At 41.7% G+C, this 65,772-nt stretch overlaps 1 protein-coding gene across 1 annotated transcript; it reads left to right on the top strand.

The window, feature by feature from the left end:
• Positions 1-30,009: 30,009 nt before the first annotated feature.
• On the top strand, positions 30,010-63,119 carry MINPP1 (multiple inositol-polyphosphate phosphatase 1). The gene is given in 7 exon segments (XM_070752249.1): positions 30,010-30,162; positions 30,165-30,213; positions 30,216-30,842; positions 41,526-41,723; positions 43,349-43,446; positions 46,944-47,077; positions 60,762-63,119. Coding segments are annotated over 7 exon segments (1,656 nt in total). The 3' UTR covers positions 61,159-63,119.
• Positions 63,120-65,772: the final 2,653 nt, after the last annotated feature.

The raw sequence follows: 65,772 nt of genomic DNA, 5'->3' as shown, positions 1-65,772 counted from the left end.
CATACTGGTCACTGGAAGGTCAACATGATACCTCATGGCAATGAACTGAGGATCTGAAAAAACAAATTGTTGCTCTACATAAAGATGGCCTAAGCCCAGGTTAGGCATAGTTGGCTCTTCTATGACTTGTGGACTTCAACTCTCAGAATTCCTGAGATAATCGCGCTAGTTCGGGAATTCTGGGAGTTGAAGTCCACATGTCATAGAAGAGCCAAGTTTGCCTATTCTGGGCCTAGGCTATAAGATTGCCAGGATCCTGACACTGAGCTGCAGCCCTGTGGCCAAGACCATACAGCAGTTTTGTTAATTCCACTCAGAACAGGCCTCACCATGGTTAACCAAAGAAGCTCAGTGTCATATCCAGAAGTTGGCTTTGGGAAATAGACGTATGAGCACTGCCAGCATTGTTGCAGAAGTGGAAGAGGTAGGGGTGGCGGTCAGTCTGTCAGTATTCAGACCATACGCCACACACTGCATCAAGTTGGTCTGCAGGGCTGTCAATCCAGAAGGAAGCCTCTTCTAAAGTTGATACACAAGAAAGCCCACAAATGGTTTGCTGCAGACAAGCAGACTAAGGACATGGATTTCTGAAACCATGTCCTGTGGTCTGATGAGACCAAGATAAACTTATTTAGTTCAGATGGTGTCAAGTGTGTGTGGCAGCAATCAGGTGAGGAATACAAAGACAAGTGTGTCTTGCCTACAGTCAAGCATGGTGGTGGGAATGTCATGGTCTGGGGCTGCATGAGTGCTGCCAGCACTGGGGAGCTACAGTTCATTGAGGGAACCATGAATGCCAACATGTACTGTGACATACTGATACAGAGCATGATCCCCTCCTTCAGAGACTATGCTGCAGGTCAGTATTCTAACATGACAACGACCCCAAACACATCTCCAAATGACCATGCCTTGCTAAAGAAGCTGAGGGTAAAAGTGATGGTCTAGCCAAACCTGACTCCAGACCTAAACCCTGTTGAGCATCTGTGGGGCATTCTAAAATAGAAGATGAAGGTGTGCAAAGTTTCTTAACATCCACCAGCTTTGTGAAGTTGTCATGGAGGAGTGGAAGAGGACTCCAATGGCAACCTTTGACAACCAATGGCAACCTATGCCCAAAATGTTAAGGCAGTACTGGAAAATAATGGTGGCCACACAAAATATTGACACTTTGGGCCCCATCTGGACATTATCACTTACAATGAGTCTGCTTATAGAAATGAAGTACAAGGGCTGACATTATGGTGTAAAGAAAACAATCTTACACTTAACACCAAAAAAACTAAAGAACTGATAATTGATTTTAGGAGGAAGAAAGATGTATACTCACCATTGCACATAAATGGCGAGGAGGTGGAGAGGGTTGGTAGTTTCAAATTTCTGGGCACTTATATCTCAGAGGACCTCTCATGGACTATGAATGCTAATATGCTTGTGAAGAAGGCACAAAAGAGGCTGTACTTCCTGAGAATGCTCAGGAAGATAAATTTATCTCAGCATCTACTGTTGTCCTACTATCGCAGCACCATTGAGAGTGTCCTGACATACGGCATTCTAGCTTGGTATGGGAGCAGCTCTGTAGTGAACAAAAAAGCTCTACAGAGAATTATTAAAACTGCCCAGAACATCATTGGGCTCCAGCTACCCGCCCTGGATGACATCTTCACATCTCGCTGTTCTAGGAAGATGCAAACCATTCTCAAAGACTCTTCTCATCCTGCTTACAATCTCTTTGAACTGTTGCCTTCTGGCAGAAGATACAGAACAACTAGAACTCGGACCATAGTTTTTATCTCAGAGCTATACTCGCACTTAACAACAAACTAAAGGGTAACCATCAGTGAACTGTTAGACAATATTACTCGGTTTGTCATGTAAATGGTTGAGTGGTTCAGGGTGGGGAATTTGTAGTGGGTGGGACATTTTATTCTATTTTTTATTCTATTTTTTATTCTATTTTTAAATTTACCTATTCTGATTTTATGTATGGTGGGACTGGTCTCTGGGTGTCACACGACAATTTGTTGTTTTGACAATGACAATAATTTTTTTTAATTATTGTTATTATTATTATTATTATTATTATTATTATTATTATTATTATTATTATTATTATTATTATTTTGTTGCCAGCAGTTTACATTAATGGCTGTGTGTTGCATTATTTTGAGGGGACAACTCATTTACACTGTTATACAAGCTGCATACTCACTACTTTACATTGTAGCTAAGTGTCATTTCTTCAGTGTTGTCACATGAAAAGGAATACTTAAATATTTACAAAACGTGAGGGGGTGTACTCACTTCTGCGACATACTGTATGTCCATGCAGATTCTCAGTCATCCAGATCATGACTGTCCCAAAGGTGCTTTTTCAAGAGGCAACTGGACTTTCGGTTTTTTCTTTGAAGATGTTTTGCTCCTCATCCAAGAAGCTTCTTCAACTCTGGAAATGAAGCACTTTCAAAGAAAAATCAGAATGCCCAGTTGCCTCTTGAAATTTTCAAGCACTTTTGGGATATCCCATTTATAATTACCAAAGTGTGTTGGCTTTGGGAATTTTTAATTCTATTTTTTGTAATTTTTTAAATATTTTGTGAGCTTTGAAAGGGTAAACCGAGTGCTTTTTAGGTCTTGAAGATGCACAAATTCTTTGAAACTCCTGAACCTTTTGTTTTGACTACATGCTCCTCAGGGTAGTTGTTAAAGCAGCTGCTTAAGCCTCTCATATCTCAGCTCCAGGCATCCAGATGACCACTAGATGGCAGCAAAGAAAAGTAGATAAAAAGTAGTTATTCTTTGGTGCCATCTGACTAGTGTCTGAAATTTCCAGCCCCAATTTAATTTGCCTACACAGACTTGATTCTCTCTCTCTCTCTCTCTCTCTCTCTCTTTTTTTTTTTTAAAGCCAGCTATTTTCTAAACAACTGAATGAAAGTATGAACTACTTCATACTTGTTCCATTTTAAAACCACATCATTCTTGACACCTGCTTTTGCCTGCAGTTTTAAGAAAGTCTGATTAGGATTCAGATTTTTTTTTCTGCCTGAGAACATTGATTTCAGTTGAAATTCATGCTAGATTTTGTGGCAGTTGTATTAATACATTGCACACCGAACCATGGTACGATTGGCTCACCTTAGGTGTAGCACAAACATTAGCCAAGCTATCAACTGTTGTCATTTGCAACATGTACTGTTTTTATTTGTTCAGGAAACCACAGAACATTAGAAGAAACTATGTAGTACAGTGTATGGACCCAGGCAAGGGCATAGAAGCCCAGTGTTAAGATGCTGGGTTTATGGACCAGAAGATTCACAGTTCAAGACCCAAGTACCATGTGATGGTTTGAGCTCCTGTTCTTTCCTCAGCTCTTGCTAGGTTAGCAGTTCGAAAGATAGTTAGTTAGACAGACAGACAGACAGACAGACAGACAGATCGATGGATGGATGGAAAGAAAGAAAGAAAAAAATCTTTATTGGCCAAGTGTGATTGGACACACAAGAAATCTGTCTTGTTGCATATGCTTTCAGTGTACATAAGAGAAAAGATACATTTGTAAAAAATTAGGAGGTATAGCACTTAATGATTGTCATAGGGGTCAAATAAGCAATGAGGAAAGAATCAATATTAATTTAAGTGTTAAGGATACAATCAACAAGTTAAAATTTACCATCATAAGTGGGAAGAAATGGAAGTGGGAAGAAGTGGGAAGGAATGATGAGAAAAAAATAGTAGTAATAGTAGTGCAATAGTTTGATAGTGTTGAGGGAATATTTCTTTAGCAGAATGATGGCATTCAGGGGGAAAACTGTTCTTGTGTCTAGTTGTCTTGATGTGCCGTGCTCTGTAGGGACATTTTGAGGGTAGGAGTTGAAGCAGTTTGTGTCCAGGATGTGAGGGGTCAGTAAATATTTTCACACTCTTTTTGACTCGTGCAGTATACAGGTCCTCAATAAAAGGCAAGTTGGCAGCGGTGGAAATGATGTGCCGGTGCCTGGAGGCTGTTGGGGCCTGGATGGGTGTCAACAGACTCAAACTCAACCCGGATAAGACGGAGTGGCTGTGGGTTCTGCCTCCCAAGGACAATCCCATCTGTCCGTCCATTACCCTGGGGGGGGAATTACTGACCCCCTCAGAGAGGGTCCGCAACTTGGGCATCCTCCTCGATCCACAGCTCACATTAGAAAACCATCTCTCAGCTGTGGCGAGGGGGACGTTTGCCCAGGTTCGCCTGGTGCACCAGTTGCGGCCCTATCTGGACCGGGACTCATTGCTCACAGTCACTCATGCCCTCATCACCTCGAGGTTCGACTACTGTAATGCTCTCTACATGGGGCTACCTTTGAAAAGTGTTCGGAAACTTCAGATCGTGCAGAATGCAGCTGCGAGAACAGTCATGGGCTTACCCAGGTATGCCCATGTTTCACCATCACTCCGCAGTCTGCATTGGCTGCCGATCAGTTTCCAGTCACAATTCAAAGTGTTGGTTATGACCTTTAAAGCCCTTCATGGCATCGGACCAGAATATCTCCGAGACCGCCTTCTGCCGCACGAATCCCAGCGACCGATTACGTCCCACAGAGTGGGCCTCCTCCGGGTCCCGTCAACTAAACAATGTCGGTTGGCGGGCCCCAGGGGGAGAGCCTTCTCTGTGGCGGCACCGACTCTCTGGAACCAACTCCCCCCGGAGATCAGAACTGCCCCTACTCTTCCTGCCTTCCGTAAACTCCTCAAAACCCACCTTTGCCGTCAGGAATGGGGGAACTAAACATCTCCCCCTGGGCACATTTAATTTATACATGGTATGCCTGTGTGTGTGTCTGTTAGTATATGGGGTTTTTTAAATCTTTAAATATTTTAATTAATTGAATTATTTATGATTTGTTTTACACTTGTTGTGAGCCGCCCCGAGTCTTCGGAGAGGGGCGGCATACAAATCCAAATAATAAATAAATAAAATAAATTGTTTTTTTCTGCAGTTCTGATTATCCTCTGAAGTCTGTGTCGGTCTTGTTGGTTGCAGAACCAAACAAGAGGATGTGAATAGATAAATATAGGTAAATAGTGACAGGCCGCCATTCCCGGTGCCACCAGAACGGGGGCGGAAGCGCACGCATGCACAATGTGGGATTTGGCTTCTGCGCATGCACAGAAGCCGAATCTCACATGAGGACATGTGATTTCCACCTGTCACCTGATTTTCCACAAAAGCAAAAAAGCCAAAAACAGTGGAAATAGGTAAGTTTCCCCCCCCCACTGCCTGAGCTACCCTGCTATGAGTGCTCTCCCAACCGCCGCCGCTTTGCCTTGTCGCAAGCACTTCTCCCGACTGCTGCCAGGCCTGCCCTGCTGCAAGCGCTCCCCTGACCACCGCCTGCTCTACCCTGCCACAAGCACTTCTCCTGACCACTGCCTTCCCTGCCACGAGCGCTTCCCCCGACCAGGACAGGCAGTCGGGAAAGCGACGGCAGCAGGGCAGAGCATACAGCGGTTGAGAGAAGCGCTAGTGGCCGGGAAGGGCAGGCAGTGGTCGGGGGGACACTGGTGGCAGGGCGGGGCAGGTGGCGGTTGGGAGAAGTGCCAGTTGTGCATGCACGGTGCATGCATGCCCAACAGCAGCAATGGAGCTAGGCTACGCACTCCATTGCTGCCACCAGAACCGCGTTCCCCACCATTCCAGGTCGGACCCATCCTTGTAGATACCATTTCAGCAGGAAAGTAAGTGTTCTGTGCCCCTTGGCATATAGTCATGCTAGTCACATGACCACAGAAACCTGTTCAACACTGCCTCCCTTTGGTAGGAAATAAGATGAGCACCAGCCCCTAGAGTCAAATATGATTATACATGGGAAGCCTTTACTTTTATCTTTTTTTATGGCTGTATTTTCAAATGATGACTTTGGCTGTGAGTATATTATTTTCAATTGAATACAAAATATTGTACGCTGAAGATGATGCCACATTCATGAAGATAAGCGGGAAAGAAAAGATCACAGCTTTTCCATGGTTTTAGATCAGACCCATATTAAAAAATATTTTCTGGTTTGCTCACTTTATTTGGCCCTGGTTCCAATTCAACCAGCATAGAGTTTAATTACTGTTATTCACAGATGAATACATAGCCTGCTGGGTTTTCTTCCCATATACAGTGAACCCTCGAGTTTCGCGTCCTCAAGGATCGCGAAAGGGCTATTTCGCTAGTTTGCAACCCGGAAGTAAACTCCACCATCTGCGCATGCGTGCCCTTCCTAGTTACCTTATAGGTAACTAGGTTATTTTCCAATAAATGACAAGTATATCCATATATGAAACTCATCTTATAGCAAGAGCATTTAGACTTATATACCGCTTTATAGTGCTTTTGCAACCCACTCTAAGCGGTTTACAGAATCAGCATATTGCCCCCAACAATCTGGATCCTCATTTTACCAACCTGAGAAGGATGGAAGGCTCAACCTTGAGTCGGTGGTCAGATTTGAACTCCTGAACTACAGCTAACAGCTAGCTGAAGTAGCCTGCAGTGATGCACTCTAGCCACTGTGCCACCCCGGCTCAATTATGTTTATAATTTAATTATATCTTAAATTATTTCATTTCTTAGAACAAAGACTGCATGATTTATCTTTTGTAACCTGCGAAGAATCTTTGTACTGTATTTTGCTAAGGATGGAAGTAGTTCTGGTTTGAAGAACTTAATTTTATATTTCCAAAAGTAGGCGGAAACAATAAATTATTTGAAAAGGCCTTCATGCAGTCTGTGATCCATGTGCATTCAACTCCATTCAATGTTAACGTTATAATATGATAGATAATACAACTTAAACAAAAGTGGTATTTTTCTTCTTTCCCCACCCCTCACCCCCACTTTTTAAATTAAAAAAACCGTAACAAACTTTTTAAAATAAAAATTTAAACAGGAAAATAAATTCTAGTCGATTTGGCTGAGGGATTAATGTGCTGGGTTTGTGAATTCTAGATATCCTCTTAGGCATGAACGCTGGTTGCGTGACTTTGGCCATTCACACTCTCTCACCTCCCATAGCTGTTGTTGTGGGGATAATAAAAGGCAGAGAGATTAAGTCTGTTCATCATCTTGTGTTGACTGTGTGTGTGTATGTACATAGCTCAAAAAAAATGAAGGGAACACTTTAAAAACAGAATATAATTTCAAGTAAATCAAACTTCTGTGAAATCAAACTGTCCACTTAGGAAGTAACATGATTGATAGTCAATTTCACATGATGTTGTGCAAATTGAATAATTGTGCAAATAAAATATTCAATGAGAATATTTCATTCATTCAGATCTAGGATGTGTTATTTGTGTGTTCCCTTTATTTTTTTGAGCAATATATATACACATATATAAAGGCAGAATAAAAATCTTATCGTCTCACATTAAAAATTCATGGAAGTGTGAAAAGTATATACCCAAATAGACACACACACACACACACATATATATATAAAGGCAGGATAAAAATCTTAACATCTCACTTGATGAAGAATTCATGGAAATATGAAAAGTTCAACACTTTTTAAAAATGTAAACTGTTACTGGTGTTTTCGGGAGATTTGCGCATGCGTCGCTCTAGATAGACGCACCGAGAGAAAGCTCCCTCGTGAAGAAGTAAAAGAAAAAGTTAACCCTCGACAACCCTCTCTAGCTTGGTGAAAGTGCATTGAGAGGAAGCGAATTGAACAAAGCTGTTGAAAACTTTATGAGAAGGAGTTAAAAGTTGAAGCAAGTACAGTGATACCTCAAGATACGAACCCCTCGTCTTACGAACAACTCGTGATACGAACCCGGGGTTCAGAAAATTTTTGCCTCTTCTTACGAACTGTTTTCGAGTTACGAACCAGCACCCCCCCGAACCCCGAACCCGGGTTCGGGGGGGTGCTGGGAAGCCCCCCAGGCCGGCTGCGACCTTTTAAAACAGCCGCGCCACTTCCCATCTGTCTCCTGAAGCCGAACGGCAAAGCCGAACTTCCGCGTTCGGCTTCAGGAGACAGATGGGAAGCGGCGCGGCTGTTTTAAAAGGTCGCAGCCGGCCTGGGGGCTTGCCAGCACCCCCCCCGAACCCAGGTTCGGGGTTCGGGAGGTTGCTGGGAAGCCCCCCAGCCCGGCGGTCACCTTTTAAAACAGCCGGGCGGCTTTCCAGCAGCCTCCCGAAGCTGAACAAATCCGAACTTCCGCGTTCGGCGTTCGGAGGCTGCTGGAAAGTCCTACTTTCCCCCCCCCAGCCAAAACCCCAAAGCCTGTTTGCTGCCACACGATTTAGCCAGGACAGGAGCGAAGTGACGTGGAGGAATGGGGAGCTGAAACCGGGCGGTTTCAGCTTTCCATCCCTTCACGTCACTTCGCCGCTAAATCGTGTGGCAGCAAACATGCTTTGGGGTTTTGGCTGGGGGGGAGAAGTAGGACCTTCCTAACTCCCTCCCCCCCAGCCAAACCCCCAAAGCATGTTTGCTGCCACACGATTTAGCGGCGAAGTGACGTGGATGGATGGAAAGCTGAAACTGGGCTGTTTCAGCTTTCCATCCCTTCACGTCCCTTCGCCGCTAAATCGTGTGGCAGCAAACATGCTTTGGGGATTTGGCTGGGGGGAGAAGAAGTAGGACCTTCCTAACTCCCTCCCCCCCAGCCAAACCCCCAAAGCATGTTTGCTGCCACACGATTTAGTGGCGAAGTGACGTGGATGGATGGAAAGCTGAAACCGGGCTGTTTCAGCTTTCCATCCCTTCACGTCCCTTCGCCGCTAAATCGTGTGGCAGCAAACATGCTTTGGGGATTTGGCTGGGGGGGAGAAGAAGTAGGACCTTCCTAACTCCCTCCCCCCCCAGCCAAACCCCCAAAGCATGTTTGCTGCCACACGATTTAGCGGCAAAGTGACGTGGATGGATGGAAAGCTGAAACCGGGCTGTTTCAGCTTTCCATCCCTTCACGTCCCTTCGCCGCTAAATCGTGTGGCAGCAAACATGCTTTGGGGATTTGGCTGGGGGGGAGAAGAAGTAGGACCTTCCTAACTCACTCCCCCCCCAGCCAAACCCCCAAAGCATGTTTGCTGCCACACGATTTAGCGGCGAAGTTACGTGGATGGATGGAAAGCTGAAACCGGGCTGTTTCAGCTTTCCATCCCTTCACGTCCCTTCGCCGCTAAATCATGTGGCAGCAAACATGCTTTGGGGATTTGGCTGGGGGGGAGAAGTAGGACCTTCCTAACTCCCTCCCCCCCAGCCAAACCCCCAAAGCATGTTTGCTGCCACACAATTTAGCGGCGAAGTGACGTGGATGGATGGAAAGCTGAAACCGCCCGGTTTCAGCTCCCCATTCCTCCACGTCACTTCGCTCCTGTCCTGGCTAAATCGTATGGCAGCAAACAGGCTTTGGGGTTTTGGCTGGGGGGGAGGGAGTTAGGAAGGTCCTACTGCTTCCTCCCCCAGCCAAAAACACAAAGCCAGGCAGCCTCCAGCCGCCAAAGGAGCCTTCTGATTCTCCCCGCTTCTCTGTCCCGCTCATTACCCGTGTCCGGCAGAAGCTGCTGCCCGATTGCTCTTAGCCGGCGGGATGCAAAGTGCTGGGGTGGTGGGGTGTCCTGACAGCCCCCCCCCCACCCCAATGCGAGCGGCGGGGAGTCACCCATGGCCGGCAGAAGATCGCTCTTGCCCAGCTTCCCCGCGAGGCATCAGGTCAGCATTCTGGACAGGCGGGCGGCGGGCGAGGATGGGGGAAGCCTCGTGGGGAAGCCGGGCAAAAGCGATCTTCTGCCGGCCATGGGTGAGCGGCGGGGAGTCGCCCATGGCCGGCAGAAGATCGCTCTTGCTGACCTGCTGCCTCGCGGGGAAGCCGGGCAAGAGCAATCTTCTGCCGGCCATGGGCGACTCCCCGCCGCTCGCCCATGGCCGGCAGAAGATAGCTCTTGCCCGGCTTCCCCGCGAGGCAGCAGGTCAGCATCCTCGGCGGGCGAGCGGCGGGGAAGCCGGCGGCTGTGGCAGCTGCTGCAAGAGGCTTCCCGCCTCCTCAAAGCAGCCTCCCAAACCCGAACTTTCGCTGAGAAGCCCTGCCGCCCGGCTGTCACCTTTTAAAACAGCCGGGGGGCTTCTCAGCAGCCTCCCAACGCCGAAGCCCCCAGGCTGTTTTAAAAGGTGACAGCCGGGCGGCAGCGTTTTTTTGCGGTTTTTTGTTGTTGTTGCACGGATTAATTGACTTTACATTGTTTCCTATGGGAAACAATGTTTCGTCTTACAAACCTTTCATCTTACGAACCTCCTCCTTGCACCAATTAAGTTCGTATCATGAGGTATTACTGTAATAGTTTTTAATGTGTGTAAGTGGAGAAGTGAGAACAAAGGAAAGATGGCGTCTACTTCGGAGTTGGAAGGAAAGATGGATTCGTTGCTTAAAGCATTTGCTGACATGGGACAGCTGCTCCAAGATATGAAAAAGGAATTATCGGTCATTGGTGCTGGAATGGCAGACTTGAAAGAACAATCCAAAACACAAGATCAAAGAATTGGGAAACTGGAGGTGGGGAAGTCTCGCCAGGAACTCCGCATCATTAACTTGGAGGACAGGCAGCGGAGGGCTAATCTTCGCCTGAGGGGTTTTCCTAAAGACTTTGCGGAGAGTAAACATCTTATTCAAGCAATTCTCCAGTGGTTCAATGAAAACAAGGTTAAATGTGACCTACAAGAATTTGAAAGAGCGCACTGGGCTTTTGGATCTCGGAACCGAGGAGATTCAAAAGACATTATTGTAAGGTTTGCCTCAGAAAGGAGAGCGGCAGAAATATTCAAAGAGTTGAAGCAGATTCTAAACTTACGCTACAAAGCTATTCCAATACGCGTTTTAAAAGATTTGTCTGCTGAAACCCTCAAGATGAGAAATCAGATGAGAGAAGTGACCTCCCAACTTTATGAAAATGGAATCAGATTTTCATGGCGTTATCCAGCTACAATATTTGTTTTTAAAGATTCCAAGGCTTTCCAGGCGAGATCGTTGGAGGAGGGAAGAAATTTGCTTCACCAGTTGGTGTTAAATCCGGATGGAGCGTCCCAGGCACAGACATCGAAAAACCGGCCAGAAGCAGGAGAGGATGAGTTGTTTATGCTCCAACCGATCCGTGTAGCAGAACAAAGCAAGGCGGAGAAAATCGCAGCACTCCAGAAGGAACTGGATTCTCTCCAGGAGAAAGAGAAGAGGGATGAGCCAAGGGTTACCCGCCAGAAGAAAAAATGAAAAACTGAACTGAGCTGACTTGCTAATATGGTACTATGAGTTTCAACTAACTAATCTCTTTCTTGTGTACTTTTTTTTGGTTTTTTTCGCTAACTAATAAGGGGAGAGGAGGGAAGGAGGGGAGAATCTTTTGATATGCTGTAAAATGGGGAGGAAGGGGGCAGCTTTCTGGTGGAACGCAAATCCAGGGGTGCCTCTCGATAACGAAAGTTTTTTTCGTTGCCTCCCCCTGGGGGGGGGGTCAGGGAAGAGGCACTAGGGTGGGGATTCATGGTAACTAAAAAACATTTTTCCGGTAGGCTCTGTTTTGCAGAAGGAGGAAATGTATTTAAAATTATGTAAATGGGTGATATAGGGTTATTATCGTTGAATGTAAATGGTCTTTCATCACAGAAAAAACGTTTTAGAATCATGAAGCTGGCTAGGGACAGTAAAGTTGATGTTTTACTTTTATCAGAAACTCATAAAGGAAGGGGAAAAACAGATAGATTAGTTACAAATAGTGAGTGGCAACAAGTTTATGAGTCGAGAGGGACAACCAAATCAAGAGGAGTAGCCATCTTGTTTAACCGAAGAGTGTACTTTCAATTAATTAATATTAAAAGGGACAAAGATGGCAGAATGTTATTTATTAAGGGGAAAATAAAAAATAAGTTAGTAACCTTAGCGGTAATTTATGCTCCTAATGTAAATGCAAAACAATTTATAATAAATGTAAAACGGAAACTAGATAATTTTGCGGAAGGTATAGTGATTTTAGCAGGCGATTTCAACTTGGAATTAACAGCAGGAAATCCTGGGAAGCTAAAAGGAACAACTTATTAAGAGAAATAGATTTAATCCAAGAAACCTTAAAAATTACAAGAAATAGAGAATGGAATTCACTATTATTACTTAAGAAAAAGAAATTACAATTACTTGATGAAGAAAGATGGAATAAAATGAAGATGATTATAAAACATAGAATTAGGGGATGGGGTAATAAATCAATGAAGCAAATGGTACATTATCTGAAAAAAAGAAAAGAGAAATCCCACATCTCTGCTTTAAAAGATAAGGATGGTGTAATTAAACGTAGTAATGTAGAAATGGAAAAAATAATGAGAGATTTTTATGGGAACTTATACAAAAAAGAGTATGTTATTTCGCAAACCACAGAGGTTAAAAAGAAATTAAAGGAAGAGGATAGACAAATGCTAAATGCAAAAATTACAAATGATGAGATATCTAGAGTTATTAAAGGGTTGAAACCTGCTAAAGCCCCAGGTCCACATGGTTTTACTGCTGAATATGATAAAATGTATATGAATGAATTATTACCGCATATGGAAAAATTGTTTAACAATGTAATGAAGACTTTTGAAACTCCACAGATGTGGAAAATGTCAGAAATTATAACTGTCCCAAAACCAGATCGTGATTTAACTGACCCAAGTTCTTATCGCCCTATCAGCTTATTAAATCAGGATTATAAAATATTTATGAAAATATTGGCAAACAGGGTGGAGAATATTTTACCAAAAGTAATTGGAGAAGATCAATATGGATTTGTTAAAGGAAGGAAGATTTATGAACCAATAAGGAATGTGGTCAATGTTTTACACCATGCTACCAATACCAAAAGAAAACTAAGTATTCTAAAATTAGATGTCTACAAAGCTTTTGATAAAGTTAACCATGATTACCTATTTCAACTATGTAAAGATTTAAATATGGGAGATTCATTTTGAAGAATTATAGAAACAATATATAAGGATAATATAGCTCAAATCAGAGTAAATGGTAACAGAACAGAAACGATTAAAATTCAGAATGGAACTAAGCAGGGTTGCCCACTATCCCCAATGTTATTTGCATTAGCAATTGAGACCTTAGAAAACAAAATTAGAAACGATAAGGAATGGAGAGGTTATCAAATAGGGAAATTTGAATTGAAATTAAATTTGTTTGCAGATGACGCTATAGTGATGTCTGAAACCCCAATTGAAATGATGAAAAGAATAATGATATTGCTCCAGGAATTTAAAGATCAATCTGGACTTAAGGTTAATATAGAGAAATCAGAGATAATATGTTTAAATACTGGCCCTAAAGAGCAAATCGAGATTCAAAAAAATATCAGGATTGAAATTAGGTTGTAAAAAAATGAAATATTTGGGAATTTGGTTGTTCAAGAATCCAATAAAAATAGTGACAGCCAATTATAACCTAATATGGAAAAAAATCCAGAAGCAGATAAAAAATTGGAAGGGTAAAAAGTTAGGAAGAATTGCCAAGATCAGGGCCCTTAAGATGATGATAATACCAAAAATGATGTATTTGTTTCAGGTTCTACCGGGTAGTTTTCCTGAGGCAAAACTAAGAGAATGGGACAACAGATTAAATTTTTGGATTGAAGGAGACAAAAAATCTAGAATAAGGAAGCATTGGCAGTTTGCACAAGAGAAAGAGGGGGGTTGGGGCAGCCAGTGCCTAGTATTATATAGAAATGCATTTCAAATGGAAAGGTTAATGGAGCTACAGTTATGGGGGGGGAAAGAAATGGGTAGAGTTAGAAAAGGAAATCAATAACATAAATAATAAAGAATTATTATTTAAAAATTGGAGTAGAACAGAAATTAGTAACTTAAGTGACCCTTTTAAAGCATGTTTAGAAATATGGTTTAAATGGCAGAGGAAAAGTGGAATAAGGGTATCCAGGCTATCAACGCTATATGTATTGAATATAGGGGATGATGTTAACTTAAGTAGAATTATCAAAGTATTAAATAGTAAAGGGATAACGAGAATTGAACAATTATATGAGAAAGATGGAAGAGTCAGTAGAACTCGATTGGAATGGTGGATTGGTAAACAGAAATGGTTGCAGATTAATGCAATAAGCACATATTTAAATAAAAGTGAGAATAAAGAAGCTTTCTTACGAGAAGAAAATTGCTTAGAAAAAATAATAAGAGAAAAGATAAATGAGAGTAAAGCACAAGCCGGTAATATATACAGAATGCTATTGCAGATGGAAGAGGAAGTAACAAAAAGTTTGACAAGATGCTGGCAAGATGATTTACAAATAGATGAAAGAGAAATGAAAGAAATAATAGAAAATATATATAAGATTAAAAATACAAGAGTTAGAGAGATGAGAAGGAAAATTTTACATAAATGGTACTATACACCAGTACAAATTGCACACTTCCAGGGGAAAGAGAAGGGTAAATGTTGACATGGGTGCCAGGAAAAGGGAATTTTTATGCATATGCTCTGGGAGTGTGCAGAAATTCAGAAATTCTGGAATGTAGTGCAGAACGAAATTAATAAAATGTTAAACATTAACTGGATAATTACAAAAGAAATAGCAATTTTAATTAAATACAGGGAACTAGGAGAATTCAAGGAAATTAAAGCCGCAGCATTGGAAAGTGCCCAAGCGGTGATGGTATTAGGTTGGAAAGACTCTACAAAATGGACATTACAAAATTGGTACTGGTACATGGTGGACCACATACATTTTGAAATCATGGAAATAAGATTAAACAATTTCGATGAGAACAAATTGGAGAAGTTGATGGTGTGATGGAATAAGGTAAAAGATTATATGTTAAGTAGAATCTGTGATGTAAATATGAAAAATAAATTGCAATCACTCTTTTAGTAATACTTGATGCAAGATAGAGCCAAGGAATAATAGATAAACAATTAAATTTTATTTGAATCCTCTTGTATGGGTGGTGGGGGTGATCGGGTGTGTGTTGTTGTTAGGTGATGGGCACATGCACTGTGCACTGTTATATGTTTGTTTTATGTTAACTTTTAAAAATCAATAAAAACTTTATTTAAAAAAACAAAACAAAAAAACCTGTTACTGGTCTTTTCTAGTGTGTTGAATTAAAACTGTCTCTCCCTCCCTTTTCCCCCCTGATCAATATAGACTTTCCTTTTACTTTTGAACATGGATTTAATCTAATCATTCTTACAGCAAGCATTCTTGCTTTATTAGGAAGCCCTTCCCACTTGCAAGTCTTCCAGATAATTTTATAATGAGCATATTGATCTTTTGGACTCTTTATAGAAAGGGCAATGATTTATTACTAACCTTGCCTGCATGGCATTTCTCTAGCAGTGACTCATGTGGTAAATACAGTTGTTGCTCAGATCTCTTTTACATGCTCCATCAAGCTGAGGGTTGATGGAGAATCCTGCAGTGGCTTTTCACAGAGCTTGCTAGTGTTACCTTCTCACAGAGAACATTTTTCAAATAACCATGCAACTAATGCACAGACGTGCTGTTTATTTTCACTGCAGATTACATTTTTTTTAAACTTTGATGCAAAACAATCCCATTACTCTATTGTGGTAACAGAAATCTAGGACCAGATTTGTCTGTACTAGTTTATTTCTACTTACAATTAGTGGACTGAACTTGCTCAAAACAATATATTTTGATGGTTCAGGGATGGTTGACTTCTTCAGGTTTAGCAGTATCAAAGGATGTCACAAAACTGGTTCGGTCATCTTTTGGCAGGGGGGATTTGTTTTTTGTTTTTTAGATTTTTCTGGGTTTTTTTACCTTTTGCACATGCACAGAAGCCAAGTCTCCGGCACTGTGTATATGGTTGCCATCTTGTTTTTGGCTTTTTTTCCCTTTCTTTTGTTTTTTGCCACTGCACATGCGTGTGTGCGCTTTGCATGTGCATGGCCATGCAATGCAGCCATGCGGCATAGGAGGAAGCAAGAGACCGCCTTCTGCCACACGAATCCCAGTGACTGGTGAGGTCCCACAGAGTTGGTCTTCTTAGGGTCCAGTCGACCAAACAATGTCGGCTGGCAGGACCTAGGGGAAGAGCCTTCTCTGTGGGGGTGCCAGCCCTCTGGAATCGGCTCCCCCCCCCCCGGAGATTCGCACTGCCCCCGCCGTCCTTGCCTTCCAAAAGAGTTAAAAAACTCATCTTTGCCGCCAGGCCTGGGGCTATTAGATCTTTCCCCTGACCAATGAATGTTTCTTAGTATGGTTGTTGAATGAGTTGTTAATGGAAGTTTTTTAAAATTAGAATTTGAAGGATTGTTTTTTATGTATGTATGTATGTATGTATGTATGTATGTATGTATGTATGTATGTATGTATGTATTTATTTATTTATTTATTTATTTATTAGATTTGTATGCCGCCTCTCTTCGTAGACTTGGGGCGGCTAACAACAGTAGTAAACAGCATATAACAAATCTAATGTTTAAAATAATTAAAAACCCTTATTTAAAACCAAACATACACATAAACGTACCAGGCCTAGGGGAAAAGAGTAGTTCAGTTCCCCCAAGCCTGACGACAGAGATGGGTTTTAAGGAGCTTACGAAAGGCAAGGAGGGTGGGGGCAATTCTGATCTCTGGAGGGAGCTGGTTCCACAGGGTCGGGGCCGCCACAGAGAAGGCTGTTCCCCTGGGTCCTGCCAGACAACATTGTTTAGTCGACGGGACCTGGAGAAGACCGACTGTGGGACCTAACTGGTCGCTCGGATTCGTGCGGCAGAAGGCGGACCTGGATGTAATCTGGTCCGATGCCAGGAAGGGCTTTATAGGTCATAACCAACACTTTGAATTGTGACCGGAAACTGATCAGCAACCAATGCAGACTGCGGAGTGTTGGTGTGACATGGGCATACCTAGGGAAGCCCATGATTGCTCTCGCAGCTGCATTTTGCACGATCTGAAGTTTCCGAACACTCTTCAAAGGTAGCCCTATGTAGAGAGTGTTACAGCAGTCGAGCCTCGAGGTGATGAGGGCATGAGTGACTGTGAGCAGTGACTCCCGGTCCAAATAGGGCTGGAACTGGTGCACCTGGGCAAAGGCCCCCCTCGCCACAGCTGAAAGATGTATATTAATTGGATTGTTTATTACTGTTTCTTTTATATGCTGTGAGCCGCCCCAAGTCCTCGGAGAGGGGCGGCATACAAATCCAATTAAACATGAAAACATGAAATATTTTGGGGAATATTAAAAAAAGGCAGTATATTATATTTCCTCAAAAGGAGAAATGGAGAAACATGAGTCTGAGGAATTGGGTGGCATAGTTAGTTAGTTAGTTAGTTAGTTAGTTAGTTAGTTAGTTAGTTAGTTAGTTAGTTAGTTAGTTAGTTAGTTAGTTAGTTAGTTAGTAAGCAGGATGGATGGATGGATGGATGGATGGATGGATGGATGGATGGATGGATGGATGGATGGATGGATGGATGGATGTTTTAGAGGCAGAAAGCAAACTCCATCTTTCTTAATAACCCCCAGCAGATATTTTCTGCCCATTAAGAAAGATTTACATTCTCCTCCATCCAAAATTCTGAGAACAGGACATGACCATTAAGGACATAATGAGATTAACCATTTAGCAGAACACACAGAGCTCATTACATTGCACAATTTCCTAAGGGCATTTCAGACATTGCAACCCCTCCGCACCCGCTGGCAGCATTTCAGGACCTGTATAAAAATCCTGGCACTCATCTAGCAAGTGGTCAGCTATCCTAGAATCACATATGGTTGGTGGTTCTGCTTCATCAATAAATGGAACCTTTCTTTCCAATCAGCCTCCCATCTCCATTTTATGTGGGGGGATGTGCTAGCATGCCCCTGCCCTCCATGCTCACACCCTTTCCCTCCACCACACACACACGCATGCCTCCACGCTGCCCCCCATGCATGTGCATAGGCCTTTCTGAAATCTTGTAGCTGAAAAATATACAAAATGGGCAAACTGGAAGTTCAGAAAAAGGCACTTCCGGTTTGCCATTGTGTTGTTTTTTGCACTCCAGAGGGTTCAGGGAAACTTCCTGAAGCTCCCAAGTGCAAAAAACAGCACAATGGCAAACTGGAAGTGCCCTTTTCCGAACTTCCAGTTTGTCCTTTGGAGGATTTTTTCACCTCCAGGGCTTCAGGGAACCTTCCCTGAAGCGTCCAGAGGACAAATCAGCCTTTCCCAAGGCTAAAAATCAGCTGGCCATTGCATGCATGCGCACTGGAGCTGAAACATGGAAAAGTCTCGCATGCCCTCCTATATGGCTCCACATGCCGCCTGTGGCACACGTGCCATAGGTTGGCCATCACAGCTCTAGACCATACTTTTGGCATTTCTGATTGGTCCAGTAAAACCATGTAAAGCTGTGAGCTGGAATAACCCAGAAGAAGTTAGAAATTCCATCTGAAGACCATGCCAGACACATGAGATTGCTAGCAGACCCTCCCAGGAGCCAGCTTGTTCTCACCTTGGAGCATTTTATCTGTATTTCTACTAAATCTAACAACTGAGATAAAGAAGAGAGCATGAGCATCGAACCTACTAAAGAGATGGGAACAGGATTACAAACAAGGAATGCTTCCCATAAAAATGTTCTTAACAAAGATCCAATTCAATTTATCAAAAATGTCACCACACCATCCCTAGATATTATCTCCTAGAGATGACATCTTATTCAACATACCTTTGGCAGAGAGTTATTCTCTCGATTGCCAAACTATTGACAGAATGTCATTAGGCAGTGTTTCTCAACCTTGGCAGCTTTAAAATAGGCAAATTTCCATCTAGCGTGCTGGGAATTGAAGTCCACATATCTCAAAGTTGCCAAGACTGAAAAACATTGCCCTACCAATCTCACTTAAAAATATCTGCTGGAGGGCCTGCTGTCTGAAACCACCATGTTGCTGATAAGTAAAACTCAGGCCATTTCTCAGTATTATTACAGTATCGGGTGTGCACACACAAAATTTGCTTTCACCAATATGCTGATGATACCCAGTTATACATCTCTAACCCATGTCGAGTCGGTGAAGCAGTGGAAGTGATGTGCCGGTGCCTGGAGGCTTTTGGGGTCTGGATGGGTGTCAACAGGCTCAAACTCTACCCTGACAAGATGGAGTGGCTGTGGGGTTTGCCTCCAAAGGACAATTCCATCTGTCCATCATCCTGGGGGGAAATCATTGACCCCCTTGGAGAGGGTTCGCAACTTGGATGTCCTCCTCGATCCACAGCTAACATTAGAGCACCATCTTTCAGCTGTGGCGAGAAGGGCGTTTGCACAGGCCCGCCTGGTGCACCAGTTGCGACCCTATTTGGACATAGAGTCATTGCTCACAGTCACTCATGCCCTCATCCCTTCGAGATTCGACTACTGCAACGCTCTCTACATGGGGCTGCCGCTGAAGAGTGTTTGGAAACTTCAGATCGTGCAGAATGCAGCCACAAGAGCAATTGTGGGGCTTCCTAGATTCGCCCAAGTCTCGTCAACACACCATGGCCTGCATTGGCTGCCGATTAGTTTCCAGTCACAATTTAAAGTGTTGGTAATGACCTATAAAGCCCTACATGGCATCGGACCAGAATACCTTCAGGACCATCTTCTGCCGCACAAATCCCAGTGGCCGATAAGGTCCCACAGAGTTGGCCTTCTCCTGGTCCCATCAACCAAACAATGATGTCTGGTGGGCCCCAGGGGAAGAGCCTTCTCTGTGGCAGCCCCAGCCCTCTGGAATCAACTCCCCCCAGAGATTAAAACCGCCTCCACCTTCCTTGCTTTTCGTAAGTTATTGAAGACCCATCTATGTCGCCAGGCATGGGGTAATTGAGAGATCCCCAGGTTATTATGGTTTATGAATGGTATGACCAAGTTGTATGGTTTTTAATGATATGGGTTTTGGATGTTTTTAAGTATTGGATTTGTACATTGTTTATTACTGTTGTGAGTCGCTCGAGTCTTCGGAGAGGGTGGCATAAAAATCTAATATTATTATTATTACTATTATTATTATCATCATCATCATCATCATTATTCTGTGCATGCGCAGCAAGCAAAATCTTGTGCTGACGGGCATTTGTGTACCTGCCAGACACATGCATGCCCGCAACAATCCCAGAGGGTGTACTGGTAGTGGCCAGTAAGTGGAACCCCCGCCTGCTAACAATCTTATCTGCTTTTTAAGTATAGTATCCCATTCCTATTGCATCTAACGTGTATATTACTTCTTAATGTTCAGCCGGACTCTCTGGTAGAAACCTCCCGAAAATTCACGGGTACAAATTTCAGACACACACACGTTTGAAAATTCAAAACAATGTCCTTTATCACAAAATTCAAAAGAAACAAAGCACCCTTTTTGTATTGCAAAGAGCACTCTTCCCCAAAACAACCTTGTCGGCTGTACAAGTCCCTTAATCAGACCTTAAGTACTTTGCTAGTAGCTGTGAAGAAACGTCACAGCCCTCCTTCTTCCCACGAAGTGAAACACACACACACTTTACTCTGTTTTGGTGTCAAAGGTGTGAAAAATCCACAAAGAAATTTGAGACACAGCGAGGCACGATCCTGAAGAGCTGCGATCAGATAATCTTCCACAATGGCCAAACTAGCGCGCTGCTATTTATAGCAGCAGCTCTAATTACTGGAGCCCCACCCAAACACAGGTGGCCTCTCTTATCTCCTATAATATTTCCTCAATTGGTCTCTTCGATGCATAAGTCTGCGCCTGCATGGGTCTAACACTTTGTCATCTGAATCAACCGAAGATAATGGTGATTGGCTTCCTGGGCTGTGTGCCAAGCCCCCCTCTTCCAAGTCACCCCCACCTTCTTCTTCGTCCGAAGAAACTGCACTCCCTGACTCTGCCGGCAACAAAACAGGCCTAGGACATGTTAACGTTTCCCCTGCCTCCACCTCCACATTCCCTGGGGCAGGAGCTGGACAACACTTAATAAGGAGAATGATGGTTATAATGGTTGGAACCTAGGCAGGGGGTTCGCAAACCACTTGTTGAAACCCGATAGCTGCCATGGAAGTAGGGTTGAGTTCTTGTCCATCATTCCAGCTCCTGCGGGGAACATGAAAGGAGTTCCCAACTGGGCATCCCCAAGGTCATGGTGATGTACATCGGTTAATCCTTTCAACCCAGAAGTGCCTAAATCCTTTCAACATTCAAGTCCAAGTTTCTTCTTAATACATAAATCGCCTCTCATATCTATATAATAAAATGGCAGGAAAATGCTCTTAATACACAAATATTTTAGTTTTTTTCAACCAGTATACGTTCTTCATAACAGATCGTATTTTCTATTAGAATTTACGTGCCTTCAAGTATCTCCATTTTCCATATTTAATAAACATTCTACCTAAATATACAAATACATCTAGTTGCTCTATGGTTTTTTGCCATTTAGGCATAGCTTGCAATCTGCCAATTTTCTTATGTGTTTAGTTAATTTAGCAGTGAATCACAGCTCTCTAAATACTTTTTGATTAGTCTAGACGGAAGACTTCCAGACATGATTTAACTAGAACAAACCTCAACACATTAATTATTTAACCACTGCTACTCAAAGGAGTTAGAGACTTTATATATCTAGATTTTTGTTTGTTTGTTTTGTCAAACATGTACAAGATAGCAGGTATAGGTATAAACATAAAGCAAAATAAGTACAGATAAATGAGGACACGCTCATGCATGCCCCTTACAGACCTTTTAGGATTGGGGTGAGGTCAACAGTAGACAGTCTAAGGTTAAAGTTTTGGGGGTTTGGGGAAGAAACCACAGAGTCGGATAGTGAATTCCAGGCATGATCACTTGGGTGCTGAAGTTGTATTTTTTGCAGTCAGGTTTGGAGCAGTTTACAGTAGGTTTGTATCTATTGCATGCTCATGTATTGTTGCGGTTGAAGCTGAAGTAGTCATTGACAGGGAGGACATTGTGGCAGATGATTTTATGAACTACATTTAGATCGGTTCAAAGCTGAGTTCTAAGTTGTCTAAGCCCAAGATATCAAGTCTGGTGGCATAAGGTACAGTAGATCCATTCCTATTTCATGGTTCAATTATTCCTGGAAATTTTGCGATGCAAATATTCAGATGCTTCCAGAATATATTCACCCAACTCTATGTTTGTTTATTGGACTTGATCTTCATTCAGAGTCACAGGAAATGAAATGTGATGATCTTTTCATTATATTATAAATGCGAAGATCCCACAGCAGAAACTGAATGGGAAATAACATGACTCAAAGTCACATGAACACCCAAACAGATGATAATGTTTTCTCTCTCCTAAAAAGCCTTACTTTGCTGAAGTTGCAACTTTTGTGTTGATACTTTATTTGCAATTATCTCCTACTCGCTCCTGTTTTCTTCCCTGGGCATTAATTGTCCCATTATTTGAAACGCATATATTTTAGCAGATCTGTTCAAAGACACCAGCTTAGTCATTTTAAACCTGGTACTTTGTTGAGTTTTGGCACAATACATAAGCTACCAGTTCTTTATCTTTCAATCTATTCTCTACAGAGTTTGCAGGTAACATTTTATGGAGCTACATAATGTCTTAAATGAAACCACACGATCCTACAGGAAGACTTCATTCCATTGTTCAAATTCCATCCTTGGAATCTATCCACATCCTGGTATCATCCTACTATTTTGAACTTTGGCTGCAACTTCTATCTGTATCATCCAGCGTGCCAATTGGTGATTGTCACCATCATTTGAAAGCAAGTTGTAGCAAAGATTTTGGCTATTTCTATTTGTTTTGTTTGGCGTTGTTCCTAAGATACTGAAACATGGAATTGTCCTTTTTAAAACCACAGGATAAATTCTTAAAAATGAAACTATGTTAATGAATTATAATATACATATATTGCAATTAAACAGTAGGTGAGCACTGGTATAAAACAAACAAAAGTAAGGATCTGGAAAGATTTATTGTGGAACCGGCCTAGTATCTTGATTTCACCACTCATTTCCTTGATGATAACCTAGCCAAGAATTCAAATATGGCTTCGTTTTAAGCCATCTGTGAAATCAAATTCTTTTAGCTTAGGCCTTGTTTTTAAACATAAAAGTAATACTGTACAGTGGTACCTCTACCTATAAATACCTCTACTTACAAACTTTTCTAGATAAGAACTGGGTGTTCAAGATTTTTTTGCCTCTTCTCAAGAACCATTTTCCACTTAAACCCAACTCTCTGAAACTGCAACCAGAAAAGGCAGGGAGAAGCCTCCATGGGGCCTCTCTAGGAATCTCCTGGGAGGAAACAGGGCCATAAAAGGTGGGGAGAAGCCTCCGTGGGGCTTCTCTAGGAATCTCCTAGGAGGAAACAGGGCCTACACCCTCCTTGCGGTTTCCCCAATCGCACACATTATTTGCTTTTACATTGATTCCTATGGGAAAAATTGCTTCTTCTTACAAACATTTCTACTTAAGAACCTGGTCACAGAACAAATTAAGTTCATAAGTAGAGGTAGCACTGTATACTGTTGAAATGAATTTTTGTTCACAAAAAACCCTCATGAATTGTTGAGGATTTGGCCTTATGCTTTAGTTGAAATGTTATTCAGGTCAATTATAGGCCTCAAATCAGAAGGAGAGATGGTTGAAAACAATATTTTAACACTGTTAATTGGTTATACATTTTGCTTATTATTTTTACATTCATTAATAATACATTGTATAAGTATCATCAGCCTGATAATAGAAGATTAATTATCTGTGTGTGCATCCATGTATTGTCAGGTGAGCAAAGTTTATGTGCAGGAATAAATTATAGCTAGGCAATTATCTTTTATTGGTTATGCTAGTTTCTTTGCATAGAACATGATGCACTGTGCATTTATTGTGTCTAAATGTGTTTTGAGATATTAAGAGTTATCTCACAGTATGGTTACGAGGGGACTTCTTGTAAGCATGATTACAATGCAAAAATTCACACATATCAAAGATCAAACAAGTGAGGTTGTAAGTTACATCAGGTTTTGGCCTATCATCCCTAATTAATTTTGTTTTGTTTTCCGGTTGATAAACACCCTCCATCCAATTTTCCTTAGGAAGAACTCTTGTTAGTTGATCTGAATGATTGCCTGTGTATTGGTTTCTTGCACAGAATGGATAGATCACACAGGGAAACAAATTCCTGTATCTAATAAGCCAGTATGTAGTACTGGGGAAATAAGGTCCATATTAAATTCTCACTAACATGTACACTCTTTGATGTAGTAGAAATTCTACAAAATAGCCACATAAGGAATGACCTTATATTGTCATCCTACATTGGTTTGCCTTAGCTAGCATTGAAAGCTTTTTCGGGTTTCAAGGATAACTTTTCCACATCCCTTTGGATATAAAAATGCATATTAGTCTTCCACCATGCAAAACATATGTTCCATTAAAGAATTATCTTTTCTAAGTGTCTACGCATCCAGCTCCTCTTCTTCTAAATCCTCAAGGCAGATTGGGAGGTTCAGAAATGTGAAAAATAAACAAACATTTGTTGGGGAATCAATACTTGTTAGGCTGAATACTATAATTGTTTTTGTAATTACAATTCCTATAATCACATGGATATGCAAACACCCAATCTTGGAATGGCTGCAGCCACTTTGCACTTTTTAAAGAGCGGATTGGGGAGGTGCTTCTTTCATCAAATCATTCCCATAGTTTTGATAAACATTCACTAAATTTTGAGAATTTTGAAGCATTATCTTTTCTACATATCTAAGTCAGAAAGGTGTAGATTGCATTTGTGTGATTTGTTTTCCAAGAAGAGAACATAGTAGAGAAGAGCTGAGTTGGTACAAGGAAGGGATCACGTACGCCATTCTTAAACAGTTATAATATATAATACAATAATTCTTATATTAAAAGAGGTACAGGAAGCTGCTGGCCTTTTCAGGAAAAGAGCTAATGTGCAAAACATTCTTCCTTAATGAACAAGTTACTTTTTGTCCTTGCTTGAATCTCATTCTTTATGCTTCAAATCTTTTTTTCAGATCTGGATGATTTCACAGAATATATAAAACATTCACATGGAAATTAATTAACATGTAATGTTTAGTCGGGTGTTAAATTCTCCTCTTGTGTACTATTAAATCAGCCCTAACTGAGATTATTTTGACAATAGGCATCTACTTCTTTTAAAAAATGCTAAGAAATGCAGTTTTAAGGACTAATTTTAACCATCATGTGTTCTAACATTGCTGCATTCTAAGGCCTTTTGGACATAAAACTGTTTTCTTCTACAAAACCCACAGCCAAACACAAACAGGATAGGTATGAAATAAAACTTCTGCTGAAGACTTTCATTCTAAACTAATTTACTAAGATATCAGTTGCACTACATCTAGTTGAATTTTCTTGTGTTGTTGGAAAAATCAGTCCAACTTATGTATTGGGATTGATCAATACAATTCTAGAATACAGCTCACCAGTCTGGAATCTGCATTGCACATCAGACATTAATACAATCGAGAGAGTCCAGAAATATTTCACAAGAAGAGTCCTTCACTTCTCCGCTCACAACAAAATACCTTATTCCACTGGATTTGAAAAACTGCAATTAGACAATTTATAACTACTTTGCCTCCAATCTGATCTAACTATAGTTCATAAAATCATACACCAAAATGTCCTTCCTCTTAATGACTACTTCACCTTCAACCGCAGAAATACATGAACACGTAACCGATTCAAACTAAATGTAAACCGCTCTAAACTCGACTGCAGAAAATATGACTTCAGCAATAGAGTGATCAATGCCTGGAATGCACTACCTGAGTCTGTGGTTTCTTCCCCAACCCCCAAAATTTAAACCTTAGATTGTCTACAGTTTACCTCTCTCCATTTCTAAGAGGTCTGTAAGGGGCATGCATAAGCACACTATTGTGTTTACCATCCCTGCCCTACTGTCATCACTTTTTACTTATGTTATATTTATACAAACTACTATCCTATATACATGTTTGACAAATTAAATAAACAAACAAACAAATAAATAAATTAGAGACACCACTATTTTTTTCAGATGCACAGAAGCCTAATTCAGGCGTGTTTGTGTTGATCTTTAGAGCAACAGATAGCTGCATAATATCAGCACCTGCTCAAATACTACTATATCTCCAGAGACTTTCATTCCAGTTTCCCCACTAAACTGGGAGCTTCAAAAAGACAGACATCTATTAAACATAGAAATAGCTACTAGACCTGATCATTATGTGACACATTCTGAACAATACAGCTCCGCTGTGACCAGATTACCTCAAAATACTTAGGCCAGAGGTCCCCAAACTTGGCAATTTTAAGAAATCTGGGAGCTGAAGTTCACAAGTCTTAAAGTTGCCAAGTTTGAAGACATCTCACTTAGGCATATTCAGAGATACAAAGATAATACATCTGCATCTTTCTGAAGCAGTTCTGTGATCCTAGGAAAACGTATATGGTGGCTGCTTTAAAGAATTACAGACAGATGCCATATTCACTCCGCAGGACATGCTGTTTTTTAGCATCTTTTTTTAGCTTTACCGAGCAACACACTTCATTCCCAAACAATTCTATAAGACAGACTTTCTTTATTTATTTATATTTATTGGCCACCAAACTCCAGCAGACTTTGGATGGCAAACATACATGTCTAAAAACATTAACTCATATAGCTAGCCAAGACTAAAGTGATCAAACCACAAAACAAAATGGGTCATTAAATTACTAGTAAATATTAACTTCAGACCTGGAAGCAAAGCCAGGCGTTCAAGGCCCTCTGAAACTCCAGGATAGAGGGCCACAGTCCTGAAACATGGGTACATTATGTTACTGTTTGTGTTGCTATATTCTGAAGGTGCCAAATCTTCTGGGTGGTCTTCAAGGACAGACCCCTGTTGAGCATACTGGAATAGTCTAATCAGGAGATAAATACTGTCTAAAGGGCCTTCTGATCAAAGAAAAGGGTGCAATTAGTGTACACAATACATCTGTGCAAAGGCCCTTCTAGTCACAGCTGCCACCAAGTGTTTGTTTATTTTATTTCTACCTCACCTTTACTATTTTATAAATAACTCAAGGCAGTGAATATAGCTAATACTGATAGTGAAGGTTCTTTGTCCAAGTTTGTGAGTTGGTTTCCAAATGTTTCATTACCAAGCTAGGTAACATCTTCAACAGAGTTTAGGGGGTGTTAGTGTCAGTTTCCCTAACCCCAACCCCACTGAAGATGTTACCTAGCCTGGTAATGAAACGTTCAGAAACCAACCCACAAGCTCAGAGAATGAATCTTCACCCTCCTCCTGCACCAGAGCTACAGATATTCACCACTATTGCATAGCTAATACTCTTTCCTCCTCCTATTTTCTCACAAAAACCCTGTGAGGTAAATTGGGTGGAGAGTGAATGACTTGCCCAAAGTCATCCAGTTTTCATGTCTAAGGCAGGACCATAAATCTGATTTCTCGGTCAACTCCTTGATTACTACTCCAAATTGCTTGCCAGCTATTTTAATAGAAGACTTTAGGTGGGGTTTGTTGAGAGTTTAAGGTGCTTATTACTTCCAAATGTCTAAAAAAAGATAGTTGAAGTTACACTGGTATAGTTTGTTTTTCAGGGCAGGAGAGAATATAACTGAGAAGAGCTGCGGCTCAAGTTGATTCAAGGAAACAATCACATGTTTCTTATACAGCTATTTGGTTTTGTCCCTCCATTTCAAATAATTCAATATATTAATGCATTGACAAATATGCTGTTTTTACATTTTTTACTATGGTGAAAGATCTTGCCACTAGGTAAATTAAAATCTCTTGTGGAATGGTTTGCTTTCATAAGTTGTAGGTGTTCCATCACTGGGGGTCCATGGAGATTCACAGCCATCCAGGTCACAGTTGTCCCAAAGGGGCTTTTTCAAAGAGGCAACTGGACTTTCTGGTTTCTCTTTCAAGATATTTCACTTATCATCTAAGAAGCTTCTTCAACTCTGTTTACTGGAGGTTTTCAAGAAGAGATTGGACAGCCACTTGTCTGGAATGGTACTCTGGAGAAGGTGCAAAAAAGAGCAACCAAAATGATTAAGGGACTGGAAACCAAGACTTACGAAGAGAGACTGAGGGAACTAGGCATGGATAGCCTAGAGAAAAGGAGGGCCAGGGCGGACATGATAGCAGTCTACAAGTATACAAGGGGATGTCACAGAGAGGAGGGGATCACTTTATTCTCCAGGGCACCAGAGGGCCGGACGAGGAACAGTGGCTGGAAGCTGACCAAGGAGAGATTCAACATGGAGATAAGGAGGAACTTCCTGACGGTCAGAGCGATCAACCAATGGAACAACCTACCAGCGGACGTTGTGAACTCCAACACTCTGGACATTTTTAAGAGAAGATTGAATTGCCACTTGACTGGTGTGCTATAGGGTTCCTGCTTGGGCAGGGGGTTGAATTTGATGGCCTTCATGATCCCTTTCAACTCTAACAATAAACAAATAAACTGTAGGGCAGTGATGGCGAACCTTTTTTGGCTAGGGTGCCAAAAGGGTGCACGCATGTGTGATAGTATGGGCACACATACCTAAATCCATAATGCAATGCCCTCTCCCACACGCAAACACACTGCCCCTGTGCTGCCCCACCCCACTCATGCACACAGGCCTCACTGAAGCCTCCAGACCATCCTCAGGGATCAGGAAAGCCTCCTGAAGCCTGGGAATGGCCAAAAATGGCCCAACAGGACTACCAGAAATTTGGAAGCGAACTTCCGGTTGGCTTGATGGGCTGTTTTTTGCCAAAAAACCAGCCAAAACAGAAGACCGAAAATCAGCTGGCCAACCCACACATGCGTGCTGGAGCTGACATAGTGCAACACCTTGCACGCCCTCAGATACAGCTCTGCATGCCACCTGTGGAACACGTGCCATAGGGTCAGTGAAGACTCCAAAACGTTTACTACCACACTGTGGCTGTGGCTTATTTTGTGGGTGTGCCTTGCTGGCCATGTGATCAGTTGGGAGTGGCTTGACGATCATGTGACCCGGGAGATGGCTTAAATGTCATATGACTGGCTTAAAGGTGGCCAACTTGACATCACTTACATCAAGGGTTTGAGTTAGGATCCCTGGCCTCTCATCGCCTCAAAGAGATATAATGTCCCTTACTATTACTGAACATCCGACATATTTAATTCTATGTACTATATGCCATAAGTGTACATACATATTACACACAGGTACACACAAATATACATTACCTACTAAAGTGTACGTACACACACACACATATACACACGCACAGCTCTTCTAAAATTATACACATTCAAACTCATTTACTGCCATAGGAAAAACAGAAGGGGAAAAAAAGAAAAGAAATCAAAAATTTTCTATCTGTTCTGTTTACCTGACCATACTCGTAGGATCCCATTATTGGGTTTCCTGCTCAAGGAGGGAGTTGGGCTAGATGACCTCCAAGATCCCTTCTAACCCCGTTATTCTATTCTGTGTTAAGGTTGGACTGTGAGGCTGGGCTGCTCCACGGTTCCAATTTCACCCTGCGGTTAGAGCAGGCCAAGGGCCTCCAATTTGGCAAGTTTTTAAGACTTGTGGACTTTATTTATTTATTTATTTATTCTTTGTCCAATATACAATACATATGGAAGAGAGTAGGCATTAAGTAATATATATAAAGATAGAAGGAAAAAGAGGATATATATGATATAAGAGATAAGGAGAGAATATATATGATATATGTATATATATCATATATACATATGTAGTATACATATATATAGTAGTATACATATATACATATATATATATGTAGATAGATAGATAGATAGATAGATAGATAGATAGATAGATAGATAGATAGATAGATAGATAGATAGATAAGGTAAAGGAAGACTTCAACTCCCAGAAGTTCCCAAGCGTTAAAATTGTCAAGTTTGGAGTCCCTTCTACTTTAGAATGATTAACAAAGCGAGCCGGACGAGGAGGAGCGAGCGCCATGCTGACTGCGGGCGAGGAGGCCTTCCAGAGGCTTAAACATCATGCAGACAGGCGGCCATTTTGGGGAAGGGCAGGAAACCCAAGCTCGCCCAAGCGCCGAGGCGTGGCCGCCGGTCTTACCGGCCTCCAACCGGGGGGCGGGGGGGAGAGGAAAACAAAAGGGAAGCGAGCGGCGGCGGCGAGGATTCGCGCTCTGCTCCGCGGAGCCGCCGTTCTTCGCCATGGAGTGCCCAGCAGCGACCCGCCCGCGCTTCGTCCCGATACTGCTGCAGTTACCGCTGCTGCTCCTTCTGGCGGTCAACGGGGAGCCGCAGGGCGAAGGCGAGGCGGCCGAGCGAGCCACGCTGCTGAGCCCTTTCTTCGGCACCAAATCCCGCTACGAGGAGCTGCACCCGCACCTCCTCCGGGACCCGCTGTCGCTAGGGCCGCCGCTTCCGGGCTTCCCGCTGCCGCCGGCTTCGTGCACCCCGCTTCAGCTGAGCGCCGTGGTCCGCCACGGCACGCGCTACCCGACCCGCAAGCAGATCGAGAAGCTGGTGCGCCTGCACGGCCTCCTACGTGGCGGCGGGCGCTCTTCGGTGGCGAAGCGCCTGGCCTCCTGGCAGATGTGGTACCAGCCGGAGATGGACGGGAACCTGGCCCCCAAAGGCTTCCTCGATATGAAGATGCTGGCCAAGCGCTTAGCGGCCCGCTTCCCTAGCCTGCTGGCTCCCGGTCGGCGCCTGGCCTTCCTCAGCAGCTCCAAGCACCGATGCGTGGATAGCAGCAAAGCCTTCCGCCAAGGGCTCCGCGAGGCGCTTAACGGGCGGGCGAGCGAGGGCGGGAAAAACGGTGAGTCCGCTCTCCCCACAGGTTTGGCCATGGGACAATTTATTTTATTATTTCATTTGTTTTGTCAAGTACGTATTGGTCGTACACAAAGATATAACAATATGTACTTGACAAAAAACAATATGTACTTGACAAAACAAACAAATAAATAATAAAATAAATATTTATATACATGAGACTAGTAAGAGAGAAATGTCAAGGGAAAGTTTTATACAGAAACTTATTTCTTTTATTTATTGTTTTGTTTGTTTTGTCAAGTATGTATTGGTGCTATACAAAGATATAACAATATTTATATCTATATGATACTAGTAAGAGAGAGGCATTAGGACAGGGGACGGAAAGGCACTCTGGTACACTTATGCATGCCCCTTAATGGGACAACTCGTTGCAAGGATACCTTTTGCGGTGGGACAGCTCGCTGCGAGACAATTTCACGGTTCTATTTAATTATTATTTTATAAACATTACATTTTTTAATTTTATTATAAACAAACATAAACAAAACATTATAAAAACATTAGACGTGTTGCAGCCCTGTTTCTTATTTTCTGTAATGATGCTTCTGTATTACCATCATTTGATATTTCTAATACTATATACATTTTATTTTATATAGGTCTTACATCGGTATCTCTTTTATGCCTATATTCTATTCAATTATTTAAAATACAATTTTAAAAAGTATTTCAATTTTTTTTCCTCCTTCGCATTTTTATTCTGTCCCTCCTTTTTGGGTTGGTTCCTCTTCAATGATTCTGTTCCACTGTTTTCTTTGATGTTAGTGTAACTCTTTGTTCTGCAAAGAGTTTGATTGTGGTGAGTTGGTGGAAAGGAATTGCCACAGACTCCACCACCACCGCCAGCCTCTGGAATCAATTCCCCCCAGAGATTTGTATTGCCTCCACCCTCCCAACCTTCCATAAGACCTTAAAAATGCACCTCTGCCGACAGGCTTGGGACCACTGAATTTTAACATCTACCCTGGCCTATGATTGAATCTATAATGCATGTTAGGATGAATGTGGCTGATTGGTTTTTAAATGAATCAGGGTTTTAGAATATAAAACAAGTTAGATTGTTTACATGTTTTTAGAATTGATGCTTTTAGAATTTTAAATGTTAGAATTTTTTTGCATATTTTGTATTTGTTTTGTTGTAAGCCCCCTGAGTCTCAGGAAGAATAAGTCTAATAAATAAATAAATAAATAAATAAAATAAAGTTGGGTAGATTTTGGCTTTTCTGGTCTACAGTTAGACCAGAATCTCTCTCCTTTCCTATGCTGGCAGAAGAACTGTAGATAATGGAGCAGGTTATGTTAAAGTTATGTTTTAAATACTCCTTGATCATCTGAAAGTAATTGCATTCAGTAAACTGGTACAGATTTGCAGTTCTAGGAGTTTAGGATTCGAGGTCCCTCCTTTCCACAGTGGCCTTTGCTAGTGTCATTTCAATCAGAATAGATCTGAGAGGGACCTTGGAGGTCTTCTAATCCAACCCCATTCTCAAGCAGGAGACCCTATACCAGGGATTCTCAAACTTGGCAACTTGAAGACTTGTGGACTTCAACTTTCAGAATTCCCCAGCCAGCTCTGCTGGCTGGAGAATTCTGGGAGTTGAAATCCACAAGTCTTAAAGTTGTCAAGTTTGAAGACCTTTGCCCTATACCATTTCAGACAGGTGACTGTCCAGTCCTTTCTTAAAATCCTCCAGTAATGAAGCACCTACAACTTCTGAAGTCAAGCTATTGTATTGGTTAATTATTTTAGCTGTTAGGAAAGGTTTCTCTTTAATTCCAGGTTGCTTCTCTCCTTGATTAGTTTCCATCCACTATTTCTTGTCTTGCCTGCCAGTGCTTTGGAAAATAAGTTGATCCCCCTTTTTCTTTTTAGCTGCAGGCCCTCAAATACTGGAATACTTATATCAACTCAATCCTTCATTTTAGGGTTTATGTGGGGAAAAAAGACCAAGATAAAATAACTGAACAGCTATTGGGCAAGATAGTAATTATTGTTTACACTTCTCTTCTGATTAAAAGCATTGTTATTCCTTGGTTGCTGAGCAATTTCCATTACACTTCAATTCTGGCTGGATTCCATGAGCAAATTAAAAGATCTATGGATAGTCCTTGACTTTTCAGTCATTTGAATGATCAACTAAGGCAGTAATAGATACTTGTGTATTGTAATACATATTTTGGCATGATGCACTCCAGCGTCTAGATACTGGAATTTCAGTGATTAAGTAATGTCATCATTAAAAACAAGATGTCACATGATTGCTTTAAGACTATAATCTTGGGTCAATCAAAAATTGTGGATTGTTAAGTAAGTATCCAATCCAACCCATTCTGGGCTTGTGATCTCCCAGCCCTGATATAAGGGCTGACTTCAATTGCCCCACCTGCTTATCTTCCCCCACCTGAGTCCTAGCTGGTCTTAGTTTGTGGTTTTGTTAATGTTTTGCTCCTACTGCTAATGAGGCATGCCTGGCCTAGCTACTGGGCTTGGCTGGACTGGCTTTCAGCTGCAGAGGAGTGGGTCAGGGAAGTGAAAGTAGTCTCTGGGTAACAGGATGTGAAAATGCTCCTTTTTCAGAAAAGCTGGAGTGCAGCATACCAAAACACCTCTTTGGATGATGGTTGCCCTGCCACACACATGTTCATTAAGTCTCTCTTGAGCCACTCTACCACTGTCCTAATTCTTTATTTTGAGCTGTCAGGAAAGGACATTTTCAAACAGTCCTAAACAATTTTTAAAGGAACAGCAAACTTTCATATCTTATGTGTACCTTCTGTTTTAACTTGATTCGTACCCTTCAATTATCTGGGCTTCAGCACCCAGTCATTTTTTTCTATCACTTAATTCGTTTACTATGACCATTTATCCAGAAGTCAAAAAGGTAGAGTGCAGCAAGCAAAAGAAGCATTTGGGAGTTAACTCTTGCCCGGTCGAAATCCATTTGGCCTCCTACAGGTAGTCCTTGACTTACAACCACAACTGAGTAGAATATTTCCATTGCTAAGCGAGATAAGTGAGATTTGCCCGATTGTAAGATCTTTCTTGCCACAGTTTTTAAGATAGTAACATGGTTATTAAGTGAATCTGTCTTTCCTATTGACTTTACTCATCAGAAGGTCTTAAAAGGTGGTCACATGACCCCGGGACATTGCAACTATCCTAAATCTAAATCAGTGCAAAGCATCTGAATTTTGACTGCATGACCATGAGGATGCTGCAGTATTTGTATGAAAAATGGTCATATGTCATGTTTTCCAATGTAACTTTAAATGGTCACTAAACAAACTGTTTGTAATGAGCAGTCTCCTCTCTATCCATCCACTGCTTTTACATTGCTTTCTAAATCCTGATTTGACAGTTCTGTGTTAGCAAATACTTCAAAAGAAAAGGATTTAGGGGTAATGATTTCTGACAGTCTCAAAATGGGTGAACAGTGCAGTCAGGCGGTAGGGAAAGCAAGTAGGATGCTTGGCTGCATAGCTAGAGGTATAACAAGCAGGAAGAGGGAGATTATGATCCCGCTATATAGAATGCTGGTGAGACCACATTTGGAATACTGTGTTCAGTTCTGGAGACCTCACCTACAAAAAGATATTGACAAAATTGAATGGGTCCAAAGACGGGCTACAAGAATGGTGGAAGGTCTTAAGCATAAAACGTATCAGGAAAGACTTAATGAACTCAATCTGTATAGTCTGGAGGACAGAAGGAAAAGGGGAGACATGATCGAAACATTTAAATATATTAAAGGGTTAAATAAGGTTCAGGAGGGAAGTGTTTTTAATAGGAAAGTGAACACAAGAACAAGGGGACACAATCTGAAGTTAGTTGGGGGAAAGATCAAAAGCAACATGAGAAAATATTATTTTACTGAAAGAGTAGTAGATCCTTGGAACAAACTTCCAGCAGACGTGGTAGATAAATCCACAGTAACTGAATTTAAACATGCCTGGGATAAACATATATCCATCCTAAGATAAAATACAGAAAATAGTATAAGGGCAGACTAGATGGACCATGAGGTCTTTTTCTGCCGTCAGACTTCTATGTTTCTATGTTTAAATAAATGCACCAAATATGCTATTAATTTAGGAACCTCCAGATTAGTTATTTTGTATTTATATTGCCTGAAGGCTATAACATTGCCCTCTAGCTGCACAGTTTAAAAATATTAATCATTTTAGCTCCTTAAACTCCAAGCTCCACAATCCAAAGTATTCTATCACAGAAGTATTCTCAAAGTTCTTATTTACAGCTATCTAGTGCTGAGAGAAAAAAGCTAGATTAGATAGAGTTGGTTTGTTTGAGGATCCTCAGATCCACCTTTGACCATTGCTTCCCTAATACTTGTGGTATGATTTCTTATAAAACAAAATAAACATCTGCAGTGTATGTTCTAAAATAGGTCAATATAATGTATAAACATGCCCTGAATTTCCTTTAAAGCAGGGGTCCCCAAACTTGGCAATTTTAAGACTTGTGGAGTTCAACTTCCAAAATTCTCCAGCCAGTTCTGGGGAAGTCCACAAGTCTTAAAATTGCCAAGTTTGAAGACCTCTGCTTTAAAGGTTAGGGGGAGGAAAGGTCACCCACTCATATGACTCTCAGCCACCTACAATATTAAATGCAGTTTCCAGCCAGCAAAAGTTGATTTTTCTAACCTTATACATCATAACTTTGGAATCTGGGGTGTCAAACTCAGCAAATTCCAGTATGGTATAGGTCTGTGATGGCAAACCTATGGCACGTGAGAATTTGTCCTGTCAGCTTCAGCACACATGTGCATGCTGACCAGATGATTTTCAGCCTTTAAAAAGGCAGTTTCATCTTCCAAACGCTTTAGGGAAGCTTCCCTGAAGCCCTAGAGGCAAAAAAAAAAAAATCCCCCAACAAAAAACCTGGAAATTTAGGAAAACGCATTTCCGGTTTGCCCTTTTGGGCATTTTTTTTCACCTACCTGCATTGGTGGGTTCCTACCAAGAGAACCGCACTGGTATGAACCCTCTGATTTTCCACTAATTTTTTTCCGGCGTCTTAGTGTAGAGGAGGCCCTCAGCTATACTTCAGACAAAGAATAAAGGTCAGCATGAAGACAAGGGTGAGCGGGAGGGCTTCTTCCACACTGAGACGCTGTTTAAAAAATATTGCCAAAAATCAGTGGCTTTATACTGGTGTGGCTCTCTAGACCACATTTGTAGGAACCCACCACTGCCTGCCAGGCTTCAGAAAGGCCTGCGCGCATGCACAGGGGGCAGCATGGGGGGAAGGAAGGGGTGTGGGCACGTGCATGCATGCTAGCACCACCCACACACGCCCTTTTGGCACATGAATCAAACAAGCCTCACCATCACTGGCATAGGTGTTAAATGCTGATCTGAGTCCTTCGGGATTGGGCGGCATAGAAGGCGAATGAATGAATGAATGAATGAATGAATAAATCTGTAATAAAGAATCCCAGATTTAGTCTATCCTCAGTTGTGAAATCTCATGGGTGGTTTTGAGCTAGTAATTCTCTTGGGCTCCAGTACAGGTAGTCCTTCCTCAATTTAGGACTCTAATTGAGCTTGGAATTACATGAGCATACCCAATTTTACAAACTTTTTGCAGGCTTTATTATGCCAACCTATTTTTTGCCAGAAATCAGAAGTAAATACAGGTAGTCATCAGCTGACAACCACAATTTAGCCCAAAATTTCTGTTGCTGAGTGAAATATTTGTTAAGTGAATTTTGTCCCATTTTACAATATTTGTTGCCACTGTTGCTAAGTGACTAACTGCAGTTATTAAGTTAGTGACACAGTTGTTAAGTGAATCTGGCTTCCCCATTGACTTTGCCATGGGCGCACCTGCCTGTCGCGCACGATTTCCCTACCTGCCCAGGTACAGTAGCATAATTGCTCAGAGCCACGGGGGCGAGCACATGTCACCATTTCACCTTAGCAGCCCATCTCTGATCATAAGTCAGTTTTTTCAGTGCCGTTTTAACTTTGAGCAGTCACTAAATGAATTGTTGTAAATTGAGGACTACCTGTACCAGTTCCTGGCAAAAAAGAAATACCGAAAATCGCAATCTCATGACTGGAGGATGTTGCAAAAGGTTTTGAACACAGGCTGGTTGCCAAACGCCTCAAATATCACATGGCCATTGGAACTTTGAAACTGTAGATGTGGGAAAATCCGTTGTAGCTTCAAACGGTCACTGACTGTCCTCAGCCAAGGACTATCCTTCTGCTTTCCAGGGTGATTTTTATGGAGAACAATAGAAAATGTTATATATAATGCTACCGGTTATAAATATATAAATAAGAATATAGAAACCGAAACAGTAAAACCAAGTTCTGCTTTATTTAGTTTCTTGTTTGCTTATTAAAGAACTATTTTGGGGTCATTATAAAGGTATTTTCTAATTTATTTGAGTAAATTAATCACATATTTTAAAAAATATTTTAATTAACAAAATACAAAAACCAAAGAGAAAGAACAGAACAATTTTAAAAGAAAACGTTTTTTTAAAAATTACACTTTACACTACACTTTCAAAATTGAAATTCTCTATGAAGGAACTGGTTATTAGAGAACAGAAAACAAAAGAAAACTATAGAGTTTATATTAATATATATACATATTCACTTTCTGTTTATTTTATCCTCTTAACAAGACCTAGAGTTGACAGGATTTTATGAGACTTATGTAGATTTTCATATTATTTAAGTAATTATAGTTCATGAAAGTTATTACTGGACAGGTGTTGAAATAATATTTAGATATAAATTGAAAAATGCATATGAGTGAGCAGTGTAAGGTGGCTTTCATAGAAGTATTTTTATCACACTTTTGTTATATTTTATAAACAATTTATAAACAGTGACCATACCTAGTTCTCAAACTCTGTAGAGGTGGTCAGTCATCCAGGAACATAGTTGTCCCAAAGGTGCTTTTTCAGGAGGCAACTGGACTTTCTAGTTTTTTCTTTGAAAACATTTAGCTTCTCATCCAAGAAGCTTCGTCAGTTCCAACAGGATCTTGTGAAGCTGAGGAAGCTTCTTGGATAAGAAGTGAAACGTCTTCAAAGAAAAAGCAAGAAAGTCCAGTTGTCTCCTGAAAAAGCACCTTTGGGATACCTAGTACTCTTTTTGTCTTCCAGTTTTCTCTCCTACAGTGCCCACGTAAGGTGGGTTAGACCAGGAAAACGTGCCTGGCCCAAAGTCACCTTGGCAGTTTTCATGCTTAAGTCAGGATTAGAACTCACAGTCTCTTGGTTTCTAGCCTGATGCCTTAAACACTAAATCAAACTTACTGTTACAAACTTCCAAACGTGAAGTATGGTTTCTATGTCTCAGTAAACAGTAATTCCAATATAATCTGCGCTGGTTAGACTTCGACCTTTGAGTACTATAGCCTATTCTTAGAGCAGTGGAGAAGAATGATTGGGTGACTTGAAAAGAAATCGTCTGAAGAGAGAATACAAATACATTTGTCCTTAAGAAAAGACAAACGTGGAAAGTTACAGCAACATTTTTCGTCAAGTTTGCTTAGAAGGTTAAGATTTGTCTTCTGTTGTTCTGTAGCAAAGTAAAATTGCAAGAAGAGACATTTTAACCCATCTGAAAGCATTCAACAGTAGTGCCAATTTTCAAGGGAGATTATAGGTTTTCTTTCACTAACTTTATTCAAACGGGCAGAGTAATAATCTGTCAGGCCTATTTTAATCTTAGAACCTGGTGGCTATAATCAAGTTTTTTGAACTTGGCAGCTTGTGTTTGATCTATTTCCTTGGATGTACAGTATTTGGAAAAGAAGATAGAAAGCAGCTGTCAATTTTGGGAAATGATAGCAATGCCAGCATTTTGAGAGTGGGATTCAATAGCTACAAAATGTGGCAATGTATATATAAATTGTATATTGTTAATTTCTTCATTAATTTGGCAGGTGACCGTATTTTAGGCCAATCTCTCATTTTCTGCTGTGCTTTGAAAAGTAGTCAAAAACATCAGCAAAAAGAATGTAATCTTTTGTTTTGCTTTGTTCCTCAGGTGTTTGCACATGGCAAACCTGGGGACAGACCAGGCCAGATTGAAAGATGACTAACAATAGTCTCTTTCTCACTGGCTTCATCAAGCAGTAATTAAAATTAATTCAAGATAAATAGCCTTCATGACCACAACAGGGATTGGAATTTCTGTCACTGAGCAAGGCAATTATTAACTGATTTTGCGGCCTTTTTGCTTTGGTTGGTAAGCAAATCACCATGGTCATTACTGAATCTTACTGCCGCCATTATCTTCCCCTGTTGGCTTTGCATGTCAGAAACCAGCTGGGAAAGAGTCATAAATGGCAATTACAGTACATGACTCTAGCATGCTACAATCATTGTAAATACAAGCCAGTTGTCAAGTACCTGAATTTTTACCAGATGACTGTAGGAGATACTGCAGTGGTCATATTGTGTGAAGAACAGTTATAAGTCCCTTTTTTCAGCATTGTGGTAACTTTGATCAATAGCTAAATGAATGCTCCAAAATCAAGGACTATATAATTAAAAGTGAAAGTGATTAATATATTATTGCCCAGCACTGAAAATGTGAGTGCACACAACCACCAATGCTTGATACATTCACAATTCCTAATAAACAGTCAGATCCCAAAGTTTTGGTTTATAAGTCAAAATTGTACGAACATTATTAACATTCAAATATTTTTCCATAAATCTACTAATGTACACAAAATACGATCCCTGTGACTAAGTAATGTGATTCAATATCATGTGACCATACTGCTTAGCAACTGCAATCCCACAGTCCCGTTTGCTATTGCAACCCCAGAATCATATAGGCCATTAAGCAGGAAGAGGTAGGAATCCAAGCAAGCAGAAGAAGGGGGGCAGGCATTACGGAATGTGGTTATATGCCACAAGCAGTGCTGCAGACCATGGTCAGGTGAAAAATTGGCAAAAACAGCAGCAGCTTTCAACTTTCTGCTGGCTCCCCCATTGACATCACTTGTGGAAAGCTGGCAGGGAATATCAGAAATCATGATCATTTGATAATTGTGAGCCAGGATCAAGTGCTCAGATCATGAACACAGGTCTGCAGGGACACTAAGATGGCTGAAACTCTGAGGACCAGTCGTAAGTCCCCCTCATTTAGTGCTGATGTAACTCTGAACAGCCATTGAATAAGTGGTCATAATTCAAGGGCTATCTGTACTAAATAATCACACAATGATATAAGATAGATCAATGAACTCAAATTACTTTAACACCTTCAACTTAAGATATCTCATTTCTATCCTTTCAAATACTTTATTGTTTTTCTTGAAACAAACAATTTCATAAGATATTGTGGAGGCGGGGTTGTTTTGGAGCTCAAGGTTCAACTATAGAAGGTCTTATTTAAATCAAGTAGTAATAGGCAAAATATATTCAATAACTGTGAGATGCAGTAGGCAACTATTAAGTGTAATTCTGCATCAAAGTGTTATGGAATAGCCAACCACTTCCAGTGATCAGTCAGATAATACCAATGGGTAGACTAAGATACCAATTATCATAGTTGCAACAAATGATTACTAATTTCCATTTTTCCTGGACATGGAAAACTTAAAATCATGGACTTTTTGCCAATGCCCATTGAGACCCCTGTCCATTCTCCTAATATTGCATATTGAATTCATATGATACCATTGCACATAAATAGACGTAATACAGGTAGTTTTCAAGTTACAAATGTAATGGAGCTGGCCCATTCCATTCATAACCCAAGGATTTGTGAGAGTGAATCTTGTATCTTGAACACAATCACCCCCTCCTAATTGAATGTGAGACTTGTTAAGTGCACATGAGGTTTTCAGGATGAGGAAGGTCATGAGTGGGCCCTACTGATGGAATAGCCACCTGCTTAAGACCACCGAAGGCCTCCCCGACCCATTGAAATATCTCATGCTCCCCACAATTTCTTCACACACACACCCAGTCTGCTGCATTGGGCCACTTACCACACAAAGTTCTAGCAAGCTGTCTCTTCTCCAGCCTCTCAGCCATGTGTGTTTCTCCGAAGCTCTGTTTAGGTCTCTGCAGGCCACACCTGGCATTTTTCTGGCCAAAATAAAATTCCATTTAGGCCTGTGCAGGTCTCACCTGGCACATTGCAGACCAAAATGGAGGTTCAGAGGAGCCTGCAGTGTGCCGGGCGAGGCCTTGGTCAGCAAACTGCTGGGCAAGGCCTGTGCAGGCCTAAATGGAGCATTGGAGGGATGAGTCCACCCTCCTAACCTCAAATTTGGCCAGCAAAGTACAGGACAAATGTTGCAGAGCTCTGTGGTTGATTGTAAGGACGAACAACTATTCATGGTGCTGCAAGATGTGTAGTTTCAGGACTTGTTCATAAACACTAGGGGGTGCTGGTTGCATAACTTTGAATGTTCGCTAAGAGAATGGTCATAACTTGGGGATTAACTGTATCATACTATTTATGCCACACCCAAGGATGCTGAAAATGCTTTCAATGGATATTTAGTGAAATCTCCATCACTAGGAGAAAAGATGTTTACATAAGTGATTTAATGCAATTCACTCTTTCAAATGTACACTAGTAGTTATAACAGTAATGTGATGACATAATGATGAAATAAAGGAATCACTAACATTACTTTGTTTATTTTCAGTTACCTTTACAGAAACATTTGAAATCAATGATAAATTGATGAGATTTTTTGATCACTGTGAAAAATTTGTACGAGACATTGAAGACAATGACACAGCCTTACATGAGGTTGATGCCTTTAAGGAAAGCCCTGAGATGAGGAAGATAGTGAATAAAACCACACATACTTTGTCTCTACCAGAGGAAGACTTGGATGCAGGTAATACTCAAGACAAAAGTCTTTGAAATCTTAAAGGTTATTGGGTTTGGTACCTGTCTTCAGTTATTATAAGGATCAGTGGACATGAAATGTTAAACATGATAATACCAGTTGGATTTGATCTTCTTCTTCAATACCAAAGTGTCCTGGTTGCGGGCATTATGTCTCACATGCATAAAGGTAGTCCTTTACTTATGACCACGATTGACATGGAGCTTCCCTCAGTAATGATGCAATCATTAAGTGGAGTTACACCGATTTTACGACCTTTCCTGCCACACTTGTTGAGTGAATCACCCATGGTCATTAAGCAAGTACAATTTTTCTGATTGACTTTGCTTGTCAAAAGCCTCCTGGAAAGGTCACAAGTGCTGATCATGTGATCCTAGGATGCAGCAACCAAATTTTGACCTTGCGACTTTGCGGCCTGCTACAGTTGTAAGTGTGAGTATGGCTCATAAGTTGCTTTTTTCAACACAGTCATAACTTCAAATGGCTGTTAAATGAATGGCCCTAAATCAAGGACTACCTGCACATTTTCCACCAAGAGTAAAAACTGAAACTTGATTCATGTTTATGTGGTAGCCTGGAGAGAAGAGACAGACGTTTCCCATTGTGTCCCACTGGTTGGAAAGGCTTTGTATAATCAGGTGTGGAGGACAGAAAGGAAGTAACCTATCAGCAATTCTCATGCAAAGCTCAGGTAATTCAGTCCCCAAACATGTAACTGCTGTAGAACATCCACTGCTAGCAAGCTGAGTAGCTACTAACTAATAATATCCTTGCCATCAGTCATTATTTATATCTCCATTTTGTAAGGCTTGAGGAAATGCACACTATAGATATTAGGATCACTGTCTTTTCAAAAACCCGAATAGGAAAAAAAATCTTAAAGTTCATCAGAGTAACAGTGTGGAGTTAAATAAGCAGTAGGCTTTTTAATTAGAATATCATGAAGGACAGAAAATACAGTAAGTACAAAAGTAGATACTGGTAAATAATTATGTTGTCCTATATAATATGCATGCTTATTTTGTATAGTATGTTAGCGTTTGCCTACATATGAGAATATAGAAAAGATAATACATTAAGTTTCAGGTTTCATACTTTGCAGCTTAAATGGAGAAGCATTTGAACCAAATTTGCAAGCATCTCCAGAAAATAAATTCTGTTTTTGCTTTTACTAATCAAACAAGTTCACTGCAAACCCTTAACATCCTTTGCATATCATTTATGAATAATATAGATTAGTTTATATTAAACATGTGCCAGATCGTACTTTACTTTTTATACATATTGACATCTGACTGCAAATTGTAGATGCAGAAATTGTAGATAAACCAAGAAATTCTTTGTGGCACTATACATTCAGCGGAATTGCAAGTTGTCTGGGAAAAGAAGTAACAACTTGGTTTGTGGTACTTTGTATTCTACTACCACATTGTTTCTATGCAGGGCTCTATTCCTGGATTAATATTTCAATTTCCTTTTTTCTTCACTAATATGGTAGTATTGTAAAGAAATGTTTTCTCCTTTTTTGAATTAGTTTTTTTAATCTTGCCATTTTTGAATAAGTATCTTAAAAACTGAGTTAGTTTATTGCTATCTTATTTTTCCCCCTGCAGATTTGGTTCAAGTGGCATTTTTTACTTGTTCCTTTGGACTAAGTATAAAAAACATTAGTTCCCCCTGGTGTTCACTGTTCAACAAAAAAGATGCCAAGGTAAGTGTTGAGTACAAGTAGTCCTCGACTTACAATTTCTGTTGTAAAGTGAGACATTTATTAAGTTAGTTTTGCCCCATTTTACAGCCTTTTTTACCACAGTGTTTAAGTGAATCCCTGCAGTTAAGTTAGTAACACGGTTGTAAGATGAATCTGGCTTCCCCACTGACTTTCCTTGCCAGAAGGTTGCATGACCCCAGGACACTGCAATCGTCATAAAAATGAACCAGCTGCCAAGCATCCAAATTTTGATCATATCATTATTATTATTATTATTATTATTATTATTATTAATTATATTTGTATGCTGCTCGGACTCGGAGCGGCTCACAACAATAGATACAATAAAATACAAATCCAATATAAATTATATTAAAAATCCCATTATTATAAAAAACTAACAACTCTAAAACAATCATACCAATCTCATATGTTGAGTCAGGAAAGGTAAGGAGAGAAATCAATCCCCCCCATGCTTGGCGGTATAGATGAGTCTTCCACATCTTACAGAAGGCAAGGAGGGTGAAGGCAATTCGAATCTCAGGGGAGTTGATTCCAGAGGGCCGGGGCTGCCACAGAGAAGGCTCTTCCCCTAGGTCCCGCCAGACGACATTGTTTAGTTGACGGGGCCCGGAGAAGGCCGACTCTGCGGGACCTAATCGGCCGCTGGGATTTATGGGCAGAAGGCGGTCCCATAGATATTCTGGTTCGATGCCATGTAGGGCTTTATAGGTCATAACCAACACTTTGAATTGTGACCGGAAACTGATCGGCAGCCAATGCAAGCCGCAGAGTGTTGACGAGACATGGGCGTACCTAGGGACACCCATGATAGCTCACGCGGCCGCATTCTGCACAATCTGAAGTTTCCGAACACTTTCCAAAGGTAGTCCCATGTAGAGAGTGTTGCAGTAGTCGAGCCTCGAGGTGATGAGGGTATGAGTGACTGTGAGCAATGACTCCCTATCCAAATAGGGCCGCAACTTGTGCACCAGGCAAACCTGGGCAAACGCCCTCCCTGCCACAGCTGAAAGATGATGTTCTAATGTCAGGTGTGGATCGAGGAGGATGCCCAAGTTGCGAACCCTCTCCAAGGGGGTCAAAAATCCCCCCCCCAGGGTAATGGACAGACAGATGGAATTGTCCTTGGGAGGCAAAACCCACAGCCACTCCGTCTTGTCAGGGTTGAGTTTGAGCCTATTGACACCCATCCAGACCCCAACAGCCTCCAGGCACTGGCACATCACTTCCACTGCTTCACTGACTGGACATAGGGTGGAGATGTACAACTGGGTATCATCAGTGTACTGATGATGCTTCACCCATTCCCTTGGATGATCTCCCCCAGCGGTTTCATGTAGATATTAAATAGCAGGGGGGAGAGGACCGACCCCTGAGGCACCCCGCAAGGGAGAGACCTAGAGGTCAACCTCTGATCCCCCACTAACACCGACTGCGACTGACCGGAGAGGTAGGAGGAGAACTACTGAAGAACAGTGTCTCCCACTCCCAACCCCTCCAGCCGGCGCAGAAGGATACCATGATCAATGGTATCAAAAGCCACTGAGAGGTCAAGAAGCACCAGGACAGAGGACAAGCCCCTGTCCTGGGCCCGCAGATATCATCCAACTACTTGGGTCAGGTTCATGGCTGCCATGGTGGCTATGAACCCCTGTGCTAGCCCAGAGGATTCGCTGAGTGACGGCAGATTCATGTCCCCCAAGACAATAGGTTCGGGGAACTCCACCACCAGCCCGCCTACCTCCTTGAGCAGCACAGGCAGGGCTGTTGACACACAGCTGGGAGGCAAGTACGTGAGCAACAAGCCCACCTGAACCCCTAGTCCAACTTCACAAGAAGTCACAACCAGCAATCTCAGGAGCAGCGTAGGCCAATCGTCTCCTTGGCTATAATAGCCACTCCTCCCCCACTTCCCTGGAGTCGCGGCTGATGCCATATCTGAAATCTGGCTGGGCATATTTCAGAGAGAGGAACTCCTCCCTATGGGCCCAGCCTGGTTTCAGTCACACATATCAGGTCGGACTCCTCATCCAGGATCAAATCCCAGATGAGGAGAACCTTGTTCACCACCGACCTTGCATTGAGCAGCAGCAGCCTGAGTCCAGGGCCCAGATTACATTCATCACCAGATGGGACTGGAACAAAGGATCGTTTTCAGGCAGTGTTCTCTCGTTTCCCCACAACCAAGTTGCCCCATGGCTCCCACCATATCTGCCTCTCCCCAGCAGCACAGGAATTTTCTGGCCATCTGCTACCCCAGAGATAGGATCCCCCAGCCCTCCTGCCTCCATATCGCCTAATGAGCTGACTTCTCCATTCATAAAAGTGTATTCATTCATACCATACATACCATACATGTCATCCATACAATTCCAGTCCATCCTTTAAAAAAAAACCCCTTAACTACTTAAAAATAAAATTAAAATATAAAATACAAAATATAAAATGCAAATATAAAATACAAGAATATAGATAGAGTCGAATAAGTTACGTTAAAAACCCAATTAATAAGTGCAAATGCATCAGTTCAGTTTGAGTCAGTCCAATAACACTGTCCATAAAAACAGCTAGGTCCCAAGTTTATGTAGAAGGGGCAAATAGGTTCTTCCAGGGGGGTAAGGAAAAGAGACTGTCCACCCTTTCTAAGAGTCCATGGTTCGCCTTGGTCTCCACCCCATGGCTGTATTCTCCCCCCGTTGTGATCACCTCCGTCTCCTTGGCATCGATCTCTCCTTTCTTCTAGCCACTGGCGTCGCACAGTAAACTTGGCCTTTGCTAGTTGGATCTCGGTATCCACAGGAGGTCCTCCAATGCTGGCCGCTCTCACCGGTCGGCATCTCCGATCTCCTGGTTTTCCGCATGTTCTCAAAATGGCTCCCATACTGCCGATCCTCCTCCTCCTCATCAACTCCTCCTAAATGGTTGGCCCAGGCCTCTCCAACCAGCAGATCTTCCGACGCTGGCTACTCTTCTTAGTCAGCGCTCCAGGTCTGCCCGCTCTCACCAGCCAGGTCCCAGGTCCACTCGGCCGCCAAACTGCTTCAGGTCCTAATCAGCACGGTTTCCATCCGCCTCGCTTCCACTGGCTCTGCTGTCATCCGCCATGCTTCCACTCGGCCCGTTTACCGCCAGTTCAGTTGCCGATCACCTTCATTCCCACGCACTATGCTCTCAATATTTGCTCAGTGGTTCGATACCCAGTCAGGTTTCCCTCAGTTCCCCTCAGTTCAGGCAGTCAAAAACACAGGCAGTGGCAAAGACAAAGGCAGGGGCAGCATCATGGGATGCTACAACAGTCATAAGCGTGACAATGGTCATAAGTCATTTTTTTCAATGTTGTAACTTTGCTCACTAAAGGAACTGTTGTAAGTTGAGGACTACCTGTATTATCTCTAAGCCATGTAATGTGAAATATCAGAGTATCACATCAAAGCCAGCATTTTTAATTCAACAGATTGTTTAATACTTATTTCTAGGCACTTGAGTATTTGAATGATCTCAAACAGTATTGGAAGAGAGCCTATGGATATAATATTAACAGTCAGTCCAGCTGCGTACTTTTCCAAGATATCTTCAAAAATTTGGACAAGGCAGTTTCAGAGAGTAAAAGGTAATTTTTGAATGGGAGGGAAATGCTATTTGGAGACTCATAATTGGCCATAATAGATTGGCTGATTGATACTTGATAGCAATAAATTGGCTCTAACCAATTGAATGTATTTGTATCTAGTATTTCTGTCCAATATTTTATAGCATTTTAAAAACAAAAGTATGATTTTTTTTTCTGAATAAGCCATAATCTAAAATACAGTGGTACCTCTTCTTATGAACTTAATTCATTCCGTGACCAGGTTCGTAAGTAGAAAAGTTCATAAGAAGAAGCAATTTTCCCCATATGAATCAATGTAAAAGCAAATAATGCATGCAACCCCATCCTAAAAGTCATCCCTTTTGCCTTGCGCCACTGGGAATCCACGCCTCCGGACTTCCATTGCCAGTCGAAGCGGCTGTTCTTGCGTTGCTGGGATTCTCCTGAGCCTCCCCTCTCTGGGAAACCCCACCTATGGACTTCTGTTGCCAGCCAAAGCGTCCGTTCTTGCACTGCAGGGATTCTCCTGAGGCTCCCCTCACTGGAATTCCCTTCATTTTTGCCGGCACTGCTTTGAATCCCAGTGAGGAGAACCTCAGGGGAATCCCAGCAACGCAAGAATGGGCGCTTCGGCTGGCAATGGAAGTTCGAAGTCTTGCGTTGCTGGGATTCCCCTGAGCCTCCCCTCGCTGGGGAACCCCGCCTCCGGACTTAATTTCTACTTGAGAAAGGAAAACCAATATACTCCCAGCCTTTTAATTATAATTAGGAATGCTGTATGGCCTCAGTTTACATTAAAGTCATTTAAGGCTGGAGTTACAGGCAGCAGTTGTATACATACTGTTCTATGGTTATTTGGTTTTTAATTGAGACTTTCAACACATGCTGTTCTGTCTCTTAACACTTGATGGCAGTGTAAATAAAAGATGTTGGCATATATTTTCATAATGGTGCCTTAGATTATGTAATTTAATGTGTCCATTTCTTCTTTATATTTCTGAACAAATAAAAGCTTGATATAGAAAGGATTAGATAATAGGGACCTTTTTTTATAAAATAAGATAAAGCATAATTAGGTTGAGTGATTTACAATGTGTGCCTTATAGAGTCAAGATGGTTTTAAAGCCACACCTAGAAGACTAAGAAAGAACTAATGGATGAACGTTAATGTTGCCTTTCTCCTGTGTGATTAGCATTCCACTGAGAAAATTTTCAAAATCAGTTTTGCTGAGACTATGGCAGGTATATTTCCTAACAGAGAGGCAGGGAACAGTTGAGTAGTTGGCAAATACAGAGCTCAGAAAGATGACTGTAAAGTTTAACCTTAACCCTATTAAATTATAAATCAAACAATATTTCAATTACAGAGATTAGGAGTAAAGTTCAACATCCTTTGGTCTTTCCTTCCTTGAGCAAGGACACTTTGCAACCTAAGCCGAAGTGAGTGAATTCTTCTTCTCAAGGAGACTGATATTTTCCCTAACTAAAGAGACTATTTCAAATGTACTTAGAGTAGGGGACAAAGGGAGCTTTACTTACAAAAAATCCCCTAAGCATTGATTTAGGATCTAGACCCCCTGTGCCCTATTGTATCTGATCATCCTAGCAGATGGCAGAGCCCAGTTGCTCAAGTGATTAGGACAGTGGGCAGATGATGGCTTAGGACCAGATTATCTTCGGGACTGTCTTCTGCCTCATGTATCCTAGTGGCCAGTTAGGTCCCACAGAGTTGGCCTTCTCCAGATCCTGTTGGCCAGACAATGTCGATTGGTGGGGCCTAGGGGAATAGCCTTCTCCCTGGCGGCCCTGGCCTTCTAGAACGAACTCCCTCCGGAGATACGTATTGCCCCATCCCTCCTGGTCTTTCGTAAAGCTTTAAAAAACTACCTCTGCCAGCAGGCATGGGGTCCGTGAGTGATGACACTCTCTGGCCGATACTGGGGCAGGGGTGTCAAAACTCAATTTCATTGAGGGCCACATCAGAGCTGTGGTTGATCTTGGCCGGGCATGGCCGACTGGGTGGGCGTGGCCAGCTTGAAGCCACTCACTGGGTGCAGCCAACTGGGTGGGCACGGCCAATTTGATGCCACTCCTCAAACTGCTGGTATGTTTCCTCTTTGCATTGGGTAGATCAGACCGAAGCCACACTGGCCCAATGTTTCTTCTTCGCAATGATAGATTGCGTCAAAGCAAGGCAGGTAGATGGAACTGAAATGACACGGTCCGGCCTCTTACATTTTCCAGGAAGGCTTCACAGGCTAGTTCCATCCCATGGGCCTTGAGTTTGACACCCCTGCTTTGGGGTAACATAACAGGGGACATGAAAAGAGCTCCAACTGGGCATACCTTGGGCTTAAGTGCTTTGGGCACAGAATTATAGTATCCGTAGAAAATAAACTCCTTGTAAGGCACAATAGTAAATGCATCTATTAAAAAAATAAAAGAGATTTGTGGTAAACTTTGTTTGAGTTTGCTGAAAAGGATTTTTATAAAGTGGTGTAGAAGTGCCAGGAAACCTTAGTCATTAATTAGTCAATTAGCCTAATCTTATTCATCATGTCTGCTTGCTGTTGGGATAAAAGAAAGGAAAATCCTCTTGTAAGCTGCTTTGAACTCTTGGAGAAAAGGTAAGATATAAATGTAACAAATAAGTAAAATATTGTAAGAAATAATTGTGGATGATTTTGCTACCCAAATGAACTGCATTTATACAGAATGGAAACTGAACTGAAGTATAATTTGGGTTGGCACAGGAACTGAGTTGAAGTCCACAAGTCAAAAAGGGGCCATAGTTCCTCATAACTGATCCATACTGTAACCCAAGAGATCTTTAAATTGATAGTTAGTGGTGTTTGCAGAGAGGAGAAAGGTTTCACATTGTATTATTATTATTATTATTATTATTATTATTATTTATTAGATTTGTATGCCGCCCCTCTCCGTAGACTCGGGGCAGCTCACAACAACAATAAAACAATATACAACAAATCTAATAATTTAAAAGTCACTAAAAACACCTTATTAAAAAGCAAAAACATACACACAAACATACCATGCATAAACTGTATAGGCCCAGGGGAGATGTCTCAATTCCCCTATGCCTGACGGCAGAGGTGGGTTTTAAGGAGTTTACAAAAGGCAAGGAGGCTGGGTGCAATTCTAATCTCTGGGTGGAGCTGGTTCCAAAGGGTCGGGGACGCCACAGAGAAGGCTCTTCCCCTGGGTCCCGCCAAACGACATTGTCGGGGACGCGGAGAAGGCCAACTCTGTGGGACCTAACCGGTCACTAGGGTTCGTGCGGCAGAAGGCGGTCCCGGAGATATTCTGGTCCGATGCCATGAAGGGCTTTATAGGTCATAACCAACACTTTGAATTGTGACCGGAAACTAATCGGCAAGCAATGCAGACTGCGGAGTGTTGGTGTAACATGGGCATACCTAGGGAAGCCCATGATTGCTCTCGCAGCTGCATTCTGCACGATCTGAAGTTTCCAAGCACTCTTCAAAGGTAGCCCCATATAGAGAGCATTACAGTAGTCGAGCCTCGAGGTGATGAGGGCATTAGTGACTGTGAGCAGCGAGTCCCGGTCTAGATAGGGCCGCAACTGGTGCACCAGGTGAACCTGGCCAACCCCTCCTCGCCACAGCTGAGAGATGGTTCTCTAATGTAAGCTGTGGATCGAGGAGGACGCCCAGGTTGCGGACCCTCTCTGAGGGGGTCAATAATCCCCCCCCCCAAGGTTATGGACGGATAGATGGAATTGTCCCTGGGAGGCAAAACCTACAACCACTCCATCTTATCAGGGTTGAGTTTGAGTCTGTTGACACCCATCCAGACCCTAACAGCCTCCAGGCACCGGCACATCACTTCCACTGCTTCGTTGACAGGACATGGGGTGGAGATGTACAGCTGGGTATCATCGGCGTACTGATGATACCTCACCCCATGCCCCTGGATGATTTTACTTATTTTCTTAAAATAATTACATAGAACAAGTACAGTTTGTACATGGTATGTTTGTGTGTATGTTTGCTTTTAATAATGGGGTTTTTAGTGGTTTTTAAATTATTAGATTTGTTCTTACATTGTTCTTATTATTGTGGTGAGCCGCCCCGAGTCTACGGAGAGGGGCGGCATACAAATCTAATAAATAAATAAATAAAATAATAAAATCATTCTTTTAGTGAACGTTGGAAGTTACAATGGCACTGAAAAAAATTTGACATAACTATTTTTCACACTTACTGCTGTTGCATCATCCCCACAGTCACAAAATTTGGATCCTTGGTAACTAACTCATGCGTATGGTGGTTGCAGTGTCCCAGGGTCATGTGATTTCTGTGACTTTATGACAAGCAAATTGTTGGGGAAGCCAGATTTATTTTATAACCATGTTACTGACTTAACAATTGCAGTGATTAATGCTCAAAAAAGAAGGAAAATATTCACAAAACTAATTAAATTGGTTTAAATGCTCAAAAAAGAAGGGAAATTAAATTAATTCAATTAAAAGCGGGAATAATATGTTTGCAGGTCCATATCAAGCAAACACATACAAAATATCTGTAATACCAAAAACTGAGAGAACTTTATACTTCACTAAGGGGGGGGGGGGAAGGAGTGGCAATATATGCATAAAAGGAAATTAAATCTAAAGAAATAAAGGCTGGCCCTAATGGTAGAAAGAGAAACAGAAAGAGAAAGAGGAAAAACATTACTAGTAAATATTTGCACACCCAATAAAAAACAAAAAATCTTTTACCAACAGTTACTTGAGAAATTGGCAACAATCAATTATAAAAATATATGTTTAATAGGAGACCATAATGGAATAATCGATCCTAGGAAAGATTGTATGACAGGAAAAAAAGGGAAAACCAAAAAAACTCTTATTACCAAATACACTTAAAGAAATGATAGAAGAACTAAAGTTGACAGATATATGGCAATTAATGCACCACAGAAGCAAACAATATACATTCCGTTTAATCCCTATCAAGAGTAGATATGGCCTGGATAAGCAAAGAAATTAGTAAAAATTAGAGTTACTCGAAATAGCCCCAAATACATGAGCAGATCATAATCCTTTGATAATATGGAAAGGAACAAAGAAATGGACTTTAAATACTAAATTATTGCAAGAAAAAGAATATATACAAACAAGAAATAAAGAATTTGAACTATTTATGAAAGAGAATAAGAAACAACCAACTGCCCTACAGAACTTATGGGACATATTAAAACCTTATATCAGGGGTATCACAATTGCTTATACAGAAAAGGAAAAATTAGCAAAAATGGCAAAACTACAATAAAAAATTAAAAGATATTAAACAATTAGAACACAAACTCCAAAGAGACCCAAAGGAAGACAATATATATACATTACTAATGGAAGCCAGACACAACAACAGGGCTATGCAAAAGACATTAAATTTGTTAAACATTTTTTGAAAAAAGCAAACAAGGTAGGTGGCTGGCCTATAAAATTAAAAAGGAAAGGGATAATAGAATAATCCAGCAATTAATAGATACAACAGGGGAAGTACAACATACCGAGGAAAAAATAAAATAAATAGCTACAGAATATATAGAGATCTATATAGGCAAGATCCAATAGAATGGAATAAAATATCTAACTATCTAAAAGGCATAAAAATGTCACAAATAGAAGAGATGGAAATGACTAGCATACATGTGTGGGGAAACCTTTACCTCTATCTCAGATTCAGGATTTGCCCAAAAAGTCTTGAGATAATTACAACTAACAATTTCTAGCACTGATGGTGTTACCTAGTTTGGGCAATGAAATGTCTGTAAAAAAAAAACCCAACAACCAAGCTCTGAAAGCACCAAGAAAACCTCAGTTCAACCTGAGTCACATAGAATTAGAACTAGTTAAGGTAACATTTGATAGGGAAAGTTTGAGTAGACACTTCAATAGCATTTGCTCCCATTTTCTGCCATTGTAATTCTTTATTTCTATCCTGTTAACAGGTTAATGATTTCTGACTTTCGATGTGCTGATCCAGCGTTACTTGTACTTTGTGTACTTAACCTGTGTCATTTAACCCTGTTTCATTTATTGTTTTTCTTGAAATTATTTTTACTCTCCAAAACTACCTGAGCTTCGTAAACTTGATTAAAAGGTTAAAACTAGAGCCTTTCACTTAAAAGCTTAATCCCGGAGAGGGGAGATTTTCTCTTTTATTTCCTCCATTTTCCAAATGAGAGGGGACCTTTCTACAATGGAATGCAAAAAATGTATCTATTGTCCCAAAATATTAACAATGACAACAGAACAAAGGCCTTCATCAACATCCCCATTTGTGCTTTTGATTACATGCAGGTGTTTTTTTTCATGAGGGCCATACTTAAAACAGAAAGTAAAGACAAAAACTAAATTGGATTTAATTTAGTCTTATGAGTTTAATATAGTTACAAAGTGGTTAAGGCTAGAAAGCTAAGAGTCAGTGAGTTTCAATCTCACCTGAAAGTTAACTGTGTCACCTTGAACTAGTAACTCCCTCTCAGCCCAACTCACCTACCTCACAGGGTTCTTGTGGGGAAAATAGGAGGAATGTGTTAAATATGTTTATTGCATTGAATTATTTGTTAAAAGAAGTAAAGGCAGGATACAAATAATAAATAACAATAGTTATATTCCATTTAGATATATTTTCTACATTCAGTTGGGCCAAAAGGAAGGTAACAATATTGTAAGGAAATAAGGAATACTGTAATTTAATTTTATTATCTGTCACATTAAAAGGTACAGTTCAACACTACCTATTGGAGGGCTTCTAAAGATTACACCCAAGGCTTTGGCAGCAGATTCGGGAAGCTTATAATCTTCTGATTTATAATGTGGAAGGAAAACTCATTTTTGTTTACCATTTATCATTCATGTACACAGAGTAATCTGAAAATATTAGAATGGCAAATGTCTTTTAAAAATAGTAGAGTAGAATAGAGTAGAGTAGAATAGAATTCTTTATTGGCTGAGTGTGATTGGATACACAAGGAAGTTGTCTTTGGTGCATATCCTTTCAGTGTACATAAAAGAAAATATACATTTGTCAAAAATCATGAGGTACAACACTTAATGCAATCAGGAAACAATATAAATTGTAAGGATACAAGCAAACGTTATACAGTCATAAGTGGGAAGAGATGGATGATAGGAACGATGAGAAGACTAATAGTAATGCAGCCTTAGTGAATGGTTTGAGGGAATTATATGCTTAGCAGTGTGATGGCATTCGGGGAAAAAACTATTCTTGTGTCTAGTTGTCTTGGTGTGCAGTGCTCTATAGTTTGGTTTTGTGGGTAGGAGTTGAAACAATTTATGTCTAGGATGTGAGGTGTCTATAAATATTTTCACCGCCCTCTTTTTTGCTCATGCAGTATATAGGTGAGGCGTGGCCCTATGTCAGCTCAAGCTGATTTGCCAGCTGATTTTCGACTGTCTTTGCTCTCCTCAGACTTCAGGAAAGCCTCCTGAAGCCTGGGGGCAGCAAAAAATGGGCCAACAGGCCAACTGGAAGTTCATTTCTGAACTTCCGGTTGGGCAGTTTTTTGCTCTCCCCAGGTTTTAGGAGACTTGTTGAACCCTGGGGAGAATGAAAAATGGCCCAACAAAAGTTTCAGTGAGGCCTGAGTGCATGTGCTGGGGGGAAGTGCGGGAGTTGTGTGCATGGGTGTGAGCACACACACGCTCACACTATCACTCACGCGCACCCTTTTGATACCCAAGCCAAAAACGGTTCACCATCACTGTTGTTCGATGTAGTTCAGAGCCATTTTAACAGCATCATCTGTTGATATGTTTGCTCATATACAAATTGCACTGGGTCTAACAATGGATCCATGATGGTTTTCAAATGGGACATCACTAGCCTTTCAAAGGTTTTCATAACTACAGATTTATTTATTCAATTTCTATGCCGCCCAATCTCAATGGGACTCATTGTTAGAGCAACTGGTCTGTAGTCATTCAGTTCCTTTAGAAAAGTGGTTCTCAACCTGGGGGTCAGGACCCATTTGGGGGTCGAACGACTGTTTCATAGGGGTTGCCTAAGTCCATGGGAAAAGGCAAATTTCCCATGGTGTTAGGAACTAAAGCTTCTATTCTGGTGCCTTGGAACATATTTTTACAATCCGACCTATCAGGTGTTTATGAAAACATCCATTTGTTAGGTCAAATTGTCTATCTCTGTCCAGGCTGCCAACTTACTTGTCCTTGAGTTCAGGTTCTGGTTCTCTGGGAGCAATTCCCATCCATATGAGTTGCCAATTGTCCTTAAGTGCAGGTCAAAGAAAAGGTTGGAGTTTGTGTTGTTTGATTAGATACTTTTGCTTAATGCGTTTTTGGGCAAGTGAATGTGTTCTGTTACACAACAAGATAATAGATCCCTGGAAAATTCTCGTCAAAACTTAAGAAACATATCTTTTTTGAAAAGCAGTCAAGATTTGTTGACCTATGTAGGTGGGACCCTTACGTTGTTACTGTGCAAACAGGATTTTCAAACATAACATACCCTTTCCTTAATAAAATAAAATAATAAGAACATAAATGTATTTGTATTAACAACTTAGTACACAGAAAGCTATCACAGAAATCTGTCTTTCTAGGGTAACTTGTATCAGTTTCTGATCATTTATTCAGGAATTGTTCCTCATTTATATTACTTTAGGAAACTCCTTAATTGTATCTCTGCTGCATAGAACTGGTCAATATTTTAGTAAATCCCAAATCCTCTTAGTCACCAGTATTAGGAGAATTTAATATTAGAATTGTGAGGTACTATGTTTTCAGTGAAAGAAATAAGCCAGGGCTACTATAAATACATCGTGACTGAAGTAATATTTTAATATTGGTTAAATTACAAAAACTTGTAAATGAATTTGGTTGAGTACAAAATTGTGCCACACTATAAAGTACAGTTTGCTCATTCATATACAGTGATCCCTCGCCACTTCGCGGTTCACCTTTTGGGGCTTCAGTGCATTGTGTTGGGTTTTTTTTAATGTAGTAACCTGACAGCCACCGCCACCACTTACTCCAGCTCCAAGGGGACGGGGCAGGGGAATGCCGCTGGCTGGAGGGCGGGCGGCATGCAGGGGGCTCCAACCCTGCACCGATCTGCCCTTCTGCAGGCCCCGGAGGGGGTTCATGACCCTGCCGCTCATCCCTCGAGCCGTGGCTTTGCAAGCCACGACTTTTCAAATGCGCCGCTGCCGGGCTTGACATCAGCGGGCCCCTGTTGTCCTGACAGCAGCCCCTGACCGCTGGAGCAGCCTTGTGCTGCTTGCAAGCCCCTCGCCTCCGCCACCTCCTCCTCTTCTGGTATTGCTCTGGAGGAGGAGAGCCTGCAGGAGCTGCGAGGATGGAGCCGGAGGGAGCGCCATTGCTGACCGCGGCTGCTGCGCTTGAAGCCTCTCTCTCACCACCACTACCCCGTCTCCCCCCCTTCTCTCCTGGTTTAAGGTAAAAAGGAGTGCTGGGCAAGGGGCGAGCGGCGTCAGTCGGGGGTGTCCTTTTTACTTTTTTAATGCTATATTTATAATGTAAATACAGTACAGTGTCCCTACTCACGGTTTTTCATTTATCGCGGGTGGTCCCGAAATGTAACAACCGCAATAAAGGAGGGATCACTAGTATGTTAAGCCAAAACTAATAAACTTCATTATGACTTAGTGCAATTACAGTAAGTTTCTCATCTTTCTTTCTCTTTCAGAAATATATCTTTTTACTAATTGTGCTAGCCTGATTTAATATTAAAATCAGTATCAGTATAGCAGTAATGCTGTGTAATGAGCAATATACTACAAATGTGACAATCAAACAATTGAATTTTGTTGCCTTTTACATGATATTATAGACCCATGATGGCAAACTTAAGGCATGTGTGGCATGCTGCGCTCTCTCTGATGGCACACTAGCCGTCATCCCAGCTCACCTCCGCTGTGCATGTGTGTGCACATGCCACTGGCCAGCTGATTTTTTTGTGCCTGCCGCACATGCATGGGAGCAGCACTTCCGGGGAAGCATGTGTGTGAAATTGGCCATAGCATGTTATGAAGGCGAACATCTCTTTGACAAATGTTTAGATCCACTGTCAACCGAGACTAGACACCACAAGAAGTTCCTCCCAGCAGCCACCCGGCGCTCAGCCAAAGTTTCAGACCTCGACAAGTCAGAGCAGAGAGGGGATGCCAATTTAGAGCTAGCCCCTCCCCCCCTTTCAGGGAGGAGGAGGAGGTCATTCTGCCCGTCGCCCTCAGTAAGTACACACTTGAGCCCCCCATCATAGATCAGTTGGACCATTTTGCTGACCATTGGGAAGAGTCCACTTCAGACACTTGGATTTGAGAAACTATAAAATCTGGCCTCTCTCTGGAGTTCATCTCCACACCTTGGAGACTTCACATAGTGATGGCTGTTCAGCATTTGCTGGATATCCAAGCCATCGAAGGGGTTCCAGAAAATCAATATGGACAGAATTTCTATTTGATCCTATTTTTGGTTCCGAAGGCCTCAGAGGGGTGGTGGAAGGCAGTTCTGGATCTCAAAAAACTGAACCATTACATTGTCTACAAGAAGTTCAAGATGTACTTGTTAACAATGATTCTAGAGGGCGTTAGGGAGGGCGAACTCCTCTCTTCCATTGATTTGACAAATGCATATTTGCATGTGCCTATCTCTCCTCTTGATAGGCAATTTCTCAGGTTTAAATTTGAGGGAACACATTATCAATATTGGGCCATGTCCTTTGGGCTATCATCTGCCCCTGGGATATTTACAAAACTGTTAGTAGCAATAGCTGCAACTCCCAGAGCTGTTCCAGTTTGCATCCAGTGCTACTTAAGATGACATAGTAATTCAATTGGTGTCTCCCGATCCAGCTCAGGCAGACTTGTGAATGACAATCCAATCACTGGAGCACCATGGTTTCTCCATAAATTGGGAGAAAAGTCAGTTGTGTCCATCTACCAGAATCCTACATCAGGGGATTGATTCCATTGATTCCAAAGAGGGTAGGGTCTACCTGTGGTTCCACGGCCCCTCACACGCACATCAAGAGGTTCCTTTGGGTGGCTACCTTCATTGTGCCACCTGTTATACATCACTATTCATCTTGGGACTAGCCCAAGGTCCTGAAGTCCCTGACCGTAGCACCATACGAACCACTCAGAGAGTCCTCCTTATGCCTGCTCACATGCAAAATAGCCTTTTTGGTGGCCATTACATCGGCCAGGCAGGTGTCCGAACTGGCGATCTTGTCAGTACAAGAATATCTTTGCATTTTTCATGCAGAAAAGTGGTCTTGCACTTAGATCCCACCTTCCTACTGAAGGTTAGCTCTACTTTTCATAAGTTTTTGTGCAAATCCGGTGCATCCTAATGAAAAGTGTTGGCATATTTTAGATGTGCGAAGGGCACTGCGTATTTACATTTAATGCACAGAAGAGTTCAGGAGGTTGGAGGCATTGCTCATTTCATTTCAGCCAGCTTTCATGGGACGCAAGGTGTCTCTTTCTACAGTTTACAGATGAATTCAGTCCACCATTGCAAGCCAGGAAGCCTCCTTCCCAACTCACAGCCCATCCGATGAGGAGTGCAGCTACTTCTGTAGTGTATCAGTGGAGGCAGTGTGTCAGGCAGTGACCTGGGCTAGCCCCACTCCATTATAAAATTGATGTCTTTCCATCAGCGGAAGTTTCATTCAGTTGGAGGGTTCTTCAGCAAGTGGTGAGAGATTGACATCTCACCAACTCATAGGGCCCTCCCGTATGGACATTCAGCTTGGGTATAGTATAGCTGCTATCTCCACCATGAGGGAGAAGGGGCGTTGGTCCTAACTGATACACTTCTACGATGGTGGATATAGCAGCCAGCTCCTCCCTATTCCTGTATATAAGTTGGCTTCAGTTGTTGTTGTAGAAAGTTCTGGCTGTAGCACAACAGAGTCTGCTACTTCGCTTCTTTGAGGCGAACTGGAGCAAGGAGGAGCAACAGCAACATCACTAGAAGCTTTGGCAGGCTCGGTCCAATCACTGAGCAGACAGCATTAACCCATGCATGGCTGCTAAATCCACCATCATAGCATCAGGTAGGACCAACGCCCTTTCTCCCTCATGGTGGATATAGCAGCCCCTTTTCTTTGAAGATGTTTCACTTCTCATCCAAGAAGGTTCTTCAGTTTTGACTGGATGGTGGGGAATAGAAGGATTTATACTCTTTGCAGACAGCTCATCATTTGCATTCTTTAGAGAGTCATTGAGGCCACTTGGAGGTTTATCTGTGTCCTCACAGTCACCTGAGCAGTGCAAATTTCCTGGAACTGTTGAAAGGACTGTGTTGTAGACTGGAGATAGTTGTTGTTGTACCCCTACCTCTCTGTTTAGAGAGGGTTGTTCAGAAAGTCCAGTTTCCTCTTGAAAAAAGCATATTTGGGACAACCATGACATGGATGACTGAAAATCTCCTTAGACCTTTGCTTGCAGATGTTTCATTACTCAAGTAGGTAATGGCGACTGACGGTGGGGATTACCAGCACTGGTGATGTTGCCTAATCAGAAATGAAACAACTCTAAGCAAACAATGAAAGTTAGAGAGCATCAAGAATTCAACAGAAATAATTTTTTTAAAATGTATTATCTGAATTGGATAATTGATCAGATCAATCTCAAATAACACAGTCCAAAAAAGGGCTTCCTGGGTTACTATCTGGTTTATGTGGGAACAGTTAACTATGGCCTTTAGCCTTCATAACACATCTCTATCCTTCAGATCTCATCATCTTACAATCTGTATTGGCTTTGGCTGCTTGGTTGGATAAAGAGAATCATAGTCTACCACATTTAAAAAGTACCATGATAGAAAGGATTAAGGCCGGCATTTCTGATTTGTAATCCATTACAGATCTCAGTAATCTCTGCACTAATCCATATGGTTAATGTATTCAAACACTTTAAACGAAGTACTAGCTGTACATATCACATTAGGCTGTTTTTTAAAAAATCTCTTTAGGTGTGGCTTATCCATAAGCTTAGAAACCCTCCCAGAATATAGAAATTGGCACAGTATATAGATTTTCAACCATAGCAATCAACTATGGATTATAACTTAAGTGTGTACCTACAGTATTTTATTCTGTACCATCTCTGTAATTCTTTACAGTATTCAGGCTTTGTATTATCTGCTTTGTACTGCATCCTTATCTTAGTGACTCATAAAATTCCAAAGGTTCCCTGAAAAGCTTATTTATAATCTAACAGAAGGGCTAGCAAATGCATTTTCAGCTTAGCTAGGTATGGCAGACCTCTAGAAAAAGTGCATATTGAAAAACATTTAAAGAAGTCACTCCCTCCTAGACACTCATAGGTTTATTGCAAACCTGTCAGAAAACCGGCCTCTGCAGTCTACTAGAGACTTTCTCATTGTTTTTTTGAGGTACTTAGGGTAGGGTTTTCAAAAGGAGCCCTATTTTGAGGAACTGGCCATTATTTGAATGTATTAATTGATCAAAACATGACTTTTTCCAACTTCCAAGCTTCAAATCACAATAATTAAATTTAGGCTTTCTGCTAGCAGATTTGACAACAGCACCTACTGTAGTAACAAAACAGTAGTTTCTTATTCATTCGAACTTGGGTAAATTTGAGTAATCATTTCTTTCTCGACTTTTAAACTTTTCAGGTCAAAGCCTATTTCTTCGCCTGTGATCATCCAGTTTGGACACGCAGAGACTCTTCAGCCTCTTCTCTCACTCATGGGCTATTTTAAAGACAAAGTGCCTCTTAACGCCAGCAACTATCACAGTCAGTCGAAACGCAAGTTCCGTAGCGGTCGTATCGTCCCTTATGCCGCCAACTTGTTATTTGTGCTTTATCATTGTGATCAAGCTAGATCTCCCAAAGACGAGTATAAGGTTCAGATTCTTCTCAACGAGAAGCTCCTGCCTTTTACATACTCTGAGAAAACAGTTTCTTTGTACACCACACTGAAAAACCATTATAAAACTTCCCTTCAGAATTGTGAGTTTGACAAGGTGTGCAGTATCAAGAAAAATGGTACTAGCATTCATTCATTATAAAGGGACATCGTAAAAAAAAGATCACAAATGTCTCGGTGTGTGCATATTTTTGATAAATGGTAAAATTTTTGCTTTTGCTGCTAAGACTGATGCACTACTGATGCTGCGGTGTTTTAAAAAGTCCTTAAATGTATATTTGCAATTTTTAGTAGTGGCATCAAACCTGGAGCCTGAAAGAAAGGCATACCGGATATTTCCAAAGCTTGAAACAAACTGATGCTCTGTTCATGAAAAATAACTCTCTCCCTCCCTCTCTTGTTCCTAAATCAGGAATGATTGAAAAGTAATGACATGCTGTTCTACGTTCATCTTACTCTATTGTGCTGGGTGTGGTCTACTGTGAATAGTTCCAGAGTTAATGAAAAATGATTGCTAGAATGCTACTTTTTTTTTAAAAAAAAAAAGGTGGATTTCAACAAGTATTTCTTACTTTCGATTCCAAGGGACTTTCACATATTCCTGTTAATCTCAGGGGACCTTTGAGGCCATGTGAGCTGCCTGAATATTTATTTCTCTGTATTCCATTTCAAAGGCTAAGGCTTTTAAGAGTTCTCCTCTTGCAATTCAGGTTTTCCTTTTATAAGTCATTGTTAAACAGATAACTCATCATATGACTCAAGATCACTGTCATTTGACAGTATATTATATTGACAGTATATTAAAGTCTTTTATATTGAGGTTTAACTATGTAATAGAAATGTTATGATGGATCAACAAGTTTAAGTGTAACTAACATTGCAAAGCAATCAGTTATACATGTTAAATTCAAACAAGTTTAACTACTTTTTGCTCTGTTTCCTTTGGATAGGACTTGGATACAGATTAAAGGTGAAGATGGATTCCATTGGCAATAAAAAACAAGTAGTGAGTGGGAAGACAAGAGATTTCATTCAGGGAGCAGGACTTAGTGAATGGGAGGAGGGGAAGCTGCTGTCTCCCCTCCCATTCAATAAGTCCTACAGGAGATCTATTCCCATTCACTCATGAAAAATAAGCTCAGTTGAGGATAATTATTGATGAGGGAGAAAGGACTTCCTTTTGGGCTTGGAGTTGCTTTTTGTTCTTTCTCTCCTTGTTCTTCTTTGGTGACAATTTTTACAGCTGTTGAATTTGTAGTATTATGTGGAAAAAACAGAACCTTGATAGAAAGGACATTTTTAAAAAAACGGTATTTAGAATGTTTAGCAAAGCCATTATGTTACATTATTTCTGCTTTATAAATAATAAATTAGGGGTCAGGAAGAGAGTAACACCTAAAATATTTTCTGCCCAACTTTGCATTTGTTTAAATCAAATATGGGTCTGAAAAAAAGAGAGACTCAACCCAGTGTAAAAGTGTGCAGCACTTCTCTAAATGTAGAACATTTGTAGAGAATTATTTTGAATAGGCTAGAGAGACACAGATTGTTTTCAAGGTTTTTGAAATGTTATTGAAATTCTTTTCCCATAACTAAAAACAGCTTGATCTTGTCAAATGGAAATCCCATTAGTACAGATGGAATTGTTCTGAAAGCATATTTTATCAGTTTCACTTAAAAACAAAATCGTAAGAGATCATCTTATCCATTTCATGACAACATATTGTGTAACAGTCCCTTTTAATCATGATGGAAATATTTAGTTAACACTGTTGGAAGACCTGAAGAGCCAAGTTGGACACAGATCAAACTGGAAAAGGTCTAAAGTATCTGTGGTCACCAACAGCCAACACTGATTTTTTGGCATATAAACAAATGTTGGTCATACGAGTTCTCTATAAAAATGGATCATGTATTTAAAACAAGGAAGAGCTGTGAGATCGGATTCAATTGATGACTAACAAGCCATGAAGAATGGCTGGAGAATATCCTTGAGCAAGAGAAGCATGTTTGTAACAGGGAAAATATTTTGGTATTTTTATGCTCTGTGGAATGCAAAGTAGGGGCTTGAAAGCAATAAATATATATTTGCATGAGGAAGTAGCTAATGGAGCCATGAGAATTCTATTCTTTTCAGAATACTGTGTTCCCCCGAAAATAAGTCATGTCCTGATAATAAGTCCCACGGGGCTTTTCAAGACATGCATTGAAATAAGCGCTGCCTTGAAAATACTTTCCAGTGAAAGGGTGGGACATGCCGGGAGCTGCTCTTTCTCCAGTGGGTACTCTCATGGCCGGGGGGGGGGGCGAGAACAAGTGAGGCAGGTGCGCACACACCCTGCAGGACTAGCTCGGCTCATCTGAGCTCTACCTACATCAGTTTGAAACGTTCTGCCTGCCTGCGAAGAACAGGAGGCAAACATATGGTAGATCCCTGCCTCGTGGTCTCCTTGCCGGCAGGAACATGTTTCAAAATGCTGCTGAAAGCATCCTAGAGCAGCCGAACCAGTCCAGCGGGGTGTGCGTGTACTCACTTCTTGCTTGCTCTCTCTCTCTCTCTCCCTCTCTCCCTCCCTCCGTCCCTCCATCCCTCCCAGCTAAAAGGGTGCCCATTGGAGAAAGAGCAGCTCCTGGCCGCAAGAGCAAAAGCAAGCAAGAGGCAAGTGTGTGCATACTCCACGGGACTGCGGTAGCTCGACTCATCTGGGCTCTGAATGTCAGCTTGAAACACACTCCTGCAGGGCTTGAGCAGCAGACATCCCTGTCACTGCCTCTTTGGCTCTGCCTCCCCCCACTGCCTCCCTAACTCTCTGTCACTGGCTGTCAGCTCGGGTTTGGTCGCTGGCTGCTTTGCTGGGCGGGGATGGCTGAGATGCTGTGAGCGTTGCAGTTGGCCTCGCTGCTGCCGCCTACGGAAACCCTGGCCGACTCCCTGCAGGGCAAGCTCAACTGCGGGCAGGGAGCACTGGCTGTGGCCGGGCTGGCCAAGCTGCATCTGCCAGAGCTGCCCTTGGCATGGCTGTCTAGTGTCTTGCTGCTGGGCACCTGTGAGAGGAAAGGAGTGCCGGCAAGGGTCCTGGGAGGCTCCCCTTCCCAGGAAGTCTGGCTTAATCACCGTCCCAAGGTGGAGTGGCTTGGTGGCAGCCGCTCCCTGTCAGCACTCAGATGGCAGGACCATGGGGAAGGGGAGGCATCCAGTGACTATCACCATAGAGCTAGAAGCGCACTCGCAGAGCAGCTACTCCCTGGCTGGCATTTGAAGCCTCAGAGCCTTGGGAAAGACTGCTGCTTTCCTTGCATGCAGCCAAAATCCAAAACGGAAGAATTCTTTTTTTTTTATTTCTTTCTTTCTCTCACGCAAACTCCAGCTCTCAGTTTTCAAGATGCCAGTCAGGGCCGCGGCCGCTCTTTTTAGTGTGCTTTCCACTCCATGGTGACGGTTGGAGCTGGAGCTGAAACAAACAATCTCCAGTAAGACACTCTGCCTTTTTGAAATGCGCTCCTGCCTGCAAGGAAGGAATTGATGTTCGGCTCCTCTCTGCGCAGGCAGGAGTGTGTTTCAAATTGCCATAGGCAGAGCCCAGAGGACCCAAGCCAGTCCCGGTGTGTGTGCACGCACCCGCCTCTCACTCATTCTGTCTCCAAGGAACGCGACAGAGCTACAAGTCCCAGGTAGGACGCACGTCTCCTGGCTCACCCCGCCCCGCCTCACCTGCCACCCCCAAATTACACCTCGCCATGAGATGTGCATCCTACCTGACACTTGCCGCTCTATCACGTTCCTAGGAGCTGTGTCCAGAGAAGCCCATTGTCAATCAAACCTTGAACCCGCAATACGTTTTCTTTTACAATGGCCTTCTCTGGATACAACGCTGAGGAACGCGACGGAACTACACGTGTCAAGTAGGATGCACGTCTCACGGCCCAACATGTCCCACCTGCCACAAATGAGTCTCTGTGAGACTCATCATGCCATCGCCCCTGCCTTGTGGAGCATGACTCTGCAAGGCTTCTTGTGCTGTTGCATGCAAGAGCAGCAGGAGGACCCCAGCTGTGCCAGTATGAAGCAGCTCGGGGCAGTCCTGCAGTCCGTGCATGCAACGGCACAACAAGCTTTGCAGAGTCTTGTTCCACAAGGCAGCGGCGGATGGCACTAAGAACATGGAGGGGGAGGCAGCAGCCATGGGACATCCACTCCCGTGCTTCCCATCTACTGCACCCCCAAAATAATAAGGCCACGGCCATGTTTCGAGGATCAAAAAAATATAAGTCCCTTTCTTATTTTGGGGAAAACACAGTAGTATTTCCAATATAGACGGGAGAGACTGGCTAAATTATGTACTTGAACTATCAAGTTAACAATTTGAAAAAATAAATATGAACTTTGACCAGTGCTTGCTTGTATGTTCACATTACTGCATCTTTTTTCAACCTAATCACTTATTAAGGGTAGAAGAGGGAGGCTATAAGATAAGTAAAGTTACATGACACATGCTTAGTTAATTCATATACAGAAGGTGAGAACATGTAATTTAATGTAGATTCATATTTTAACTTACATCTTTTTGTAATGTGGGGCCCATACTTCCCTCCTTGAACTTTAAACTGGCAGACCTGGATTGAACCTGACGAAACCTCCGCAGAATTCATACAAGTCATGATGTTTCACATGCTCAAAGGTAATAGATGAATATCTCAGGACTGTCAATAGAAGTCAAGTTCCATTCAGTTTAGGGAAAAGGCAAGAACCTCCAGG

The sequence above is a fragment of the Erythrolamprus reginae genome, chromosome 5 (assembly GCF_031021105.1).
Source record: "Erythrolamprus reginae isolate rEryReg1 chromosome 5, rEryReg1.hap1, whole genome shotgun sequence".
Lineage (NCBI taxonomy): Eukaryota > Metazoa > Chordata > Lepidosauria > Squamata > Dipsadidae > Erythrolamprus > Erythrolamprus reginae.
This window is presented reverse-complemented; position numbering and strand designations above follow the sequence as displayed.